This window comes from Canis lupus, chromosome 25 (genome assembly GCF_048164855.1).
Source record: "Canis lupus baileyi chromosome 25, mCanLup2.hap1, whole genome shotgun sequence".
Taxonomy (NCBI): domain Eukaryota; kingdom Metazoa; phylum Chordata; class Mammalia; order Carnivora; family Canidae; genus Canis; species Canis lupus.
In genome coordinates, this window is record NC_132862.1 from 35,516,827 (window position 1) to 35,588,915 (window position 72,089).

General features: G+C 37.4%; 1 protein-coding gene across 3 annotated transcripts; it reads left to right on the forward strand.

Moving 5' to 3' along the window:
• The first annotated feature begins 3,344 nt into the window (after positions 1-3,344).
• LOC140617498 (C-type lectin domain family 9 member A-like) lies at positions 3,345-46,046 on the forward strand. Of its 3 annotated transcripts, XM_072799023.1 has the most exons (8): positions 16,264-16,418; positions 21,582-21,615; positions 26,287-26,383; positions 26,655-26,738; positions 31,914-32,021; positions 32,584-32,735; positions 42,639-42,745; positions 45,556-46,046. In XM_072799023.1, the coding sequence occupies exons 4-8, from the start codon at positions 26,669-26,671 to the stop codon at positions 45,674-45,676; spliced, it is 558 nt and encodes a 185-aa protein (XP_072655124.1). In that variant the 5' UTR covers positions 16,264-16,418; positions 21,582-21,615; positions 26,287-26,383; positions 26,655-26,668; the 3' UTR covers positions 45,677-46,046. The 3 variants fall into 3 exon arrangements, with proteins under 3 accessions (XP_072655122.1, XP_072655124.1, XP_072655123.1); XM_072799021.1 differs by lacking the exons at positions 16,264-16,418; positions 21,582-21,615 and adding an exon at positions 3,345-3,494; XM_072799022.1 differs by lacking the exons at positions 16,264-16,418; positions 21,582-21,615 and adding an exon at positions 21,653-24,613 and having other exon boundaries at positions 45,556-46,044.
• Positions 46,047-72,089: the final 26,043 nt, after the last annotated feature.

The following is a 72,089-nucleotide window of genomic DNA, read 5'->3' on the forward strand; positions in this document are numbered from 1 at the left end:
ATCATATGGTTCTTGGTTTTTCTCTTGCTGATATGATGAATCACATTGATTGTTTTACGAGTGTTTGCACATCATCTTATACTCACTCTACTTTTCTACTTTCTCTTCCCCAGTGCCTGGAGGAAAACATCAGGTTCAACAAGCACACTTCTACTTTAGTCTTTTAGAGTACTTTCTTCATAAATTCATTTCAGCATTGTCCCAGGCTGGGTGAGAAAGAGTGCCTTTCAGGGTATAAGTGAGAGGGAAAAAAGAACTCAGAGAAAAAGAAAACAGCGAGAGGTATAGCCTTGTAACTCTGTCTGTATTTATATATTCACTCATATACATTAGTTCATTCATATATTCTTTCTTCATTCAGCAAATATGAGTCTTCAGTTAACACTGATCACTACTTTTTAAGAGATTAGTTCCCTACCCCGTATAATTTTCTAATTAAATTAAAATGGTATATAATTAAAAATATACTAAATGTGTATAAGCAAATTAAATGTACATTTAAACGTATAGTATTCTGATATATGACTATCAAGTGTTTAACATATATGTGTCATAGACTTTATTTTTAAGCTCTAATCAGAGATGATACAGAACTGATGGTCTAGGCATCCCTGGGTGGTGCAGAGGTTTAGCGCCTGCCTTTGGCCCAGGGCGCGATCCTGGAGACCCGGAATCGAATCCCACATCGGGCTCCCGGTGCATGGAGCCTGCTTCTCCCTCTGCCTATGTATCTGCCTCTCTCTCTCTCTCTCTCTCTCTGTGACTATCATAAATTAAAAAAAAAAAAAAAGGAAAAAAACAAACCACACACTCAGGGATTCCTGGCTGGCTCAGTCAGTGGGGCATGTGAGTTTTGATCTCAGGGTTGTGAATTCAAGCCCCATATGGGCATAGAGCTTATGTAAACAAAAAACAATAAAACACCACCAAAAAACCTATATCTTCTTGTTTATAAAATTCTTTTTTTTAATTTTTATTTATTTATGATAATCACAGAGAGAGAAAGAGAGAGAGGCAGAGACATAGGCAGAGGGAGAAGCAGGCTCCATGCACCGGAAGCCCGACGTGGGATTCGATCCCGGGTCTCCAGGATCGCGCCCTGGGCCAAAGGCAGGCGCCAAACCGCTGCGCCACCCAGGGATCCCTTGTTTATAAAATTCTTATTAAAATAACAATATGAGTGAATCACTCTTACCCATAAGAAAGAGATGAACTAAATAATAGCATATGGAATCAAATAAATCTAAAAAAATCCAGCTACAGCTTGATTAATTTAAACCTCGGTTGTATCAATCAGTTCCTAAATGAATTGAGTTTTCTTATCTCAGAAGTTAACTTTATTGGGGCATCTGGGTGGTTCAGTGGTTGAGCATCTGTCTTTGGCTCAGGTCGTGATCCCAGCATCCTGGGATGGAGTCCAGCATTGGGCTCCCCACAGAGAGCCTGATTCTCCCTCCGCCTTTGTCTCTTGCTCTCTCTGTGTGTCTCTCATGAATAAATAAATAAATAAATAAATAAATAAATAAATAAATAAATAAATCTTTTAAAAAGGCAAAAACAAAAACCCAGATATCTCTGTAAATGAAACTTGTACCTGTTTACTTGGTATCATTTAAGAATTAAAAGAAAAGAGCTTCTTCTAAAATCATTTAGCAATTTTGCATCACTAATGTGGTCATTATTATCTTTCATGCTATCATTTTGCACAAGTCCACATAATTTCTGAATTGTTTCTTTTCTTAAAAAATTTTATTTATTTATTTGAGAGGGAGATCGTGAGAGTGAGAGAGTGCAAGAACTGGGAGGAGGGGTGAGGGAGAAGGAGAAGCATAGTCTCCTGCTGAGCAGGGAGCCCAATGTGGGACTCAATCCTAGGACCTTGTGATCATGACCTGAGCCGAAGGTAGACACTTAACTGACTAAGCCACCCATGTACTCAAGGTAGTTGTGTTTCATTAGCAAATCACTTAAAATTGTTAGTTGATGTCCAGGAAACTAGTTTATAAAATGAAGAAAATGATCTAACTAAATCTAGGTAACATGACGGGCAGTATGAGAGACATGGGCTAATTACCATGCTGTTTATTGATTGCCTGCAATATGCCAGGCACTATTCTAGCCATTGAAGTTACATTGATGAATAAAACATGCAACAGTATTCTCCTCTTATAGATAATACACTCTAATGCAGGCATGATAGTGCTGGTGGGGATGACTGAGGACAAACCAAATATGCCAAGTAAATTACGTGGCACATTAGAAGAAGATAAATACTATGGAATATCGGGGAGTTTCTTACGTTAGCTATATCATAGGGACTTTTGTATATGAAAGTAAGAGGAAGAGGTTTCACTCTTTTAAATGGAATGGTCAGAGACAGCACCCTTGAGAAATGATTTTTGCACAGTATCTTGAATGAGCAAGCCCTGTGGATTACCTGATGGGAGAGCATCCTAGCAGTAGACACAGCTGTTGCAGACTCTGAGGTAGGAGTGTATTTAGCATGCTTGAAGGAATAGCAAGAGGGCCTGTGATGCTGGAGCAAAGTGAATAAGGAAGAAGAGACGTAGGTCAGAGAGACAATGATGGTGAGAGCGTGTAGGACATGAGAAAAGTCTAAGAACTTGGGATTTTTTATGGGGGCGATGTGAAGCTATTAGAGGGTTTTGAGCAGAGGAGTGACAAAAGCGGGCTTCCTGGTTTAGAGACTCCCTCTGTACATTCTGTTGAGATTAGATGGTGTGTATTCTTTTGGGGAGGGTTCAGGGAGTATATGGGGATACAGGAGCCTACCTCAGAATGTGTTGGGGTCATCCAGGTGAGATGTGGTGACTTGATGAAGATTGCTAGGGTTGGTGCTAGTATAAAGTGGCCAGATTCCACACTTCTTTCAAAGATGTGTGAGAGAGACCAATCAGGGATGCCTCCAAAGTTTTTGGTCCAGAAATTGTAACAATGATGCTGATATACTTATTCATGAGACACACACACACACACACACACACACATACACACAGGTAGAAATACAGGCAGAGAAAGAAGCAGGCTCCATGCAGGGAGCCCGACCTGGGACTCGATCCCAGGTCTCCAGGATCATGCCCTAGGCTGAAGGCGGCGCTAAACCCCTGATCCAAGAGGGCTGCCCGAATGATGCTGATATTGATGTTAAGAGGGCACATGTGGCATTCAGTTTTAGATATAATTTTCAGAAATTGATTAAACATTAGCTATATATGGATGTGTCAGTCACAAGGGCATTGTGATACGTTATTATGATGTTCAAGTGAGAGGTCTGTGTTGGGAATGCAGATGTTGCACACAGCAGTGCATAGACAGTGTGAAAAGTAAGAGAGTGGAAGTGATTCTTAGGAAATGAAAGGCCTGAGCCTTGGACACCTAAATGTTTAGATAATGATAAGATAAGATGAGGATAACCAGAAATCATTATTGAGAAAACTGCTTCAAGATACAGAAGAAAAACCATGAAGGAGCAGGTAGGGTAATGGAATCCCTTAAAAGAAGTACTACTGAAATAATAGCAGACTTTATTATTGTTTTTGTTTTTAAAAGATTTTATTTATTTATTTGACAGAGAGAGAGAGAGAGAGCGCACAAGCTGGGAGGGTCTGAGGGAGACAGAGAAGCAGGCTCCTAGCTGAGCAGGGAGCCCGATGTGGGACTCTATCCCAGGACCCTGGGATGATGACCTGAGCCAAAGGCAGACACTTAATCAACTGAGCAGCCCAGGCACCCCAATAGCAGACTTTAAAAAGTTGGCAAATTCTCACTGACAATTTTACTACCTGAAATTGTTACTTCCTATCAGTTACAGTCATAAAGGAAAACTAAGTAATATTTTTTCCTGTATATTGTAACCTCACTCCCAAATTTAAAATCCATGTACCTTATTCCTTCTGATTGCCCAGTTTCATAAAATTTTAATGATTTTTTTTTTTGGTGTGGAAGACATTAGGCTGAGGGGGAAATATGCACTCTGTTTTAAATGCATATAAGCATCTTCTATGCTCAAAGTGAGGCTAGTGTTGGAGATGTGCACTCTGTGCACATTAATATGAATCATAGGAAATTGAAAAAACTCTATGTGCAGTTACAGTGTGTCACATAATGAATTTATTATATTTGGTTACTTCCTAGATGTTTCAGGAGTCTTAGAAGAAGACTTTTTCAGTTTTAGAAGAAGAATTTTTCACATTTTGCATGTCTCACTCATGTATACATCCCAGTTTGTACTACCCTTTCTACTTCTTCCCTTTCTTCAATTGTCCATTGGCAACATTTCCATTAGTTTAGTTACAATTACTCTTTAATCTTACAACTATATGCCTCTCACTCACTGTATGTCCATTGAAATAACTGTATATATATTTTATTTTTTTAAAAATTTATTTATTTATGATAGACATAGAGAGAGAGAGAGAGAGAGAGAGAGAGGCAGAGACATAGGCGGAGGGAGAAGCAGGCTCCACGCTGGGAGCCCGACGTGGGACTCGATCCCGGGACTCCAGGATCACGCCCTGGGCCAAAGGCAGGCGCCAAACCTCTGAGCCACCCAGGGATCCCCCTGTATATATGTTTTAAATTTGTGATAAATTTTGCCTGATAAATGGCTTTGTAAAATAAATATATTCTCTGATGCAGGGATTTCCAACAGAGTTTATTGGATGTAAAATGTGGACACCTCAAGTCATCAGCTATTTTTACTGTTGATTGTAGTAAACACTTTCATTACATTTGTGAAAAGTTCACTGGCTCTGATTATTAAAAGTATTACTGACATCAAAATTTTAATATTTTCACTCTTCAACAGTTATTAGGGGAAAAAACTTGGAGTATTTACTCAAATTAGTCCACCATGCATGGTTTATTAAGGGTTATGATCTTTCAAACATTTCTCAGCAAGGGTAAAACACTGAAGTTTATAAATAGTAAAATTATGCACCCCAAAATAAGCTTATTGTTTAGAAATTTCAAGAGTCAATGTATCAGAGAATGGGAAATAAAGTCAATTTGATTGAGTGTAAGATTTTACATTTAAAAAATAATGAAATGATCTTGATATAAATAAATAGGAATTAATACGTTTACATTGTTTGAAATGATGAACAAATCCTCTTATTAACCCATCTTGTTTGCTATTCACCTAGTTCCCTTCTCAGAGGGAAATATGTAACTAGTTTAGATTGTATTCCAGAGATATTCTAGGGAAGTACAAGCATATGCGTGCTGTCTGCTAAACAAAATGTCACATAACTACAAACAGTGGTGCTTCTTCTTTACATTTTTGTTTAGAAACATATCCTGCAGTTTGTTCCATATCAGTACATAGGACCTGTATCACTGTTTGTAAGCAGCTGCCAATGCTGCACTAAATAGGTGGACCAAAAATTTATCTACTAGTTTTATTTCCAATGGATATTTAGGTTTGTCCCAGAATTTTAAACTGTAGAAAGATGCCTGAATGAATAGCACTTAATACATTATCATTTACCATATAGCATATGTGTAGGGTTAATCTCTAGCGGTGAAATTTCTGTGTCAAAAACTGCTGTACATCAGGACACCTGGGTGGCTCAGTCAGTTAAGCATCTGCCTTTGGCTCAGGTCATGATCCCAAGGTCCTGGGATTGAGCCCCACATTGGGGTACCTGTTCAGTGGTGAGCCTGCATTTCCCTTTCCCTCTGCCACTCCCCCTGCTTGTGCGCGCTCTCTCTCTCTGTCTCTCTTTCTCTCTGTCAAACTAAATAAATGATAGGCATTTATAAATGATAGGCAAATTAATAAAATGATTAATAGGCATGCAATATTTCAGTAGAGGTTGTACACCTATTATCTCCAGACAGTAGCATTAAAAAATTAAAAAAATTCCTGCTTCCTCACTTCTTTACCAGTGCAGTGTGTTACTGATCTGTTTGATTTTGCCAATAATATCTTCACCAATAAAAGTGGTTTTGTTCTGTCATTTAAATGTACAAATTCCTATTATTTGTGAGTCTCAGCACGTCTTTCTGGTATTTCTGTTATTTAAACTATCTGTCCATGTTTTTGTGATTAATATCACAAACCTAATTTTGAGCAAAAGAAGCCTGACACAAAATAGCTCATTCTTTTATTATTGCATTTATTTATAAGGTTGAACATTAGGGATGTTTAATCACTGCTATTAAAAACTAGGAGAAAAACTCCTGCTGTGTGGATTTCTTCCTAAAAGTAATAATGGGGAATGAATAGTATTTACCATGGTGCAGAGTTATCCTTGAGAAAACAACATCCAAGGGGCATTCTCCTGTGCTGATATTGGTGGGTGTAATAATCTGGGTGCTGGTTACATGGTTGGTATATTTATTCCTTCTGCTGTCATGACAAGTGTCATAACCTGAATGTCTTTGAACAACATACATTCATTTTTCATAGTTGTGGAGGCTATAAGTTTAAAATCAAGATGACAGGACTATGTTCCATTTGAGACTCTTTATTTTACTTGTTTGAGTAAATCCTTCCTTTCCTCTTCCTAGCTTCTGATGGTTGTTGGCAGTCCTTGGCATTTCTTGGTTTGTCTCTGTATCACTCTCATCTTTGCTTCTGTCATCACATGGCATTCTTCCTGTATGTCATTGATCAAATATCCCTCTTGTCATCAGGAGATTCATCATATTTGATTAGGTCCCTCCCTAACGGCCTCATTTTAGCTTAATTATATCTGTGGTGATTCTATTTCCAAAAAAGGCCATTATTACAGGTAGTGGGAATTACAATATCAAGATTTTATTGTTTTTTTTTAATATCAAGATTTTAATTTTTACTTTTGTTTCCTTTGCGTTTGGTGTCATTTCTGAAAAAAAAAAATGTTGCCAAGACCAATGCCAGGAGTTTTTCCTCTATGTTTTTTTCATAGAATTTTATGATTTCAGGTTTTATGTTTGTCTTTAATTCATCTTAAATTAATTTTTGTGAGTAATTTAATATAGGGTTCAATTTTATTATTCTGCATGTGGTTATCCAGTTTTCCCAATACCATTTTGAAGAGACTATCCTTTTTACAGTGAATTTTCTTGGCTTACTTGTTAATATTAGTTGTCTACATATGCATGCGTTTATTTTGGGGCTCTTGACTCTGTTCCATTTCTCTATTATTACGCCAGTACTATACTGTTTTAATTACTATAGCTTTGTAGTATAGTTTAAAATAAGGAATTGGGATGCCTATAGTTTTGTTCTTCATTCTCAGGGTTGCTTTTTCAATTCAAAGTCTTTTGTGGTTTCATACAGATTTTGTGATTGCCTTCTCCATTTCTGTGAATATTGCTATTGGACTTTGACAGTGATTGCATTGAATTTGTACATGGCTTTTTGTTTTTGTTGTTGTATGTTCCCTTCGTAACATACACATAAACTCCTATTAGGCTTTTGGCAGGTTTTTCAGCAAAAACTTTACAGCCTAGAAAAATAAAAGGGAGGATATATTCAAATACCTGACAGAAAAAATGCCAAACAAGAATAATCTAATTCATTCATCCATTCATTCATTCATGAGAGACCACACACACACAGAGGCAGAGACACAGGCAGAGGGAGAAGCAGGCTCCATGCAGGGTCCTGATGTGGGACTCGATCTGGGGACTCCCGCTGAGTGACCCAGGCATCCCAAACAAGAATAATCTAACTGGCAAATATATATATATATAATTTATAAAATTATATAAATATAGTATATATTTACATATATAAATTATAAGCCTACAGTCAGGCAAAATCATATAACACAAAGCCTCCATTATATTAAAGTGTTGAATATCTCATGTAATTTGTTAAATACTGTACTGAAAGTGAAAAGTGAAAAACAGAATGGTTGTATGGGTGCTGAGTAGTTGTAAGTACATAAGTTGTTTTGGGATCACATGGCTTTCTGAGAGGTGTGGCTCACTGCCACTGTCCAGCATCATGAGAGTATGGTTTAGCCTGGAAAAAGATGAAAAATCCAAATCAAAATATAGTTTCTACTGAATGTGCATCACTTTTCCATCACCATAAAGTCATTATAAAATCATTGTCATAGAATCATAAGTTCTCCCATCATAGGTCAACTTGTAATTTTTGTTCAGTCTATAGGATGGTACTGGCATAAAGACAGAAATATAGGCTGATGTTATAGAATACAGACCCCGGAAACAAACCTTTGTATTTTTGGTCAAATGATTTTTAACAAGAGTGCCAGGACTATCTGATGGAAGAAATGACAGTCTCTTCAACAAGAGATACTGGAAAAATTGGCTATTTACATACAAAAATAAAATCTGACCCTTAACTTATATCACATACAAAAGTAATTCAAAATGGATCAGAGCCTTAAATGAAAGACATGTCATCATAAAAATCTTAGGAGAAAACCAACGAGAAAATTTTCATGACATTAGATTTGTCAATGATTTTTTATATGTGACACTGAAGCGTAGAGTTAAATTAATGGACTAATCAAAACGGAAAAATTCTCTTCATTAAAAGATACCATCAACAGAATGAAAAGACAACTTAGAGAACTGAGAGGGTGGCAGGTTTATATCTGATATATAACCAGAATATAACGAAGTATTCCTACAACTCAACAAAAACAATGGAAATAAATATCCTGATTAAAAAATGGGCACAGAACTTGAAAGACAATAGTGTAATTGCTGGATTGTAAGGTAGTTCTAATTTTAACTTTTTGAGAAACCTTCATACTGTTTTCCACAGTGGCTGCACCAGTTTGCATTCCCACCAACACTACAAGAGGGTTCCCCTTTCTCTGCATTCTCCCTGACACCTGCCATTTATTGTGTTGATGATTTTAGACATTTTGACTGTGTGAGGTGATATCTAACTGTAGTTTTGATTTGTATTTTCCTGATGATGAGTGATGTTGAGCATCTCTTCACGCATCTGTTGGCTATCTTTATGACTTCTGTGGGAAATGTCTCTTCATGTCTTCTGTTCATTTTTTAACCAGATTGTTTGCTTTTTGAGTGTTGAGATTGATATATTGTTTATATATTTTGGATACTAATCCTTTATCAGATACATCATTTGCAAGTATCTCCTCATGTTCCATAGGCTGCCTTTTAGTTTTATTGATTGTTTCCTTTTCCGTGCAGAAACTTTTTATTTTGATAATTCCCAAATGTTTATTTTTTATTTTATTTACATTGCCTGAGGAGACATATCTAGGAAAAAGTTGCTATGGCCAATGTCAAAGAGGTTACTGCCTGTGTTCTTCTCAAGGATTTTGATGGTTTCCTGTATCACAGTTAGGTCTTTTATCATTTTGGATATATTTTTGTGTATGGTGTAAGAAAGTGATCCAGTATCATTTTTTTGCATGTTGCTATCCTGTTTTCCCAAAATCATTTGTTGAAGAGACTTTTTCCATATACTCTTTCCTGCTTTGTTGGAGATGAATTGACCATACAGTTGTGAGTTTATTTCTGGGTTTCTATTTTGTTCCATTAATTTGTATCTGTCTGTTTTTGTGCCAGTACTATACTGTCTTACTCACTACAATTTTGTAATATTATAGTTATAATGTTACAACCTAAAGTATAGAATTGTGATGCCTTCTGCTATTACTTTTTTTGACGGTTGCTTTGGCTATTTGGTTTTTCTCATTCCATACACATTTTAGGATTGTTTGTTCTGGCTCTGTGAAAAATATTGTTCACATTTTGTTGAGATTGCATTAAATCTGGGATTTAATTGCTTTGGGTAACATAGATTGCTTTGGGTAACATAGATGTTTTAACAATATTTTTCTTCCAATCTGTGGACGTGATGAAATGTTTATCCATTTTTTTGGATTGTCTTGAATTTATTTTTTTTTTAAGATTTTATTTATTTTTGAAAGAGAGAGAAAGAGAGAACGAGTGCTAGTGGGGGGAGAGATAAAGGGAAAGAGAGAGAAACTCAAGTAGACTGTGCTGAGTGTAGCATCTAACTCCTGACCGGATCTCAACCACACTAAGATCATGACCTAAGCTGAAACCAAGACTCAGATCCTGAACTTACTGAACCACCCAGGCACCCCCGTCTTGGGTTTCTTTAATCAGTGTTTTATACTTTCCAGAGCATAGATCTTCTACCTCTTTGGTTAAGTTTATTCCTAGATATGGTTTTGGATGCATCTGTAAATAGGATTGCTTTGATTGCTATTTCTGCCACTTCATTATTTGTGTATAGAAACACAACATATTTCTGTACAGTGAATTTCTATCCTGTGACTTTACTAAATTCTTGTATAAGTTCTAACAATTTTTTGGTGGAGTCTTTCAGGTTTTCTATATAGAGAGAATCATGTCATTTGCAAATAATTAAAGTTTGACTTCTTTCTTGCTGATTTAGAAGCCTTTTATTTCTTTTTGTTGTCTGATTGCTATGGCTAGGACTTCCAGTATTATGTTAAATAACAGTGGTGAGAGTGGACATTCCTGTCTTGTTCTTGACCATAGAAGAAAAACTCAAAGTTTATCCCCATTGAGGATAGTGTGAGCTGTGGATTTTCATATATGGTTTTTAGTATGCTGAGGTATATTCCCTCTCATCCTACTTTGTTGAGTTTTTATCATTAAAAGGTATTGTACTTTGTCAAATGCATTTTATACACACCATGAAAGGATCATAATGTTCTTATCCTTCCTTTGATTAATGTGGTATATCACACTGATATGTAAATATTGAACCCCTTTTGCAGCCCAGGATTAAGTCCCTCTTGACCTTGATGAATGATTCCTTTAATGTACTGTTGGATTTGATTTGCCCTATATTTTATTGGGAATTTTGTATCCATGTTCATCAATGATATGGACCTGGAGATATTTTCTTACTAGAGTCTTTTGTCTGGTTTTGGAATTAGGGTAATACTGGCCTTGTAGAATGAATTTGGATGTTTTTCTTTCACTTATATTTTTTAGAATAATTTGAGAAGGATTGGTATCAACTCTTATTTAATGTTTGATAGAATTTCAGTGTGAGGCCATTTGGCCCTAGACTTTTGTTTTTTGGGAGATTTTAGATTACTGATGCAATTTTCTTTCTGGTTATCTAAGTTTTCTATTTCTTCCTGTTTCAGTTTTGGTAGTTTATATGTTTCTAGCAATTTATTCCTTTTTTTCAGTTGTCCAATTTGTTGGTATATAGTTTTTCATAATATTCTCTTATAATTGTTTGCATTTCTGTGGTGTTGGTATTAATTCTCCTCACTCATTTGTTGCTTTTATTTATTTGGTTCCTTTCTCTTTTCATTTTGGTAGGTCTGGTTAGGCATTTATCAATTGTATTAATTTCTTCAAAGAAACAGTTCCTGGTTTCATTGATCTCTTCTACCTCCCCACCCCATGTCATTTATTTCTGCTCTGATCTTTATTGTTTCCTTCCTTTTGATTTGCTTTCAGTTTTGTTTGTTGTTCTTTTTCTAGCTTCTTTAGGTATAAGATTAGGTGGATTTTTGTTTTTGTTTTTTATTGGAGATTTTTCTTGCCTCTTGAGGTAGGCCTGTATTTACTATATACTTTCCTCTTAGGACTTCTTTTGCTGCATGCCAAAGGTTTTGGATAGTTGTATTTTCATTTTCTTCATTTCCATGTGCTTTTTAAGTTTCTCCTTTGATTTCTTGGCTGACTCATTATTCTTTAGTAACACGTTGTTTAACCTGCATGTATTTGTTACCTTTCCAAATTTTTCTTGTGGTTGACTTGAAGTTTCATAATATTGTGATTAGGAAGTATGCATGGTATTTTCTCAATCTTTTTGTACTTTTTTTAAAATAATAAATTTATTTTTTATTGGTGATCAATTTGCCAACATACAGAATAACACCCAGTGCTCATCCCGTCAAGTGCACCACTCAGTGCCTGCCACCCAGTCACCCCCACCCCCCGCCCTCCTCCCCTTCCACCACCCCTAGTTCATTTCCCAGAGTTAGGAGTCTCTCATGTTCTGTCTCCCTTTCTGATACTTCCTGCCCATTTCTTCTAATTCCCCTCTATTCCCTTTCACTATATTTATATTCCCCAAATGAATGAGAACATATAATGTTTGTCCTTCTCCGACTGACTTATTTCACTATTAATACCCTCCAGTTTCATCCACGTTGAAGCACATGGTAGGTATTTGTCGTTTCTAATGGCTGAGTAATATTCCATTGTATACGTAGACCACATCTTCTTTAACCACTCATCTTTCGATGGACACCAAGGCTCCTTCCACAGTTTGGCTATTGTGGACATTGCTGCTAGAAACATCAGGGTGCAGGTGTCCCGGCGTTTCATTGCATCTGTATCTTTGGGGTAAATCCCCAGCAGTGTAATTGCTGAGTCGTAGGGCAGATCTATTTTTAACTCTTTGAGGAACCTCCACACAGTTTTCCAGAGTGGCTGCACCAGTTCACATTCTCACCAACAGTGTAAGAGGGTTCCCCTTTCTCCACATCCTCTCCAACATTTGTGGTTTCCTACCTTGTTAATTTCCCCCATTCTCACTGGTGTGAGGTAGTTTCATCATGGTTTTGATTTGTATTTCCCTGATGGCAAGTGATGCAGAGCATTTTCTCATGTGCTTGTTGTCCGTGTCTATGTCTTCCTCTGTGAGATTTCTGTTCATGATTGGATTGTTTGTTTCTTTGGTGTTGAGTTTAATAAGTTCTTTATAGATCTTGGAAACTAGCCCATTATCTGATAGGTCATTTGCAAATATCTTCTCCCATTCTGTAGGTTGTCTTTTAGTTTTGTTGACTGTATCCTGTATACGAAGCTGCAAAAGCTTCGTATCTTGATGAAGTCCCAATAGTTCATTTTTGCTTTTGTTTCTCTTGCTTTCATGGATGTTTCTTGCAAGAAGTTACTATGGCCGAGTTCAAAAAGGGTGTTGCCTGTGTTCTCCTCTAGGATTTTGATGGAATCTTGTCTCACATTTAGATCTTTCATCCATTTTGAGTTTATCTTTGTGTATGGTGAAAGAGAGTGGTCTAGTTTCATTCTTCTGCATGTGGATGTCCAATTTTCCCAGCACCATTTATTGAAGAGACTGTCTTTCTTCCAGTGGATAGTCTTTCCTCCTTTATCAAATATTAGTTGACCATAAAGTCGAGGGGCCAGCCACTTCTGGTTCTCTATTCTGTTCCATTGATCTATGTGTCTGTTTTTGTGCCAGTACCACACTGTCTTGATGACCACAGCTTTGTAGTACAACCTGAAATCTGGCATTGTGATGCCCCCAGATATGGTTCTCTTTTTTAAAATTCTCCTGGCTATTTGGGGTCTTTTCTGATTCCACACAAATCTTAAAATAATTTGTTCTAACTCTCTGAAGAAAGTCCATGGTATTTTGATAGGGATTGCATTAAACGTGTAAATTGCCCTGGGTAACATTGACATTTTCACGATATTAATTGCCAATCCATGAGCATGGAATATTTTTCCATCTCTTTGTGTCTTCCTCAATTTCTTTCAGAAGTGTTCTCTAGTTTTTAGGGTATAGATCCTTTACCTCTTTGGTGAGGTTTATTCCTAGGTATCTTATGCTTTTGGGTGCAATTGTAAATGGGATTGACTCCTTAATTTCTCTTTCTTCAGTCTCATTATTAGTGTATAGAAATGCCACTGATTTCTGGGCATTGATTTTGTATTTTGCCATGCTACCAAATTGCTGTATGAGTTCTAGCAATCTTGGGATGGAGGCTTTTGGGTTTTCTAAGTAGAGTATCGTGTCATCGGTGAAGAGGGAGAGTTTGACTTCTTCTTTGCCAATTTGAATGCCTTTAATGTCTTTTTGTTGTCTGATTGCTGAGGCTAGGACTTCCAGTACTATGTTGAACAGCAGTGGTGAGAGTGGACATCCCTGTCTTGTTCCTGATCTTAGGGGAAAGGCTCCCAGTGCTTCCCCATTGAGAATGAAATTCGCTGTGGGCTTTTCATAGATGGCTTTTAAGATGTTGAGGAATGTTCCCTCTTCCCTACACTCTGAAGAGTTTTGATCAGAAATGGATGCTGTATTTTGTCAAATGCTTTCTCTGCATCTAATGAGAGGATCATATGGTTCTTGGTTTTTCTCTTGCTGATATGATGAATCACATTGATTGTTTTACGAGTGTTGAACCAGCCTTGTGTCCCGGGAATAAATCCTACTTGGTCATGGTGAATAATTTTCTTAATGTACTGTTGGATCCTATTGGCCAGTATCTTGTTGAGAATTTTTGCATCCATGTTCATCAGGGATATTGGTCTATAATTCTCCTTTTTGGTGGGGTCTTTGTCTCATTTTGGAATTAAGGTGATGATGGCCTCATAGAACGAGTTTGGAAGTACTCCAACTCTTTCTATCTTTCCAAACAGTTTTAGTAGAATAGGTATGGTTTCTTCTTTAAACGTTTGATAGAATTCCCCTGGGAAGTCATCTGGCCCTGGACTTTTGTGTCTTGGGAGGTTTTTGATGACTGCTTCAATTTCCTTCCTGGTTATTGGCCTGTTCAGGTTTTCTATTTCTTCTTGTTCCAGTTTTGGTAGTTTGTGGCTTTCCAGGAATGCGTCCATTTCTTCTAGATTGCCTAATTTATTGGCGTATAGCTGTTCATAATATGTTTTTAAAATCATTTGTATTTCCTTGGTGTTGGTAGTGATCTCTCCTTTCTCATTCATGATTTTATTAATTTGAGTCTTCTCTCTCTTCTTTTTAATAAGGCTGGCTAATGGTTTATCTATCTTATTAATTCTGTCAAAGAACCAACTCCTGGTTCTGTTGATCTGTTCCACAGTTCCTCTGGTCTCGATTTCGTTGAGTTCTGTTCGAATCTTTATTAACTCTCTTCTTCTCCTGGGTGTAGTATCTATTTGCTGTTTTTTTCTCTAGTTCCTTTATGTGTAAGGTTAGCTTTTGTATTTGAGTTCTTTCCAGTTTTTGAATGGATGCTTGTATTGCGATGTATTTCCCCCTTAGGACTGCTTTTGCTGCATCCCAAAGATTTTGAATGGTTGTATCTTCATTCTCATTAATGAATGAGAATTCCATGAATCTTTTTAATTCTTCCTTAATTTCCTGGTTGACCCTTTCATCTTTTAGCAGGATGGTCCTTAACTTCCACGTGTTTGAGGTCCTTCCAAACTTCTTGATGTGATTTAGTTCTAATTTCAAGGCATTATGGTCTGAGAATATGCAGGGGACGATCCCAATCTTTGGGTATCGGTTCAGACCCGATTTGTGACCCAGTATGTGGTCTATCTGGAGAAAGTTCCATGTGCACTTGAGAAGAATGTGTATTCAGTTGAGTTTGGATGTAAAGTTCTGTAGATATCTGTGAAATCCATCTGGTCCAGTGTATCATTTAAAGCCCTCGTTTCTTTGGAGATGTTGTGCTTAGAAGACCTATCGAGTATAGAAAGAGCTAGATTGAAGTCACCAAGTATAAGTGTATTGTTATCTAAGTATTTCTTCACTTTGGTTAATAATTGAATTATATATTTGGCAGCTCCCACATTCGGGGCATATATATTGAGGATTGTTAAGTCCTCTTATTGGATAGATCCTTTAATTATGATATAGTGTCCCTCTTCATCTCTCACTACAGTCTTTGGGATAAATTTTAGTTTATCTGATATAAGGATGGCTACCCCTGCTTTCTTTTGAGGACCATTTGAATGGTAAATGGTTCTCCAACCTTTTATTTTCAGGCTGTAGGTGTCCTTCTATCTAAAATGAGTCTCTTGTAGACAGCAAATAGATGGGTCCTGCTTTTTTTATCCAGTCTGACACCCTGCGCCTTTTGATGGGGTCATTAAGTCCGTTCACGTTCAGAGTTACTATTGAGAGATATGAGTTTAGTGTCATCATGATATCTATTCAGTCCTTGTTTTTGTGGATTGTTTCTCTGAACTTCTTCTTAAATGGGAATTTTAAGAGTCCCCCTTAAAATTTCTTGCAGAGCTGTTTTGGAGGTCACATATTCTTTCAGTTGCTGCCTGTCTTGGAAGCTCTTTATCTCTTCTTCCATTTTGAATGAGAGCCTTGCTGGATATAGTATTCTTGGTTGCATGTTCTTCTCATTTAGGACCCTGAATATATCCTGCCAGCCCTTTCTGCCCTGCCAGGTCTCTGTGGAGAGGTCTGCTGTTACCCTAATACTCCTCCCCATAAAAGTCAGGGATTTCTTGTCTCCTGCTGCTTTAAGGATCTTCTCTTTATCTTTGGAATTTGGAAGCTTCACTATTAGATGTCGAGATGTTGAACGGTTTTTATTGATTTTAGGGAGGGGAATCTCTCTATTTCCTAGATCTGAATGTCTGTTTCCCTTCCCAGATTAGGAAAGTTTTCAGCTAGAATTTGTTCAAATACATATTCTGGCCCTCTGTCCCTTTCGGTGCCTCGGGAACACCAATTAAACGTAGGTTTTTCTTCCTCCGGCTGTCGTTTATTTCCCTTAATCTATCTTCATGGTCTTTTAATTGTTTGTCTCTTTTTTCATCAGTTTCCCTCTTTGCTATCAACTTGTCTTCTATGTCACTCACTCGTTCTTCCACCTCGTTAACCCTCATCGTTAGGACTTCTAGTTTGGCTTGCATCTCATTCAATTGATTTTTAATTTCTGCATGATTAGCTCTAAATTCTGCAGTCATGAAGTCTCTTGAGTCCTTTATGCTTTTTTCTAGAGCCACCAGTAGCTGTATAATAGTGCTTCAGAATTGGCTTTCTGACATTGAATTGTAATCCAGATTTTGTAACTCTGTGGGAGAGAGGACTGTTCCTGATTCTTTCTTTTGAGGTGAGGTTTTCCTTCTAGTCATTTTGCTCAGTGCAGAGTGGCCAAAAGCAAGTTGTATTGGGAAAAGGGGAAAAAGAGAGGAGATAAAGAAGGAAAGAAAAGAGAAAGAGGAAAGAAAAGGAAGAAAAAAAATAAAAAAAAGAAGAAAAAGAAAGAAAGGACAAAAAGGGGTGGGGGAAGGAAACAAAAAAGCAAAACAAAACAAAACAAAACAACAACAACAAAAAAAAAAAAAAGAAAAAAGAACCACGGGGGAGTATCTTCTGATTCTGTGTACTTTAAGTCCCTTGACTTCCCCTGGAACTTGTCCGTCTAGCTGGTGTTCTGGGGGAGGGGCCTGTTGTGCTGATTCTCAGTTGTGAGCACTTGGGGGAGCTGCTGTGCCCCTGCCTGGTGCAAGGCTCAGTGGGGGTTGTTTACCCGGTGGCCCCAGGAGCAACAGCCCCAGTGGCGGGGCCAGCTCTGGAACCATGGAGTCAGCTCCTGCAGTAGCTCCGGAGCTCTCCGTCTGCAGGGCCTGGAGGCTCCGGGCGGGGCCGCTGATCTGCTCAGCTCGGGGCAGGAGCGTCCTTGCTGTCCTGGGCCCTCCCGGCCTCTGCTTGTCCCGGGGGGAGGCCGGATCCTGTGTTGTGTCCCGGCGCCCTGTGCTCCGGGGCCTGCGCTGTTGGATTCGCGCTCCCGGCCGCAGCCCCCTCTGCGGATCCGCCGCCCGAGTCCCCGAGCTGCTCCCGCCCCGCAGCCCCCTCCGCGGAGCCGCCCCCGAGCCCCCCGAGCTGCTCCCGCCCCCGAGCCCCCCCGAGCTGCTCCCGCCCCGCAGCCCCCTCCGCGGAGCCGCCCCCGAGCCCCCCGAGCTGCTCCGGGTCCCGCCGTGCGCGCTGCAGCCCTTAGGGAGCTCGGCGCACTCTCCCGGGGAGCAGGTGTCTGTTAGTGTCCCCGGGAGCCCGAGGGCATCCCCGCCCTCCTGGGTCCTGCTCCACCTCCCTGCGAGCCCCTTTCCCCCGGGAAGGTCGGTGCAGCTCCTGCGTCTCCAGGACGGGGCTCTCCTGTCCTGGGGACACTCGCCCTGGCCTCAGCCCGGCTCCTCGCGGGGCCCCTCCCCCTTGGAGGCCTTTTGTTTCTTTATTTCTTTTTTCCCATCTTCCTACCTTGATAGAAGCGTGAACTCTTCTCACTGTAGCATTCCAGGTGTTCTCTCTTTAATTCTCAGGCCGAATTCATAGATTTTCAGGATAATTTGAAGGTTTTCTAGGTAATTTGGTGGAGACAGGTGATTTGGAGACCCTACTCTTCTGCCATCCTGCCCCTCCTCCTCTATTATTGAATTTTTATTAGTGAGTTCCTTTATGTTTGTTATTAATTGTTTTATATATTTGGGTGCTCCCTTTGGGAGCATAGATATTTACAATTGATAAGCCTTTTTTAAAATATTTTACTTGAGAGAGAGAGAGAGCAAGAATGAGTGGAAGGGGGGCAGAGGGCGAAGGACAAACTCCCTACTTAATGGGAAGCCCTCACGGAGCTCAATCTCAGGACCCTAAAATCACCAACTGAGCTGAAGTCAGATGCTTAACTGACTGAGCTACCCAGGTGCCCCAAGATCTTCTTGATTAATAGTCCCTTTTAGTATGATATTATGCCCTTCCCCATCTCTTGTTACAATCTTTGGGTTAAATCTAGATTGTCTTATATAAGTATTGCTACTCTGGCTTTATTTGAACATCTCTTTGCATGATAGATATTTCTCTGTGGCCTCACTTTCAATCAGCAGGTGTCCTTAGGTCTAAAATGAGTCTCTTGTAGACAGCACATAGATGGATTTTGGTTTTTTTTTAGCCATTCTAATGCCCTATGGCTTCTGATTGGAGCACTTATTCCATTTACACTTAGAGAATTATTGATAGATATGTATTTAGTGGCATTTTATTACTTGTTTTGTCATTGTTTCTTGAGTTTTTCTCTGTCGCTTTCTTGCCTTTGTTGCTTTTGGTCTTTCCTTTCCACTCAAACAGTCTCCTTTAATATTTCTTGCAGGGCTGGTTTAGTGGTCACAAGCTTCTTTAGCTTTTGCTTATCTAAGAAACTCTACCTCTCCTTCTATTCTGAATGACAGCCCTGCTGATAGAGTATTCTTGGATGCAGATTGTTCCCATTAAGCCCCTTGAATATATCATGCCACTCCCTCTGGCTTGCCAAATTTCTATTGAGACATCATCTGCAGCTAGTGTTATGGTTCTTCCCTTGTAAGTAAGGGACTTCTTTTGTCTTGCTGTTTTCAGGATTTTTTTTATTGCTATATTTTGCATATTTAATTATAATATGTCTTGGTATTAGCGTGCTTTTGTTGATTTTGATGGAAGTTCTCTGTACCTCCTGGATCTAGATGTCTGTTTCCTCTCCAGATTAGGGAACTTTTCAGCTATTATTTCCTCAAATAAAATTTCTGCCCCTTTTCTCTCTCTTCTTCTACTGAGAATCCCATATTAGTTATTATGTTTGATGGAGTCATAGAGTTTACTACATCCATTCTCATGTTCCATAATTATTCTTTTTTTCAGTTTCATTAATTTCCATTATTTTATTTTTTATACCCCTTATCCATTCCTTCGGTTCTCCTACCCTTGTGTTCATTGCATCTTGTATGTTTCAAATCTCAATTATTGCATTTTTCATTTCTGAAGGATCATTTTTTAACCTTTTATCTCTTCAATAAGGGACTCCTTGAGGTCTTCCATTTTTTCCTCAAGTCCAGTGAGTATCTTTATGATTGTGGCTTTAAATTCTCCATCAGGCATATTACTATGTGTGTTTTTTATTTTTAATAAAAATTTTTTTTATTAATCAGGCATATTTTTAATCAGGCATATTACTATGTGTGTTTTTTTATTACATCTCTGGCCACGACCTTTCCTTGTTGTTTCCCTTGGGACAAATTCTACCATGTTGGGATTTTCTCTAAGTCTCTGTCTTCTTCTCTGTGTTAGAAAAGCCTGTTATGATTTCTGCCCCTGAGAGTACCAGCTTTATAAAGAGGAGGTCATATAATGTCTAGGGCCTGGCACTGCGGGAATTGTCTTTGGTGTGTGCTATGTGCACTCTACTGGTCTGTTCTGGCTCTTCTATCCTTCGGGCCAGGCATCTCTAAAGGCTCATCTTGCTGGCTCTGGGCAGTGTTTGGTTCTTGGCCACACCAAGTATGCTCTGGTCTGCTTGTTAAATGAGACCTGATGCTATTTTCACTAGAACTGAAGCTGTGTAGAATTCTTTGGTTGGGAGACATGATGTGGGCAGGTGTCTCTACTGGTCTTCTGGGGAAGAGGCCCACTGCACTGGGACTGAAACAAACACAGCTGAGAAGGGCCATACTGCCAGAGCACAAGGGTGTGTGAATTGGTGTAGGGAGGTTAGGTGGCCTGTGCCAGTGCTCTGTTATTTATTGCAGGTGGTTCTGTGCTTATGCTGAGGGGAGGGGTAGGAAATGGCCACCAACTCCTTTGTCCCCAAAGAGGGGTTTCCATGCTTGCTGGTGTCAGGGAAGTACTCCAAGCAAAATGAATAATCTCTCCCTGTGCATCCCAGGCATTTTTCAGATTGCAGTATTCATACTGTCTACCCCAGATTGTTTGTCTGCCTTCTCTCCAAGAGCAGTGAGCCCTCTCGGCTTTATACTAGCTGAGACTGCTGACTTTTAAAATTCTTGGCTTTAGGGACCTGGGCAGGAGCATGCTGGTCTTCTTGGGGAGAGTCTCAGAGTGCTGGGATTGAGGGAGGTTTGACTGAGAAGGCCAGTTGTGCCAGAGTGCACTGGCTAGGCAGGTAGTGTCTGGGTTTGCCATCCTCCATGGGTGACTTTGTGCCTATGGTGAGGGGCAGAGTGGCAAAATGATGCCCATCACCTCTTTTGTCCCAGTAAGGGTAACTCTGCAAATGTCACCTCTTTCAGATATGCTCCAAGAAGAGTGAATAGTCTCTCTCTGTGTGCCTTAGGAGATCCTCAGATCAAACCATCTGCCCAGGGGTTGCTTTCCTGCTTCCCCAGGAGCAGGGAGTGCCCTTGGTGCTCTATCCAAGGTGCTTTATCCAAGGTGCTCTAGCCAAGCCATTGTCTGCTAAAACTCTAGTCTTCAGGTCCTACTTTTTTGCAAAAACGCATGAAAATCAGCCCCTCACATTTTTCCTGTCAATGACATTGGGGAAATATACTCATGCTTTGGATAAGTGTTCTCCTTGTACTTTCCTCTCTGAGCATCTCCCTTTCACATTTCTCCATGACCAGGGCTCTCTCCCCTCTGCAGCTCCTATGATCCGTTTCTTCCTCAAACCATGTTTCTTCATTTCCTACCTACCTCAATGTGGATTCCTCTCTCTCTCTAGTTGTGGAGTTTGTTCTGTCAGTCAGATCAATTTCTTGGGTATTTAGAATGATTTGATAGTTATCTAGGTGTTTTTGACAGATGAAATGAACCTAGAGTCTTCCTATCATGCCACCATCTTAGCTCCCTCTGGCTATCTTCTGATTTAAATCTCAACTGATAATGAAGTCAGTACCTTTCATATTTTTAGGTAATTTGAAAATTTAGAAAGGTCTGTTTTACATTGCTTCCTCTTCCAAACTAACATTAAACATAGGTTACTAGAAAACAGGCAAGTCTACTTTGACATTTCCTGCAAAAACATAACTATTATTCATAATTTTTCAAGATAGGATATATGATGGGGAAATTGCAAAAATCAAAAGTATGAGAGGAAACAGCACTTTTTAAAATGATACTCTGTTTCTGCTGACAGCTTTACTGAAATAAAGATTATTCTTGAAACTAAGGTAAGAAAAATACCAATAGTTATGGTGATAGGAGAAGGCAAATCAGAGCTTAAGTCTTTAGCTACTAAAGGCAAAAGTGTAACAGAAATGCTCCCAAATAATTTGAGATTTAATGTACCAATTTATGTTATTGATCAAAAATTACACATGAAAATGTAAAGTAAACTGTCTCCTTTTATAATTTTCACTTCTGTTTACACAAGCTTTTATTAGTTTTCAAAGTAAATCACTTGTCCCTGTTCCTTGCCGTGTAATGTAACCAAGAATTTTGGACTCCTGATTTCTTCACACTCACTTAACTTTTATCAATTTTATTATAAAAATAAGTGAAAATAATATATAAGAAAAGCATAATATAAAAAATTAAAAATAAAACCAATTTTCTTTTTGACCTTTGCTTTTGGAATATTCAAAATTTTATACACTTTAGTTGCTTTATTATAAACTTCACATTAGTTTAGTTGGGTCAGCTGTCATTCTGCTCTATTCTGTTTACCTATGTTATCACGAACACTTCTGTCTCTCTCCTTGGTTTGTTTACTTATTATTTCATCTTCAGGTTAAACTGTGGTTTCTACTACTTTAAATCTTTTCATTCAATATCATTATAGTGTTTATTTTTCTTTGACACAGGCTAGGCTTGGTGAATGTAAAAATAGTGAATACAACTGATATTTTATTGAAACCTTATATGATAAATAAAAGTTGAAGTAGAAAAGAAGTATAGGAAACATTTTAAGAAACACTAAAAATACACTGACATTGGTTATAAAAGTGTGTGGGTGATTTAAAGACAGAAAGATTTTTGCATATAATGTCTCTATAACTAACTAATTAGTAATAGCCTCATTTCTCAAAATAGTTAGAAAATTAAAAATCAATCCTAAAAACAAGAGTCATATGCCCAAAGTATTATTGTTTTTACTTGCTCTAAATATTATTGATGAAATATTTAAAGCTATATATTTCATAGGTTTTCTACAACCTGTTACATCTATTTTAGTTATGATAAACCTGGCATCTTATTAAAAATGCCCTAACAACTAAAATCACTAATAAGTATTTTTCATTGATGCTCTGCCCCAAGTTCTTAAGGATATATACGTATTGATTGACCTGTTAACATTAAAAATGATAAACACAATCTAGGCAACTTTTAAAAAGATCAGAGGCAATATATTCCTGTAAATGTATGCTAACCCTGAGAGTCAATTTTCCACTTGGTTTCTAAGCTATACAAATGTTATTCAATACCTCCTAAAAGATTCTGATCCTAAAGTTCAATCTCCCAGCTAACTCATTTGCATGGTAGGTATTTTGAATGCTGCTGGAGAGGAGGGGACTTCCAAAGTCAGTCACTTCACTCAGCTGCTGCTTCAGAAGCAGACAAGTATGAACTACAGTCAGGTGTTAATGCTCCACATCCCAGAAGACAGTGCTGCCCTGAGAGTTTACAAGTCCATACTATTTATCCTCTAAAACACATGCTCACAGTCAGTTTTCTGGTTTAGTCATCCTTTACCAGAAAGATATATAGTATTTAGTAGCAAAAAAAAAAAAAAGAATTATCAAATATATTTCTGTTAAATGATATATTTTGGTATTGGGGAATTTGACATAAGGCATAGAGAGCGATGTGCAGCTGCCATGCAGAGTAATTCCACTCAGGAGCCTGGAACATCATAGTTCATAGGCATGGCTAAAGACCATGTTTAACCTTGAGAGAAAGCCCTGCTGCATGCAGAATTTGCAGAATGCTTTCTCTCTTTATGTCAGAAACCTACTTCCTGAAACAGTTAGTTAGATCTTAGCAAAGAAAAAGTGTGATCCAAAGGCAAACGTACAAGAGAAAAAGCTAGAGACTCTCAATGTGCTACTGCCATTATTTAGAAGAGGATAAGATAATTGTGCTTTGGGAGTGATGGAAAAGGCAGCTCAAACCACGAAAGAGTGTTTTGAAAAGACTTCGCCTGGTGTCGCTGACATAGAGTTGAATTTCAGTTCTTATTACTATGTATTTCTAAGAAGTATTTTAAAGCAGTAGAGCACTGGGCCCTTGAGGATCACAGATCAATGTGGTAGATGTGAAAAACAAAGCAAAACTGCTTTTGTTCCAGTCTGACACTGACTTCTAGGGTTACATAGGGCTTTAGAGCTGCTCACTGAATTAAACATTTTAAAACATGCTCTGATAGAACTAACAGAACAGATTACTTTGATTTTGAAGCTTTAAAAGGGCTATAGGGAAACCTATTCCAAATTTTAATTGTGTCTCTGTTTCTGTCTTAATTTTATTATTTAAAGAGTTACTTTCTTCAGGCAATTTGAAGAGAACACAGGAAATAAGTAGAAATGTGGTTTTCTTCAAATTATCTCAACTTTTATGTATTTAGATTTAATGTGATATATTAAACAATCTGGATATTCTTAGGATGTTTGTTAAAAATAGAGGCTAAAATGTGTACACATGTTGACATTCTCTTATTTTTACTGTATATATGTAGCAGTTGCTATCTAACTGTCACTCCATAAAAAGAAATCATGAATCACATTAGGTAGAATATGCATATTACCCTTTTTATTTTTATAATTTTTCAGTTTTATTGTTAAGTATTTCCTAATCTCATGAGATTTTGAGAAGGATTTTTTTTTTCAAGATTCAAGGTAACTGAATCTCAAGGTAACTGGGCTAAAGCCAGAAATGTTTCAGAAATGTGTATAAAATTTAGCATTTGAGTTCTCAATGACTCTTGTCTACACAGTAGAGTGCAGGACTTAATGAGATACTGACACCAGTGGAAGCTGTGTGTGGGATATCTAATGTCACATGATCATTGTCTATCTTTCTTCTGACATGATCTCTCTGAGAGTCAAACATATCAGCAAGTACGTCCTAGAGTCAAAGCAGAGGTGAAAGGTCTGCAGAACCAGGACATTGTAGCGGTATTCCTGACCAAGCTATTTCTCCAGCTGGTGAAATCCCAAGGCACAGATGCAGGTATTGCAGCCAGGGAGCTTGTGTGACCCATGCCTGTGCTGTTCCATTGAGGAGCAAAGAGGGATAAAGTAGAATTTGCTACAGGAAAGCTATATACAAAGTTGGGGGTGGGGTAGGAATGTTGCAGAAAATAACTGACTTTGGGATCTGTGTTAATTCATACCAAATGCTAACTTTATTCTACAAGTGAAGACAGGAATGGATCAGAATGGGAGTGGGTCAAAATATTTCCTATGCAGAATATGATTTCTTTAATCTTTAAATATTTTAAGGGATACTTAATTCTTTTTTAGACAACATAAGTCTGTGTTTTTTTCCACCTTATCTCTATGGGTGCTACCTAACCAGTTAGCAATTAATTATCCAAAGGCTAAATTCTCTTATCTTTCAGTTAAATGTAATACAAAAGTTTGATGCCTTGAGAATAAGATTATTTTCTATCAAAGTAAATCTAGTTTTATATTTGCAAATTTCTTTTCTTGTTAGTTTGTTATACAGATATGCAGTTAAAATACAACTAAACAGAAACTGGCTACCTAGGAAAACATGACCTCGAGACAAAATTTACCTTATGATTTGGCACTTTGGCAGAGAGAATATTTATTAAAAACAAATGGCAGTGTCTTTACATATTAGATATGTATTAGGTGATGGTTCAAATCAAGTTTCGTGAAGTTATAAAGCAATTAAATGATGAAATATTAGATATTTTTAAAACTCAAGAATCAAATCTATTTAGGAAGAACAGTTATATAGTCTTTCTACACTTAACAAAAATTTCTTTTGGGAAAAATGCTTTCTCTTCTTTAATCGCTACATATTTATATTTTAGTGGAGAGAATTTATTAAGTATTTTTTGGAAAGTATTGTTTATATAAGTTAAGTGTAAGTGAAGGATCATTATTTGGATAAACATATATAAGCTATATATATAATATACATACTTTAACTAAATATATATTTATATATATTACTTGTTTTGGAGACTGTTTTCTTCCATCTACAAATAGAAAAGAGATCACCACTGCACAGCATTGTTGTTAGAATGACAAGTCATTCCTCCCTCATTTAATATTACTTCCTAAACTCCCTTTCCTTGAACCCCATGATTTCCACATTTTTCTCACACTCTGAAATGGAGTCATGACCCAGTGACTATGAAGTTCATGTGAATGAATGAATGGGGTCTGACAACAATGTGGTGGGTACGGTGTTTGTCAAATTTGCGTGTGTATTACTAAAGAGGGAGTGACTCTTTTTGTTGTCAAAATACTGCCCTTTTGAGCATAAAACAGACACTAAGTGATCAAACATAATTTTTCAAAAGATGGTATAAATCTAGATTTTTAGATGAGTTTGGAATATAATATACATTTTAAAATTTTGGCAATGAATTCAATTATTTTAAAAAACAGTGAAAGTTAGCATATCATGTCCATAAACAGTAATGGACCTTTATTTAATAGTGTAGGATCATTGTTGTAAGGCATTACAAAGAGAAGTTGAAAACAATTTTCTTCCTAATATTCCGAGATATTTACTTAAATTTGCTATTTTAGATTATCATGTTTATCATGCTTAGCATTTATTTAGCTGTCCTTGATACTTTATGATGAATATTTTTATGCCTTATGAACATTGCATAGGATTTGAACTGTGTTCTTTGCCTGCAGACTTCAAAAGTGAGTGAAGACAGACTGGTATATGCAAAGCTGAAATTACCCTATTCAAGGAAACAGGACAAAAGACATCCAGTGGGTAAAAGGAGAGGTAAAGGTTTTTTCAGGTTGTTTTCTTGTTTTCTGAAAACATTATGAAGTCAGATAAGAAAAAGTGAAATCATGATAATCATGTCTATATGTATTTGATATTTTATGTCTGGCTCTTTATATATCAATGGATATATTAAAGGTAAGATTTATTATCACAGTGAATAGTGACATTCATTTTAAATTCTAGAATGAATTTCCATTTCGTTCTAATTCCAGGGGTTTTGCTATGCTCAATATTTACTCTATATTTTGCTTTCTGATTTGTACAGAATTTCCATGGCATATGGTTGCATTAATCCTAGGAGTTATATGTTTTTTCCTCCTGCTGGCAATCACAGTCTTAGGATCTATGTGTGAGTATTGGGCATACACAGTTCTTATAAGAAAAATGAGCCAAAATGATAAATGAGATGTTATAAAAACTGAATTTCTTCAGAGCCTTTGTAAATCACAAAGTCCTATAGAAATGTTAATAATCATGATGGTATCAATGATAATATTGATGATGATGATTTTTATTATTTTGCTAACACTTATTTTTTATGCTACACAAATTAGGGTATATAATAGTTGTAATGGCACAAAATTTGGCTGAAATGTACAGTGAGGCTTACATATATATATTCAACCTTATATTTTATATAGAACGAGGTTTTCCATATAATCAGAGAATTGGAAAAATTTTTATTTGAATACTACACCCTTTTTAAAAAAGATTTTATTTTATTTATTTATTTGAAAGAGAGTGAGAGAGAGAGAGCACAAGCTGGGGGAGAGGCAGAGGGAGAAGCAGATTTCCTACTGAGCAGGGAGCCTGATGTGGGGCTTGATCCCCAGGACCCTGGGATCATGACCTTAGACAAAGGCAGACACTTAACTATCTGAGCCACCCAGTTGCCCTGATTATTACATTCCCTATCATAATACAATATTGCTTAAATCATGGAGGAATATCAAGTTGGTCTGTTTTGTATATCACTTTCTATATATTTCATCTCAATTTCTACAAATATGTATACAATACTTCTAATATCTTTTCCTTGATGTTTATTAATTCCTTGGTTCATTCATTCAACATAATTTTGGCTCAGGAACTCTGTATGGAACTAAAGATACAAGAATTTTAAAAATCAGCTCTCATGAACTCAGTTTAAAGGGAAGATTTTTTTTAAATGAGCAGTTTTTAAAATATATATTATTAGTGCTGGGACAATGGTATGAAGATATCATAAGGATTGGATATTCCATGTGGAGGTCAAGAAAGCTTTCCTCCAGGATATAGTAATTGATATTATCTATTATATTAGACTAGATAGGACTTAATCAGGAAGCTCAGGGTAGAGAAGAGTCATCTCGGCAAAAACAACATGAACAAAAGAACATAATGATGTGTTAGAAAAATTAGGTTTCTGGGAAAATAAAAGAAGTAGCTAGAAATACGTTTTGCTCGGTATGTAATTTATGATAATTTTAATATCATTTTAAGAAATGTTAGATTTGTTCTAAAAACAAAAGAAACTGTTGGAAGATTTTCACAAAGAAAAAACATGATTCATGTCCCCTGAACAGATAGGAATTTTGGAAAGGTCAATCTGAATAGACTGGAAAGTGGGTGAGGGGGATCAGATAGGAGGATATTTCAGGAATCAGGATTATTTAGAATGAATTAGTGTCATGAAAGAAGTAATGAAGCATAGGGACCATATGTGAGAAATTTTAACATGTAGAATTGTTAGGATATGCCTGTTATTGATTGTGGAAGGGATACAAGTAAATCAGTGATACCATTTGACATCAGGCTATGCACTTTGGCAAATATATTCCACTAAATGTTATAGTAAGAACAAGAGGAACATCAGGTATGAATTGGTGTGTGTGTGTGTGTGTGTGGTAATAATTGTGAAGAGTGAGGAGCTTGTGGCATACCAGTGAGATGACCAGGAAGAATTAGATTGGTATGAGTCTTCTAGAGTGAGTTTTGGCAGTAGGTAAAACCATCAGCACATATAAGATAGTTTTAAAAGTCTGGAAATCACGAGAGATGCCTAGTAAAGATATGAATTGATTGTGGTTTCATCAATTAGTCTAACATGTATTGATAAAAAAAAATAGAAGAAAGCATAAGCTAGACCATGTTCTACCTTGTAGAACCAGGAAGAGTAGATTATGCTAGAAGAACAAGGGTGAGAGGATGATCCTTAGGATAAACCAGTATTTAGAAGAAAGTGGAAGATGAGTAAACAGTGAAAAACAGTGATGCTTTGGTTAAATAAGTAGGAGGGAATCCAAAACATTATGGCATCATATGGAAAGGAGGCCAAAGATAGTCATGGGTTCCAAATAGTAGATGAAAATCAAGTAAAACCATCACCAACACTATTTTTATTAAATTTAGCAAGAGAGAGGTCACTAATCACATTTTCTAAAGTAGATTCAGTGGAATGGTGGGTATGGTCAAAGCCTGATTGCAATGGCTAAAACTTCAAACATTAGGAAGCAGAGGCAGTGAATACAGAAAATTATTTTTTTAAATTATGGCTAAGCAAAAAAATTATCAAGTATTAAAAGTATAAGGATCTACATGATCTCATACATTGTAAAGGAACTAGAAACTCACATAGCACTTTGTCAGTTTGTTATTATCTCCTAAAGCTGAACATGAGTCAATTTTTCTCACTCTAAGTATATATCCAACAGATACACTTGCACAGGAACAGAAATGCACAACTTCAGGACTGTATTTAGCGGTGCCATTCTCCATATCTAAAATCTCAAAACTATGCAGATGATCATTAATGGCAGAGCAAATGAAGTCTCTGCAATTTATTTACCAATGGACTTTATGTAGTTTGTCAAAACAAACTACAATGACACACAGCAATGTGGACAAATCTTAGCAAAATAATATGAAATGAAAAAAGAGCAAAATCACATAATTTCTTGTATATCATCATACTTTTAAAAATAAACTTAAATAGTTAAAAACAAAATAAAATGTATTATTCCAGAAAATACATAAAGAGTTAATAATATCAAGGGGGTGATTGTAATGAGTTTTAGCTACACTGTTTGAGAGAGGTACAAAGATGGGATGAAATGAAATATCAACATAGATAAATGAAGGGGTATCTGAGTGGTTTGGTCAGTTAAGCATCTGCCTTCAGCCCAGGTCATGAGCCCAGGGTCCTGGGATGGAGTCCCACATCAGGCTTCCTACTTAGGCGGATTTTTCTTCTCTTTCTCCCTCTGTCTCTGTCTGCTGCTCTGCCTCCTTATGCTCTCTCCCTCTCTGTCAAATAAATAACTAAAATCTTTTTTTTAAAAAGTAGATAAATGTAATGGTTAAAGTACTAGCTAAAATTCTGGATGGCTAACAAATCAGCTAAATAAAAAGTAAATAGAAGCTCTGAGAGTAATGTTGAGAGTGTTTCATGGATGAAGTATTATGAACAATCTTATGCTATCCCTAATCTAAGAGTTAGGAAAACAGTTCTGTTATAAAAAATATGAAAGAGGACAGGAAATTTTGTGGGAGAATTTACTGGAGATGAGTATATCCAAGAGATGGGAGCCATGAGAAGGAAAATGTTGAGCGCTCAAGGGAGAAATATAATAGTAGGAGATCACAATCACCAAAGATTCAGTAGAAGATGAAATCCTCAGTAGGGATGAGAGTTTCAGACTTGTTCAACGAGAAGCATTTTTTTTTTTCTGAGATGGAGTGAGGGATGCCTGTATATTTATAGGAGGAAAAGCAGGAAGTTGGGGAGGAATGTATAGTTACCAGTGACTGTTTCTTTGTGAAATAGCAGATGAGGCCATCTGAGAGGGAGAGTCAAGGAGGTGCACTAGAAAATTTAGGAAAAGTATAAATACTGGAAATAGCTGTTGAATTGAGAAGAGTGTTAATAACTATATAATTAACACTGTGTAATGTTGAGGTGCACTAGTGATGAGAAAGATAACTGTTGGTCAGCATTAAACCATATGTGTACAGTTTTGTGATTCTTTTGAATCTGACTTTCAGAAGCTTGTGTGAAGTTGAGATGGTGAATGACAAGAGTATTTTGAAGTTGGGCATTTTCATATTTTTTTAATTTTTTTAAATTTTTAAGTGGGCTCCACACTCAATGTGGGACTTGAACTCATGACCCTGAGATCAAGAGTCACATGCTCTACAGATTGAATCAGCCAGGTGCCCCAATGAAGTTGGTTATTTTAAGTTGTTATTTTAAAGACTATGTTGCAAAGTTCTTGGAGGTCCTTCCAAGATTAGTTCTGTACCCTGTGTCCTTGGATAGACAGAAACGAAAGGACAAGGGAATTGGTTAGTCACAGAAATAATAGTATTTAGGTACTAGAGGTCTTAATATGTCTTCTTAATTCAGATCCAATATATGAACATTGGAATGGGTGACTGAATTGAAGCAGTAATTGCATTTATTGCAATTGAGTAAATTAAGAGACTGTGCAATTGATATTATTGGATTTTGTCAAAGAGACATCCAATAGAACTTAGTTGAATGATGGTGAGCAGTAATAGAATTGAAAATTATGTTTCTCAGTTGTGTAACAAAATTAAAGCATTTTTCTTTTAATGTTCACACACAAAGCAGTATACTTCATGCTTTTACATTTTTTTGTGAGCTTTGGCAAGACACTACTGTTTCAGAGATTTTTTTTTTTTTTTTTTTTTTTTTTATTTATGATAGTCACAGAGAGAGAGAGAGAGAGGCGGAGACACAGGCAGAGGGAGAAGCAGGCTCCATGCACCGAGCCCGATGTGGGATTCGATCCCGGGTCTCCAGGATCGCGCCCTGGGCCAAAGGCAGGCGCCAATGTTTCAGAGATTTTTAACTTTCCTTTTGCATATTAGAAGGAACCATCTGAGCTCTTGCTCCATGTAAATTCAATGAATCCATTATAAGCTTATCCTAGAGGAGAGCGAAATCACTGTATTTGGCTTTACATGTGAATACTAAATGCTAAATAAATACTAAATACAAAATTTCACCAACTTTAATATATTTATTTGAAGAGTAGATGGCATAGAAGCTAGTTAATGTTTTATTTCAAGTTTATATTTTCTGACTTATATGCTTATATGTTTTATATCTTTTATATACTTAAAAATAATACATAGCAAGTTACATTTTTATGTAAAATTCTGTTTTATTCTGTGACACTTCAAACTATTTTATTTTTTTTATTTTTATTTTTTATTTTTTTTAATTTATTTTTTATTGGTGTTCAATTTACTAACATACAGAATAACCCCCAGTGCCCGTCACCCATTCACTCCCACCCCCCGCCCTTCTCCCCTTCCACCACCCCTAGTTCGTTTCCCAGAGTTAGCAGTCTTTACGTTCTGTCTCCCTTTCTGATATTTCCCAAACATTTTAGACTAACATTGTCTGATTGTAATTTCATTTAGTCAACAACATTCACTATGCCATTTAGAATTAGAGTGAGCATAATATGATCTATTAAAGGCATTCATGACCTTAATTTTATAATATGGATTTAAGTTTTTCAGAGGTGTTCTGGACACACAATGCAAGATATGAAGGACACAAAAGAAAAAAATGTTTCCTTTGTAGAAGTTGAAGATCACTCAATTTTACCACCTATCATAGGTATGTACTGAATACCTACAGTGATAGTTTACAGATGGATTCTTTTTAAAGAATTATCCCCTCTGTCCCATTTCAAGATATAATTTTAAAACTTTCTGTTGTACTTTGTCAGGTACTTTTTTAAAAAATCAAATCTATTTTCTTTATTATAGCTAAATGAACTCTTGACTTTCACAAACTCATGTTGATTTGATTGAGTAATTTATGTTCGTGAATGAATTTTCCCCCAAAATAGATCCCTTGGAATTAACACCATATCTGTATATTCACTTTGGTGGATTTCTTCCTGCGAGGAGGATATCTACTCCATGTTGTTGCAGTATATTTGTCCTCGAGAAGTCAAGATTTCTCAGTGTAATCATAACAATGATCTGAAGTCTGTTCAGAGATAGTCCCTGGTACCACAATTTGGCCAAAGAGCTCTTCCCAACATTAGACTTTTGGGAAGTGGGGGAAATGCTAATTTTTTGAACATTGGTCTGCAGCAAGCAAGAAATATGTGGAAAGGGCAGTTCTCTAAGTGGTCTTGTGGTTGAGAACCATTGTGGCTTTTGTTTTCAAGATAAAGACTATGACTCATTTCAAGAAAATTGGTACTGCTGTGGAAAAAGCTGTTACTATTTTTCAAAAGAAGAGAAAACTTGGGAGAGGAGTAAGAAGTCATGCCAAGGCCTACATTCTAGTCTCATTAAGATTGATAATAAAGAGGAGCAGGTATGTCTACTTTATTCAACTTAAGTAAATGCTTTATAAGAAGTCTTATGTCTTTATTAGGATAATTGTTTCAACTTTCTTCCAATGTTATTTGGCCACTTTATTTTGAAGCACTTGTTAATTGATATAAATTTCTCTCGAGAGGAGACACAGGGGTAACAGAGACCTAGAAGAACCACTATTTTATTTATTTATGTATTTTTAAAGTAGGATCCAATCAGTCTAGAGCCCATATGGGGCTCGAACTCATAAGCCAGAGACCAAGACTTTAGCTGCAATCAAGAGTTGGATGCTTAACCGACTGAGTCACCTAGGCACCCCAAGATTCATTGTTTTATTTTATTTTGCTTTTTTATTGGTGTTCAATTTACCAACATACAGAATAACCCCCAGTGCCCGTCACCCAATCACTCCCACCCCCCGCCCTCCTCCCCTTCTACCACCCCTAGTTCGTTTCCCAGAGTTAGCAGTCTTTACGTTCTGTCTCCCTTTCTGATATTTCCCACACATTTCTTCTCCCTTCCCTTATATTCCCTTTCACTATTATTTATATTCCTCACATGAATGAGAACATATAATGTTTGTCCTTCTCCGACTGACTTACTTCACTCAGCATGATACCCTCCAGTTCCATCCACGTTGAAGCAAATGGTGGGTATTTGTCATTTCTAATGGCTGAGGAATATTCCATTGTATACATAAACCACATCTTCTTTATCCATTCATCTTTCGATGGACACTGAGGCTCCTTCCACAGTTTGGCTATTGTGGACATTGCTGCTATAAACATCGGGGTGCAGGTGTCCTGGTGTTTCATTGCATTTGTATCTTTGGGGTAAATCCCCAACAGTGCAATTGCTGAGTCGTAGGGCAGGTCTATTTTTAACTGTTTGAGGAACCTCCACACAGTTTTCCAGAGTGGCTGCACCAGTTCACATTCCCACCAACAGCGTAAGAGGGTTCCCTTTTCTCTGCATCCTCTCCAACATTTGTTGTTTCCTGCCTTGTTAATTTGCCCCATTCTCACTGGTGTGAGGTGGTATCTCATGGTGGTTTTGATTTGTATTTCCCTGATGGCAAGTGATGCAGAGCATTTTCTCATGTGCATGTTGGCCATGTCTATGTCTTCCTCTGTGAGATTTCTCTTCATGTCTTTTGCCCATTTCATGATTGAATTGTTTGTTTCTTTGGAGTTCTTTATAGATCTTTATAGTTCTTTATAGATCTTGGAAACTAGCCCTTTATCTGATATGTCATTTGCAAATATCTTCTCCCATTCTGTAGGTTGTCTTTTAGTTTTGTTGACTGTATCCTTTGCTGTGCAAAAGCTTCTTATCTTGATGAAGTCCCAATAGTTCATTTTTGCTTTTGTTTCTTTTGCCTTCGTGGATGTATCTTGCAAGAAGTTACTGTGGCCGAGTACAAAAAGGGTGTTGCCTGTGTTCTTTAGGATTTTGATGGACTCTTGTCTCACATTTAGATCTTTCATCCATTTTGAGTTTATCTTTGTGTATGGTGAAAGAGAGTGGTCTAGTTTCATTCTTTTTTTTTAATTTATTTTTTATTGGTGTTCAATTTACTAACATACAGAATAACCCCCAGTGCCCATCACCCATTCACTCCCACCCCCCGCCCTTCTCCCCTTCTACCACCCCTAGTTTGTTTCCCAGAGTTAGCAGTCTTTACGTTCTGTCTCCCTTTCTGATATTTCCCACACATTTCTTCTCCCTTCCCTTATATTCCCTTTCACTATTATTTATATTCCTCACATGAATGAGAACATATAATGTTTGTCATTCTCCGACTGACTTACTTCACTCAGCATAATACCCTCCAGTTCCATCCACATCAAAGCAAATGGTGGGTATTTGTCATTTCTAATAGCTGAGTAATATTCCATTGTATACATAGACCACATCTTCTTTATCCATTCATCTTTCGTTGGACACCGAGGCTTCTTCCACAGTTTGGCTGTCGTGGCCATTGCTGCTATAAACATCGGGGTGCAGGTGTCCCGGCGTTTCATTACATTTGTATCTTTGGGGTAAATCCCCAACAGTGCAATTGCTGGGTCGTAGGGCAGGTCTATTTTTAACTGTTTGAGGAACCTCCACACAGTTTTCCAGAGTGGCTGCACCAGTTCACATTCCCACCAACAGTGTAAGAGGGTTCCCTTTTCTCCGCATCCTCTCCAACATTTGTTGTTTCTTGCCTTGTTAATTTGCCCCATTCTCGCTGGTGTGAGGTGGTATCTCATGGTGGTTTTGATTTGTATTTCCCTGATGGCAAGTGATGCAGAGTATTTTCTCATGTGCATGTTGGCCATGTCTATGTCTTCCTCTGTGAGATTTCTCTTCATGTCTTTTGCCCATTTCATGATTGGATTGTTTGTTTCTTTGGTGTTGAGTTTAATAAGTTCTTTATAGATCTTGGACACTAGCCCTTTATCTGATATGTCATTTGCAAATATCTTCTCCCATTCTGTAGGTTGTCTTTTAGTTTTGTTGACTGTATCCTTTGCTGTGCAAAAGCTTCTTATCTTGATGAAGTCCCAATAGTTCATTTTTGCTTTTGTTTCTTTTGCCTTCGTGGATGTATCTTGCAAGAAGTTACTGTGGCTGAGTTCAAAAAGGGTGTTGCCTGTGTTCTTCTCTAGGATTTTGATGGAATCTTGTCTCACATTTAGATCTTTCATCCACTTTGAGTTTATCTTTGTGTATGGTGAAAGAGAGTGGTCTAGTTTCATTCTTCTGCATGTGGATGTCAAATTTTCCCAGCACCATCTATTGAAGAGACTGTCTTGCTTCCAATGGATAGTCTTTCTTCCTTTATCGAATATTAGTTGACCATAAAGGTCAGGGTCCATTTCTGGGTTCTCTATTCTGTTCCATTGATCTATATGTCTGTTTTTGTGCCAGTACCACACTGTCTTGATGACCACAGCTTTGTAGTACAACCTGAAATCTGGCATTGTGATATCCCCAGATATGGTTTTCTTTTTTAAAATTCCCCTGGCTATTCGGGGTCTTTTCTGATTCCACACAAATCTTAAAATAATTTGTTCTAACTCTCTGAAGAAAGTCCATGGTATTTTGATAGGGATTGCATTAAACGTGTAAATTGCCCTGGGTAACATTGACATTTTCACAATATTAATTCTGCCAATCCATGAGCATGGAATATTTTTCCATCTCTTTGTGTCTTCCTCAATTTCTTTCAGAAGTGTTCTATAGTTTTGAGGGTATAGATCCTTTACCTCTTTGGTGAGGTTTATTCCTAGGTATCATGCTTTTGGGTGCAATTGTAAATGGGATTGACTCCTTAATTTCTCTTTCTTCAGTCTCATTGTTAGTGTATAGAAATGCCACTGATTTCTGGGCATTGATTTTGTATCCTACCACGCTACCGAATTGCTGTATGAGTTCTAGCAATCTTGGGATGGAGACATTTGGGTTTTCTATGTAGAGTATCATGTCATCGGCGAAGAGGGAGAGTTTGACTTCTTCTTTGCCAATGTGAATGCCTTTAATGTCTTTTTGTTGTCTGATTGCTGAGGCTAGGACTTCCAGTACTATGTTGAATAGCAGTGGTGAGAGTGGACATCCCTGTCTTGTTCCTGATCTTAGGGGAAAGGCTCCCAGTGCTTCCCCATTGAGAATGATATTTGCTGTGGGCTTTTCTTAGATGGCTTTTAGGATGTTGAGGAATGTTCCCTCTATCCCTACACTGTGAAGAGTTTTGATCAGAGAGGTATGCTGTATTTTGTAAAATGCTTTCTCTGCATCTAATGAGAGGATCATATGGTTCTTGGTTTTTCTCTTGCTGATATGAAGAATCACATTGATTGTTTTACGGGTGTTGAACCAGCCATGTGTCCCGGGGATAAATCCTACTTGGTCATGGTGAATAATTTTCTTAATGTATTGTGGATCCTATTGGCCAGTATCTTGTTGAGAATTTTTGCATCCATGTTCATCAGGGATATTGGTCTGTAATTCTCCTTTTTGGTGGGGTCTTTGTCTGGTTTTGGAATTAAGGTGATGCTGGCCTCTTAGAACGAATTTGGAAGTACTCCATCTCTTTCTATCTTTCCAAACAGCTTTAGTAGAATAGGTATGGTTTCTTCTTTAAACGTTTGATAGAATTCCCCTGGGAAGCCATCTGGCCCTGGACTTTTGTGTCTTGGGAGGTTTTTGATGATTGCTTCAATTTCCTCCCTGGTTATTGGCCTGTGCAGGTTTTCTATTTCTTCCTGTTCCAGTTTTGGTAGTTTTTGGCTTTCCAGGAATGCGTCGATTTCTTCTAGATTGCCTAATTTATTGGCGTATAGCTGTTCATATGTTTTTAAAATCGTTGGTATTTCCTTGGTGTTGGTAGTGATCTCTCCTTTCTCATTCATGATTTTATTAATTTGAGTCTTCTCTCTCTTCTTTTTAATAAGGCTGGCTAATGGTTTATCTATCTTATTAATTCTGTCAAAGAACCAACTCCTGGTTCTGTTGATCTGTTCCACAGTTCCTCTGGTCTCGATTTCGTTGAGTTCTGCTCAAATCTTTATTAACTCCCTTCTTCTGCTGGGTGTAGGATCTATTTGCTGTTTTTTCTCTAGCTCCTTTATGTGTAAGGTTAGCTTTTGTATTTGAGTTCTTTCCAGTTTTTGAATGGATGCTTGTATTGCGATGTATTTCCCCCTTAGGACTGCTTTTGCTGCATCCCAAAGATTTTGAACGGTTGTATCTTCATTCTCATTAATTTCCACGAATCTTTTTAATTCTTCCTTAATATTCTGGTTGACCCTTTTATCTTTTAGCAGGATTTTCCTTAACCTCCACGTGTTTGAGGTCCTTCCAAACTTCTTGTTGTGATTTAGTTCTAATTTCAAGGCATTATGGTCTGAGAATATGCAGGGGACGATCCCAATCTTTTGGTATCAGTTGAGACCCGATTTGTGTCCCAGTATGTGGTCTATTCTGGGGAAAGTTCTATGTGCACTTGAGAAGAATGTGTATTCAGTTGAGTTTGGATGTAAAGTTCTGTAGATATCTGTGAAATCCATCTGGTCCAGTGTATCATTTAAAGCTCTCGTTTCTTTGGAGATGTTGTGCTTAGAAGACCTATCGAGTATAGAAAGAGCTAGATTGAAGTCACCAAGTATAAGTGTATTATTATCTAAGTATTTCTTCACTTTGGTTAATAATTGATTTATATATTTGGCAGCTCCCACATTCGGGGCATATATATTGAGGATTTTAAGTCCTCTTTTGGATAGATCCTTCAAGAATGATATAGTGTCCCTCTTCATCTCTCACTACAGTCTTCGGGGTAAATTTTAGTTTATCTGATATAAGGATGGCTACCCCTGCTTTCTTTTGAGGACCATTCGAATGGTAAATGGTTCTCCAACCTCTTATTTTCAGGCAGTAGGTGTCCTTCTGTCTAAAATAAGTCTCTTGTAGACAGCAAATAGATGGGTCCTGCTTTTTTTATCCCGTCTGAAATCCTCTGCCTTTTGATGGGGTCATTAAGCCCGTTCACGTTCAAAGTTACTATTGAAAGATATGAGTTTAGTGTCATCATGATATCTATTCAGTCCTTGTTTTTGTGGATTGTTTCACTGAACTTCTTCTTAAATGGGAATTTTAAGAGTCCCCCTTAAAATTTCTTGCAGAGCTGGTTTGGAGGTCACATATTCTTTCAGTTGCTGCCTGTCTTGGAAGCTCTTTATCTCTCCTTCCATTTTGAATGAGAGCCTTGCTGGATAAAGTATTCTTGGTTGCATGTTCTTCTCATTTAGGACCCTGAATATATCCTGCCAGTCCTTTCTGGCCTGCCAGGCCTCTGTGGAGAGGTCTGCTGTTACCCTAATACTCCTCCCCATAAAAGTCAGGGATTTCTTGTCTCTTGCTGGTTTAAGGATCTTCTCTTTATCTTTGGAATTTGCAAGCTTCAGTATTAAATGTCGAGGTGTTGAACGGTTTTTATTGATTTTAGGGGGGAATCTCTCTATTTCCTGGATCTGAATGCCTTTTTCCCTCCCCAGATTAGGAAAGTTTTCAGCTAGAATTTGTTCAAATACATATTCTGGCCCTCTGGCCCTTTCGGCGCCCTCAGGAACACCAATTAAACGTAGGTTTTTCTTCCTCAGGCTCTCATTTATTTCCCTTAATCTATCTTCATGGTCTTTTAATTGTTTGTCTCTTTTTTCATCAGTTTCCCTCTTTGCTATCAACTTGTCTTCTATGTCACTCACTCGTTCTTCCACCTCATTAACCCTTGTCGTTAGGACTTCTAGTTTGGATTGCATCTCATTGAATTGATTTTTAATTTCTGCCTGATTAGCTCTAAATTCTGCAGTCATGAAGTCTCTTGAGTCCTTTATGCTTTTATCTAGAGCCACCAGTAGCTGTATAATAGTGCTTCTGAATTGGCTTTCTGACATTGAATTGTAATCCAGATTTTGTAACTCTGTGGGAGAGAGGACTGTTCCTGATTCTTTCTTTTGAGGTGAGGTTTTCCTTGTAGTCATTTTGCTCAGTACAGAGTGGCCAAAAGCAAGTTGTATTGGGAAAGGGGGAAAAAGAGAGGAGAGAAAGAAGGAAAGAAAAGAGAAGGAGGGAAAAAAAGGAAGAAAAAAAATTTAAAAAAGGAGAAAAAGAGAAAGAAAAAGAAAGAAAGGAAAAAAAGGGGTGGGGGAAGGAAACAAATCAAAAAGCAAAACAGACAAAACAAAACAACAACAAAAAAAGAAAAAAAGAAAAAAAGAACCACGGGGGAGTATCTTCTGATTCTGTATACTTTAAGTCCCTTGACTTCCCCTGGAACTTGTCCGTCCAGCTGGTCTTCTGCGGGAGGGGTCTGTTGTCCTGATTTTCAGGTGTTAGCACTTGGTGGAGCTGCTGTGCCCCTGCCTGGTGCAGGGCTCAGTGGGGGTTGTTTACCCCGTGAGGCCCCAGGAGGAACAACCCCAGTGGCGGGGCCAGCTCTGGAGCCCTGGATTCAGCCCCCGCAGTAGCTCCGGAGCTCTCCGTCTGCAGGGCCTGGAGGCTCCGGGCGGGGCCGCTCATCTGTTCAGCTCGGGGCAGGAGCGTCCTCGCTGTCCTGAGCCCTCCAGGCCTCTGCCTGTCCCGGGGAGGCCGGATCCTGGGCTGTGTCCCGGCGCCCTGTGCTCCGGAGCCTGCGCTGGTGGATTCGCGCTCCCGCCCCGCAGCCCCCTCCGCGGAGCCGCCCCCGAGCCCCCGAGCTGCTCCCGCCCCGCAGCCCCCTCCGCGGAGCCGCCCCCGAGCTGCTCCCGCCCCGCAGCCCCCTCCGCGGAGCCGTCCCCGAGCCCCCCCAGCTGCTCCCGCCCCGCAGCCCCCTCCGCGGAGCCGTCCCCGAGCCCCCCCAGCTGCTCCCGCCCCGCAGCCCCCTCCGCGGAGCCGCCCCCGAGCTGCTCCCGCCCCGCAGCCTCCTCCGCGGAGCCGCCCCCGAGTCCCCGGAGCTGCTCCCGCCCCGCAGCCCCCTCCGCGGAGCCGCCCCCGAGCCCCTCCGAGCTGCTCCGGGTCCCGCCGGGTCCCGCCGCCCGCGCTGCAGCCCTTAGGGAGCTCGGCGCACTCTCCCGGGGCGCAGGTGTCTGTTACTGTCCCAGGGAACCCGAGGGCATCCCCGCCCTCCTGGGTCCTGCTCCACCTCCCTGGAGCCCCTTTCCGCCCGGGAAGGTCGGTGCAGCTCCTGCGTCTCCGGGACGGGGCTCTCCTGTCCTGGGGACACTCGCCCCGGCCTCAGCCCGGCTCCTCGCGGGGCCCCTCCCCCTTGGAGGCCTTTTGTTTCTTTATTTCTTTTTCCCCGTCTTCCTACCTTGATAGAAGCGCGAACTCTTCTCACTGTAGCATTCCAGGTGTTCTCTCTTTAATTCTCAGGCCGAATTAATAGATTTTCAGGATAATTTGAAGGTTTTCTAGGTAATTTGGTGGAGACAGGTGATTTGGGGACCCTACTCTCCTGCCATCTTGCCCCTCAAGATTCATTGTTTTAAACAATGAACAAGAGAAATTGCTCTGCTGTGTGTGCCATGGACTGATTTTCAGTCTTTTTATTGTGTGTGTTACACCATCACATTTTAATATATATTAGATGGTTCGCTATATAACTTCTCAGAGCTAATACAGGGCAAAGAAAAACTTCCTTCAATGGTGTGAGCAATCTAAAGAGGTAATTCACATTGTACTTTCATGAATAGCCATAGGAAAAAGAATGAAAGTAGATATTGAATATAGCTGGATTGATTTTTTTAATGGATTTTTATTTTACTTACAATCCAGAATGACAGAGGAAGCATCTCTTTTCTAGAATAGACAATCTAAATCATATGTGCCATTCCTTATAAAGTTTAGGACCATAAAGTCAATTGATTTGATTCTGTAGATTTCCCTCTAAAGATTCCATTTAGGCACTGAATTTTAGTTACACTATTTTGTCCTAGCAATGCTACTTCTAGTAGTATCTTATGAAGAATGAATTAAAAGCTCTATGTTTGGAAAAAACAAAAAACAAAAAATCTCCACAACATTCGAGGGTACCTGCTGGCTTAGTCAGTGGAGCATGACTGATGACTTGATCTCAAGAGTTGAGAGTTTAAGCCCCATGTTGAGTGTAGAGCTTACATAAAAAACCAACAAACAAAAAAAGCAAAGAAACCAAGAAAAAAACTACCCTCCAAAAACCCAACCTTTAGGTTCTCTTGTTTATAAAATTCTTATGGGCAGCCTGCGTGGCTCAGCAGTTTAGTGCTGCCTGCAGTCCAGGGCCTGATCCTGGAGACCTGGGATTGAGTCCTGTGTCAGGCTCCCTGAATGAAGCCCGCTTCTCCCTCTGCCTGTTTTTAAAAAAGAAATAAAATAAAATTCTTATTGAAATAGTAATATAAATTAATCACTTTTACCTATAAAAAACAGATGAACTAAATAATGGCTTTTTGGGGGTATATTTTTTATTGGAGTTTGATTTTCCAACATATAGTATAATCCAGTGCTCATCCCGTCAAGTTCTCCCTTCAGTGCCCGTCACCCAGTCACCCCATCCCCCTGCCCACCTCCCCTTCCACTACCCTTTGTTTGTTTCCCAGAATTAGTCTTTCATGTTTTGTCACTCTCTCTGATTTTTCCCACTCATTTTATCTCCTTTCCCCATAACCCTTTCACTATAATTGCTTTAGTTGTAAAATATATCCTTGTGGGTTTTTAAAAAAGATTTTATTTATTTATTCATGAGAGACACAGAGAGAGAGAGAGAGACAGAGAGACAGAGACATAGGCAGAGAGAGAAGCAAGCTCCATGCAGGGAGCCTGATGTGAGACTTGATCCCAGGACTCCAGGACACACCCTGGGCAGAAGGCAGGCACTAAACTGCTGAGCCATCCAGGGATCCCCTATCCTTGTGGTTTTGATTTGCATTTTCCTGATCTAAGATTCTCTTAGAATCTTTCAAAATTTATTAGCAATATGCTTTATTTATTTGAAATATGATCTTATGTTTTGTCCATTTTTTCTTATTGGATAATTTTCTTATTGTTTTACAGAAATATCTGTCCTTCAGATTATTGCAGATATCTCCAGATTGAACCTTGTTTTTTCACTTTATTTGAGGGAGAGAGAAGTTCTAGGTTTAGTGGAATCATATTTACCTATCTAGTTTATCATAGGTGGAGATTCTTTTAAGGCCATCATATCCCTTTCTGGATATCTTTCATTCAGTCATAAAAAGTTGAGTGATTTTGTCCTTTCCACTTCCATTTCTTCTCTACACCATGGAGAAAGTAGTTTGCCTCCTCCATTTAGCATACCAGCATTTGAAGATAAAAATATCCAGTATTCATGAATCCTTGATTACTGCTATGAATATTACTAATAATTCTAATTTTCCCACAGCGCTTCATTCAATCAAAAATAAAATACAATTATTGGATTGGATTATTTAAAGCAGGAGCTAAGTACCCCTGGCAATGGCTGGATGGCACACATCTATCTCAGAGGGTGTAAGTTTCATTTCACAGTTTTCTCACTCCCTTTCGTCCTCAGGAACTGCCTGGTAGATTATAGGTCAAGAAGAAGAAAGGATTTTAGGGGACTTAGGGAATGAATATCTTTAATTCCACTTGATATCGCTTCTTAGATAGGCAATCAAATGCAAATCTCAGGCCTCAAAGAGACCTAAAGAGCATTATTTATTCTCATGTTCTTTAATGGAAGGTCCTTGCAAACAGTAAAGTGATATTTTGTTTTTGTATCCTTCTCTTGTATGTTCTCTGATACTGGTATGTTCACTGGTATGCTTGCAGGAAATGGTAAAAATATAACAAGGAAAGAAAAGTTGTATCTAAACCCAGATGTCTCTGTCAGTGAAACTTGTACCTCTTTATTTGGTATCATTTAGGAACTAAAAAAAAAAAAAAAAAGAGCATTTTCCAATACATCCTTTAGTAATCTTATGTGGTCACTTAGTGTCTTTTATGCTATTATTTCACCCAAGTGCACATAATATATGGCAGTCCTCTCTCCCATCGATTAAATCCCATCGATTTGTTGGTTGATGTCCAGGAAACTAGTTTATAAAATGAAGAAAATGATCTAACTAAATCTAGGTAGCATGACGGGCAGTATGAGAGACATGGGCTAATTACCATGCTGTTTATTGATTGCCTGCAATATGCCAGGCACTATTCTAGCCATTGAAGTTACATTGATGAATATAAAACATGCAACAGTATTCTCCTCTTATAGATAATACATTCTTTTTTTTAAAAAAATATTTTATTTATTTATTTATGAGGGAGAGAGAGAGAGAGAGAGAGAGAGAGAGGCGGAGACACAGGCAGAAGGAGAAGCAGGCTCCATGCGGGGAGCCAATGTGGGACTCAATCCCGGGTCTCCACCATCAGGCCCTGGGCTGAAGGCGGTGCTAAACCACTGGGCCACCTGGGCTGCCCTAGATAATCCATCCTAATGCAGGCATGATAGTGCTGGTGGGGATGACTGAGGACAAACCAAATATGTCAAGTAAATTACGTGGCACATTAGAAGAAGATAAATACTACGGAGTGTCGGGAAGTTTCTTACGTTAGCTATATCATAGGGACTTTTGTATATGAAAGTAAGAGGAAGAGATTTCACTCTTTTAAATGGAATGGTCAGAGACAGAGTCCTTGAGAAATGATGTTTGCACAGTATCTTGAATGAGCAAGCCCTGTGGATTACCTGATGGGAGAGCATCCTAGCAGTAGACACAGCTGTTGCAGACTCTGAGGTAGGAGTGTATTTAGCATGCTTGAGGGAATAGCAAGAGGGCCTGTGATGCTGGAGCAAAGTGAATAAGGAGGAAGAGATGTAGGTCAGAGAGACAATGATGGTGAGAGCGTGTAGGACATGAGAAAAGTCTAAGAACTTGGATTTTTTATGGGGGCAATGCAAAGCTATTAGAGGGTTTTGAGCAGAGGAATGACAAAAGCGAAGGCTTCCTGGTTTAGAGACTCCCTGTGTACATTCTGTTGAGATTAGATGGTGTGTGTTATTTTGGGGAGGGTTCAGGGAGTATATGGGGACACAGGAGCCTACCTCAGAATGTGTTGGACTCATCCAGGTGAGATGTGGTGGCTTGACGAAGATTGCTAGGGTTGGTGCTAGTATAAAGTGGCCAGATTCCACACTTCTTTCAAAGATGTGTGAGAGAGACCAATCAGGGATGCCTCCAAGGTTTTTGGTCTAGAAATTGTAAGAATGATGCTGATATTAATGTTAATATGGCATATTTGGAATTCAGTTTTAGGTATAATTTAACAAATATATTAAACATTTAACTATATATGGGGTTTCACATAGGCCATTGTGATATATGATTATGAAATTCAAGTGAGAGGTCTATGCTGGGAATGCAGATGTTGCACAGAGTAGTGCATAGACAGTGTGTTAAATAAGAGAGTGGAAGTGATTCTCAGGAAATTGAAGGCCTGAACTTTGGACACCCAAATGTTTAAGATAATGATAAGATAGTGGGGAGATGAGGATAACCAGAAATCATTATAGAGTAAAATGCTTCAAGATACAGAAGGAAAACCATGAAGGAACAGGTAGGTTAATGGAATCCTTTAAAAAGAAGTACTACTCAAATAATAACAGATTTTAAAAGATTGGTGAGTTTTTCACTGACAATTTTACTACTTGAAATTACTACTTCCCATCAGAGATATGCATGAACATTTGGAGGGAAATTAAAACTTCTAACATTTTTTTTTCTATGAACTGTAGCTTAGCCCCCAAATTTAAAATCCAATACCTTAGTATCATTGCCCAATTTCACAAAATTTTAATGATTTGTTTGTTGTGGAAGACATTAGGCTGAGCGGGGAAAAGTACATCCTGTTTTAAATGCATTTAATACTTTCTATGCCAAAGTGAGGCTAGTGTTGGAAATGCACACTCTGTGCACATTAATATGAATCATAGAAACCTGAAAAAAATTTTATGTGCAGTTACAATGTGTCACATAATTATTTTATTGTATTTGGTCACTTCCTAGAAGTTTCAGGAATCTTAGAAGAAGAATTTTTCAAGTTTTACATGTCTCACTCATGTATACATCCCAGTCTATACTACCCTTTCAACTTCTTCCCTTTCTCCAATTGTCCATTGGCAGCATTTCCATTAGTTTTAGTTACAATAACTTTATAATCTTACAGCTATATGTCTCCCACAGGCATTGTATGTCCATTCAAATAATTATACATGTTTTAAATTTGTGATAAATTTTGCCTGAGATGACTTTCTAAAATAAATATATTTTCTGATGCAGGAATTTCCAACAGAGTTTGCTGGATGTAAAATGCGGACATCTCAAGTCATCAACTATTTTTACTGCTGATTGTAGTAAACAGTTTCTTTACATTTGTGAAAAGGAGTTCACTGTCCCTTAAAATAATTACTATCATAGAAGTTGTAATATTTTCATTCTTTAACAGCTACTAGGGGGAAAGCTTAGAGTATTTACTCAAATTAGTCCTTTATGCATGATTTATTAAGGGTTTTCAAACCTTCCTCAGCAAGGTTAAAACACAAAGGTTTTAGGAAATTACATATCCAAAAAAATAAATGTATTGTTTTGGAATTCAAGAACTATTAAATCAGAGAAAGTCAAATACATTGATTTTGATTGAGTAAAAGATTCTACATTAAAAAAATAATGAGGGGATCCCTGGGTGGCTCAGCGGTTTGGCGCCTGCCTTTGGCCCAGGGCGCGATCCTGGAGTCCCGGGATCGAGTCCCGCGTCAGGCTCCCGGTGCATGGAGCCTGCTTCTCCCTCTGCCTGTGTCTCTGCCTCTCTCTCTCTCTATGTCTATCATAAATAAATAAAAATAAATCTTAAAAAAATAAATAAAAAATAATGAGATGATCTTGATACAAATAGGTAATTAATACATTCACATTGTTCAAAATATAAGAGATACAAAATGAACAAATTCTCTTAACCTATTTTGTTCGTTATTCACCTAGTTCCCTTCTCAGAGGCAAACATGTAACTAGTTTAGATTGTATTCCAGAGATATTCTAGGAAAGCACAGCTATATGCATGCTATTTGCCAAACAAAAATGTTACATAACTGCAAACAATAGTATTACTCCTTTACATTTTTGTTTAAAAACATACCCTGCAGTTTGCTCCATATCAATACCAAAAGAGCTGTGTTGCTGTTTGTAAGCAGCTGAAAATGTTACATTAAAAGGATGTATCAAATTTATCTACCAGTTTTATTTCCGATAGATATTTAGGTTTGTCTTAGAATTTTAAAATTGTAGGAAAATGTTGTAACGAATAGCATTTAGTACAGGATCATTTACCACAAAGCATATATATATACAGTGTAAGTCTCTAGCAGTGCAATTTCTGTATCAAGGTGTGTATATTGAAGTTTAATAAATATTTCGATAGAAGTTGTACATCTATCATCTCCACACAGTAACATTCAAGAATTCCTGGTTCTGTACTCTTTACCAACACAGTATCTTATCAATCTGTTTGATTTTGCCCATAAAATCATCACCAATACATAAGTGGTTATCTTGTGCCATTTAAATGCACAATTTCCTATTATTTGTGAGGCTAGCATCTCTTTCTGGTATTTTTTTAATTAAGCTATCTTCATGTCTTTGTGGATTGATATCACAAACCTAATTTTGAACAAAGAAATCAGACAAAATAATTCATCCTATAAGATTCTATTTATTTATAATGTTAAATACCAAGTAAGTCTAATCTCTCCTATTAGAAATCAGGACAAAATTTCCTGCAGTGTGGATTTCTTTCTAAAAGGAATAATAATGGGGAATGAGTAGTATTTACATTAGTGCACAGTTATCCTTGGAAAGAAACAACATCCAAGGGGGTATTTCTCAGATGCTGATAATAGTGGGTATAATAATCTGGGTGCTGGTTACATGAGTGGTATATTTATTCCTTCTGCTGTCATGACAAGTGCCATAACCTGAGTGCTTTGAACAACATACATTCATTTTTTAATAGTTATGGAGGCTAGAAGCTTAAAATCAAGGTACCAAGAACATGATCCATTTGAGATTCTTTATTTCACTTGTTTGAGTAAATCCTTCCTTTCCTCTCCTTAGCTTCTGGTGGTTGTTGGCAGTTCTTGGCATTTCTTGGTTTGTCTCTGTTCACTCTCATCTTTGCTTCTGTTGCCAAGACCAATGTCAGTTGTTTTTACTCCATGTTTTCTTCACAGATTTTTATGGTTTCAGGTCTTATGTTTATGTCTTTAATATATTTTGAGCTAATTTTTGTGACTAGGATAATATATGGTCCAGTTTCACTGTCCTGCTTGTGGTTATTCAGTTTTCCCAACGCCATACATTGAAGAGACTTATAATAACTTATAATAACTCTTTCCAATGAGTTTCCTTAGCTTAGTTGTCAATATTAGTTGTCCATGTATGTATGGGTTTATTTCTAGGCTCTTGATTCTGTTCCATTTGTCTATTATTATGCCAGTACTATATTGTTTTAATTATTTTAGTTTTGTAGTATAGTTTAAAATCAGGAATTGAGATACCTTTAGTTTTGTTCTTCAGTCTTGATTGGTTTGTATATTTTAAGTTTTAAGTGGTTTCATATAAATTTTGGGATTGCTTTCTCTATTTCTGTGAATAATGCTATTGGAAGTTTGGATTGCATTGGCTCTATAGTTTATTTTTTGTTGTTGTTGTTGTTATTGTTCCTATATGTTCCTTTGAAGGAACCCCTATTAGGCTATTGGTGGATTTTTCAGCAAAAACTTTATAGATCAGAAACAAACAGGAAGATATATTCAACATGATGCAGAGAAAATGCCAAATAAGAGCAATCTATCTAGCAAATGTATTCTTCAGAAATAAAAGAGAGATTTTTCCCATACAAACAAAAGCTAAGGGAGTTCATCACCACTATGCCTAACTTGCAGAGAAATCAGACAGAAGCTCAGTTAAAAAAAAAAAAAAAAGAAGTCTTGAACAACATTTTAGATCAATTATATGTAACAGACATATAGAGAACACTCTACCCACAACAGAATAGGCATTTTTCTCAATTGCACATAAGACTTTATCCAGATTAACAAATAAAATCTCAAGGGACTATCCATAGTTGAGAAAATCTTGAAAAAGTAGAACATAATTGAAGGCCTTACATCTCCTTATTTGAAAACTTGTAACAAAGTTACAATTATCAAAATACAGTCCTTCCTGAATTTATGATGTTTATGTCCCAATAAACTGATTGTAATTTGAAAATATTGTAAAACAAAGATATATATAACTACCTACTGAAATCAAAGCTTAGACTGGCTTACCTTAAACATGCTTAGAACATTTACATCAGGCTACAGTTAGGCAAAATCATCTAACACAAATCTTCTATTATAATAAAGTATTGAATAGCCTATGCAATTTATTAAATACTGTACTGAAAGTGAAAAGTAAAAATAGAATGGTTGTATGGGTACTGAATAGTTTAAGTGCATCAGTTGTTTTGCCTTTGTGATCACACGTCTTTCTGGGAGATGCATTCACTACCACTGCCTGGTATTATGAGAGTATGATACCACATATTGTTAGATCCAAATTCAAAACTCAGAATATGTTTTTTACTAAATGCATATCACTCTTTTGCCACCATAAAGTCAAAAATCATAATTTGACCCATCATAAGTCAATCTATCTTAAGTTTGGTTCTGTCTGTAGGATGTTACTGGCATAAAGACACACATACAGGGCAATGGAACAGACTAGAGGGACCAGAAATAAACCTTTGCATATATGGTCAACTGATTTTTTTTTTAAGATTTCATTTTTTGACAAAGAGTGAGGAAGCAAGTAGGGGTAGAGGTAGGCGAAGGGAGAGAGAAGCAGGCTCCCCCAGAACAGGGAGCCCAATGCGGGGCTCAATCCCAGGACCCAGGGATCACGACCTGAGAAAACTGCCTTGAAAAAACTATTTCCACACAGTTTTGGTAAAATCTTACAATCATTCTTGGGAAAGAGTTTAGCAGTTTTGTAAAAAAAATATTTTGCACACAATTACCACATAATTCAGCAGTAGCACTCCTGGGAATTTATTGCAGAGAAATGAAAAATTATTTTCACAGAAAAAATATGCTCCTGTAGATAGCACTATCTACAATAGCCAAATTTTGGAAACAGCTCAGTGTCCATCAACTGCTGAATGCATAAGCAAGATGCGGTATACATTGTAATAGTCGACCTGGAAACATGCCCATATATATACATATATTTATTGTCCCAAAGGGACTTTCATTCCCTCAGAAATATGCAAATATGTAACATTTTAGTCAGATATAGTTTAAGCGATTATGTTTGTTTCTTAAACGTGTTCTTGTCTAACGGTTCATATCCATCTCTGTGCAACCCATGAATTTAAGATGGCACTCATGACTTTTATCCCATGAGGATACTCTTATGATAATGTGCCAAACCTAAATTGTTCAGCTGGGCTTAATCCAAACACATGAGACCTTTCAAAGCATAGAGTTTTCTCCAGGTGGAGGAGAAGGCGGTTGTCAGAGGGACTGAAACTGCAAGAGGAACTCAATACACTGTTATGAGGATGCAAGGGTCAGGTCGAAAGAATGTGGGTGACAAGAATGTGAATAGTATCTATGGGCAGAGGGTGCTCCCATCTGACAGCAAGGGAAACTGAACCGGACACATATGGCCACAAGGACCTGGATTCTGCCAACATTCTGAAGGAGCTTGGAAGTACATTCTTCCCTAATCCTCTAGCTCAAAGCCTACTCAGGCTGCCACCCTGAGTTGAGCCTTGTAAGACACTAAGAAGAATTCTGTTGAGCTCAGTTGGACCTCTCATCTACAGAACTGTGAGCTAATCAATGAGTATTGTTGAAACTTGCTGAGTTTGGGTAATACACCAAGATTTGTTGGGAAAAAAAAGGGCGGGAGAGATGTGATATATATGAATTGCTCAGCCATAAAAAAGAACAAATTCTTAGCATTTGCAAGGACATGGATGGAGCTAGAGTATCATGCTAAGTGAAATAAGTCAATGACAGAAAGACAAATACCATATAATTTCACTCCCATGTAGAATTTAAGAAACAAAACAAATGAGCAAAGAGAGAAAGAAGAGAGAGAGGCAAACCAAGACAAAGACTCTTATCTATAAAGAACAAAATGATGATGACCAGAGGGTAGGTGTGGGGGATGGGGCGGTCTGGTGAAATAAATGACGAGGATTACAGAGGACACCTGTTGTGATGAGCATGGGGTGTTACATGGAAGTGTGGAATCACTGTTTTATAGACCTGGATCTGATATTACACTGTATGTTAAGTAACTGGAATTTGAATGAAAACTTTAACAAAAAATAGACAACAAAAGAAGAGGCATCTATTACGTGAACACAGACACAAAACCCTCAAGCTAATTCAATTAGCAAACTGAATCAAGCAATATATAATAAAGGGGTTCGCTCCTCTGAAGGACCAATGTCCTAAGTTGGATTCCAATGAAGCAGCCCCTACAGCACGGTCGCCAAAACCCTTCCACAAGGAAACTTCCAACAGGCCACCTGGGTGGCTAGGCAGTTGAGCGTCTGCATTCAGTTCAGGTCGTGATCCAGGGGTCCTAGGATTGAGTCCCAGACCCGGCTCCCCACGTGGAGTGTGCCTCTCCCTCTGTCTCGGCCTCTCTCTTTGTGTCTCTTGATAGAAGCTGAGCTCTTCTCACTGTAGCGTTCCAGCTGGTCTCTCTTTAAATCTCCGGCCGAATTCATAGGTTTTCAGGATGATTCGAAGGTTATCTAGGTAATTTGGTGGGGACAGGTGACTTGGGGACCCTACTCTCCCGCCATCTTGCCCCGCCTGGTCAACTGATTTTTTTTTTTTTTTTTTAAGATTTAAGCATTATTTTATTTTTTTAAATTTTTTATTTATTTATGATAGTCACACACAGAGAGAGAGAGAGAGGCAGAGACAGAGACACAGGCAGAGGGAGAAGCAGGCTCCACGCACCGGGAGCCCGATGTGGGACTCGATCCCGGGTCTCCAGGATCGCACCTTGGGCCAAAGGCAGGCGCCAAACAGCTGCGCCACCCAGGGATCCCCGGTCAACTGATTTTTAACAAGAGTGCCAAGATCATTTGATGGAGGAAAGGGCAGTATCTTCATCAAGTAGTGCTGTAAAAACTGGCTATTCACATGCAAAAAAAAAAAAAAAAAAAAAAAAAGAAATTTGACCCTGACCTTCTACCACATAGGAAATGAACTCCAGGGCAGCCCTGGTGGTTTAGCGGTTTAGCGCCACCTTTAGCCCAGGGCGTGATCCTGGAGGCCTGGGATGGAGTCCCATGTCAGGTTCCCTGCATGGAGCCCGTTTCTCCCTCTGCCTGTGTCTCTGCCTCTCTCTCTCTCTCTCTCTCTCTTTCTCTCTCTCATAAATAAATAAAATATTAAAAAAAAGAAAATGAACTCAAAATGGATCATAGACCCAAATGTAAGACATACCAATATAAAAATCTTAGGAGAAAACATAGAGGAAAATATTCATGACACTGGATTTGGCCATGATTTCTTGTATATGACATTAAAGCATAGACAACAAGAGTTAAAACAAAATAATTGGATTAGATTAAAACTGAAAAATTCTTGCATCAAAAGATACCATCAACAGAATGAGGAGGAAATTTACAGAATGAAGAATGTGGCAGGTTATATACCTGAAAAGAGTTATATCCACATATATGGAGAATTCCTACAACTCAGCAAAAACATGGAAAAAATATCCTCATTAAAAAACGGACAGAGATATTTCTCAAGGAAATACATCCAAATGTTCAACTAGGATATAAAAAGATGCTCAACATCACTAATCATTGGGGAAATGAAATTCAAATTCAGTAAGATATCACCTCACACTGATTAGGATGGCTTCAATGAAACAAACAAAACAAAACAAAACAAAACAAAACAAAACAAAACAAAGAGGCCACAAGAGATGAGGTGGAGAAATGGGAAATTGCAAGAAGGTTGTCAGAAGGTACAAAATCCCATTTTAGGACAAATAAGTACTAGGGATGTGATGTACAACATGATGACTACAGTTAACTCTGCTCTGTGGTATATTTGAAAGCTGTTAAGAGAGTAGATCTGAACAATTATCATCACAATAAAAAAATTCATATTGGAGTGCCTGGGAGGTGCAGTCGATTAAGCATCTGACTCTTGGTTTTGCTCAGGTGGTGATTGCAGGGTATGAAGATTGAGCCCAGAATCGGACTCTGTGCTCACCACAGAGTCTGCCTGGGTTTCTGTCTCTCCCTCTCCCTCCTCCCATTTCCCCCTGTACATATTTTTTTTTTCTCTCTCTCTCAAATAAATAAACCTTAAAAATATCCATATTTTAATTTTTCTTTTTTTTTGGTATCTATATGAGATGATGGATGTTACCTAAACTTATTGTGGTAAACATTCCACAATATGTGTAATGAATTATTATTCTGTACACTCTAAACTTACAAACTTAAACTCAATTATATCTTAATAAAACTAGAAAATCAAATAAACAAAATGGTAAGATAGGAATAAATTATGTTGCTTCTACCAATGTCAACTTCTTGATTTTATGTCATACATATTTTTATGTAAGTTGTTATGCAAATATGTGAAAAATTATATAAGAGCTAACATTATGGAAATTTGGTGTAGTATACCTGAGATCTCTGTAGTATTTTTGCAAGTTCTTGTCAGTCTGTAATTAATTCCAAACAAAAAGGGAAAAATTGAAAAAGACATTTGTAGTGCACATAACAATAACAGCAATAAAAAGATGCCATTAAGAATTTTTAAAAAAAAAACTTGTTCATTGGTATAAGAAAAAGGTAACCCAAATGTCCAGAAAATGCTGATTGTATGAATAGGCAATTTCATTGATATAGTGATGTTCACTGCAGCATTATTGATACTGAAAAATGAGACATCTGAGAAATACATGAGACATCTGAGAAAAAAAGAAATAAGTGAGGTGTAGTATATTTAATACAGTGAAATTCTAGACTGAAGTTAAAATGAAGTTCCAGATCCTTTTGTATCAATATTGGTAGAACCTGGAAGACATGGTGATGAATAAAATAGCATTGTAGATCATGCACTGCAATACCTTCATTTAGGTATATTTCCATTCTGTATATTGTTCATTCATGATTATGTCATATATAAATATATAGTAGTATATATAAAATTGCATTAAATATAAAAGTTGTCAATATGTAGGGAAATACAAAATCACAGACAAGGATACACATAATGTTTAGGTTGTCCCTCTAGAGGGAATGGAATGGGTATGGGAAGGAATATAAAGTCTTTCCCATTAGATCTGGATCTAAAGTTCACAGAAAAATACCAGACATTTTTTGCAAATTTCACAAAAAGAAAAAGGAAAAATAAAAAATTGTCAGAACACGTTTGAGAAAGGACAAAGTAGGAGAATTCATGTTACCTTGCTTGAAGGTGTATATAAAGACACAGTAATCAAGATATTGGTAGAAGAAGATAGATACTCAGATCAATGGAACAGGATAAAGAGTTTAGAAATAGATTCACATGTAAATGGTCAATTGATTTTTGACAATAAGTGCCACAATATTTCAACAGAAGAAAGGTGCTTTCAACAAGTGATGCTGGAATAATTAGGAATTCATATGCAAAAACTTAAAAAAAGGAACTTAATCCATCCTTTCGGCCATATACAAAAAATAACTTGAAAAGGTGTCTACGGGGAGGGTTAAGGTGGTAGAAGAATAAGGCAACCCTAAGCTTATCTCCTCCCTTGAACATAGCTACACACACATCAAATGTGAACACCCCCCAAAATTGGTCGGAGGTCTTAGAGAACAAAGCTGTGTGTCTATTTGAGCCAAAGGCAAAAATAATTATCCATGGAGGTAGGAGCTGAGAATTGATTTTGTGGGGAAAGGTACTGTGGAGTGGAGGGAGCCCTAATTAATCACAGAGAGAAGAGTGAGAGAGAATGAGAATGAGAGAGAGAGAGAGAGAGAGAGAGAGAGAGAGAAAGAGAATGGGGGAAAAAAGAGTGAAAAAAATTGCAGAGGACTGCATAAGAAAACTGTTGCCCAAAACCATTGACTGGGAAAACTAGAGGGCTTAAATACCACTGGGTTTTGTTTTGTTTTTATAAGCAGCAGAATAGAGAGTCTGAAGTTTCAGTGCTCAGCACCATTGCCAGGGTTCTCTCTGGTGGTGTTCGGGTGGGGAAGGAGGGTGGAACCCAAGAGCAGACAGCACAGTCTGAGGATCCCCGGGGTGGCATGGGGTGAAGAAGTTCCCCTGCTTGGAGTGCATTTGGTATGGGTGATACGGCTTCTCTGCTGGCAAAATAGGCGGTGGGTGCCATTAGGCTGTGACATTCACTAGCATAGGAACAAAGACATGGGTGAGGGCTGCAAACCCTGGTGCCAGCTGTGTGTTGCAATTTACCATAAAGTCTGAACCACTGCACCATCATGGGACTGTTTTTTGGGACAAGCCAGTACCGGTTACAGTTCAGTGAGACCCTCCCCCCAGAGGATCAGTGAGGTCTGTGCTTTGTGTGTGTGTGGGCTCTCTGAAGTATTGGGATTTGAAACTCAGCCATCGGGATCCCTGGGTGGCGCAGCGGTTTGGCGCTTGCCTTTGGCCCAGGGCGCGATCCTGGAGACCCGGAATCGAATCCCACAATCGGGCTCCCGGTGCATGGAGCCTGCTTCTCCCTCTGCTTGTGTCTCTGCCTCTCTCTCTGTGATGACTATCATAAATTAAAAAAAAAAAAAAAAAGAAAGAAACATCAGCTATGCCTGAGATAAAACACAAGAGTGCTACCTGGCCCCGCAGGCAGATAGCTTGGGCAAAGACAGGGTAAAGACAGGGATCTGCGAGAAGCTAGGCACACAGGAGATGCGATTGGTTTTTCCTCTGTGAGGGCTTCCTAAAGAGTAGTGGGCATGTACTCCCAGTTCCAGAGAGGAGAGAGTGGGGTAAGTTTTCACCCCTCACCCACGAGCAGCAACTGACCTCAGTGAGAGAAAAACAGCACCACCAAGTGGACACTGGAGGTCCTTACACCAAGCCCTGACCCACTGTGCCCGGCAGCCACCCCTCCACTAGGGCAAGTTCACCTGAGAATCAGAGCAGCATGCAACTCCCTCAGAAGAACAGCACAAGCTTCTCACAAGCACCAGGTCTACTGATCATAGAGTGCGGCAAAGACTCAGCTCTAGGGGAAAGAGAATCTAGCTTCCTTTTTTTTTTTTTTTTTGGTTTTGTTTGTTTAAATTTTTGGATATAGAAAGAGTAATTTTTAAATTTTATTTTATTTTTAGAAGTACTTTCACCTTTTAATCTTTTTTCTTTTTTCTTTCAAGCTTCTCTTGAAGCATACCAATACATGCCTAAGATCTAGCTTCTTTTCTTTTATTATAAAAAAAACTTGGGATCCCTGGGTGGCGCAGCGGTTTGGCGCCTGCCTTTGGCCCAGGGCGCGATCCTGGAGACCCCGGATCGAATCCCACGTCAGGCTCCCGGTGCATGGAGCCTGCTTCTCCCTCTGCCTATGTCTCTGCCTCTCTCTCTCTCTCTCTCTATGTGACTATCATAAATAAATAAAATAAAAAAAAATAAAAAAAAACTTAATTTAATTTACTTTTACTTTTTTTTTTTTTTTACCATAATGACAAGACAAAAGAATTCAGACCAAAAGAAATAATAGGAAGAAATGACAGTCAAGGATCTAGTCAACACAGATATAACTAGAATTTAAAACAACAATTATAAGGATAATAGCTGGGCTTGAAAAAAAGCAGAGAAGACACTGGAGAATCCTTTACTACAGAGAAAAAAGAGCTGAAATCTAGTCAGACCAAATTTAGAAATGCTACAGCTGAAATGCAAACCCAAATGGATGCCATAATAATAAAGATGGATGAAGCAGAGGAACAAATTAGTGATATAGAAGATAAAATTATGGAAAATAATGATGCTGAAAAGAAGAGGGAAACAAAGATAATGGATCATAAAGGTAGATTTAGGAAACTCAGTGAATTATTAAAATGTAGTAACAGTCATATTGTAGGAGTCCCAGAAGATGAAGAGAGAGAAAATGAGCATGTTTACTTAAGCAAACTATAGCTGAAAAATTCTCTAGAGAAGACACAAACATCAAAATCCAAGAAGTGCAGAGTACTCCCATTAAATTCAAAAATAGCCAATGATCATCGAAGCACATCATAGTCAAATTCACAAGATACAGAGACAAGAAAAAATCCTAGCAGCAAGGGAAGAAAAAAGCCCTTAACCTACCAAGGGAAGTACATCTATCCTCAGAAACTTGGCGGCCAGAAGAGAATGGGAGGATATATTCAGCTGAATGGGAAAAATATGCAGCCAAGAATACTTTGTCTTGCAAGGCTATCATTCAGAATAGAAGAAGAGTTAAAGAGTTTCTCAGACAGACAAAAACTAAAGGGGTTCATGACAAAAACCAGCCCCAAAAGAAATATCAAGGGGAACAGTGTGAGGAGGGGAAAAATACCAAAAGCAACAAGGACTAGAAAGAAATAGAACATCAGCAGAATCACCAACTGTCTAGGTAACACAGTGGCAATAAATTAATATCTTTTATAATCACTCTAAATGTATATGGAATAAATGCTCTGATCAAAAGACATAGAGTATCATAAAGGATTTTTAAAAAAGCAAGATCCATCTATATGCTCTCTAAAAGAGACTTTTTAATTTAATTTAATTTTTTAAAAAATATTTATTTATTTGTGAGAAAGAGTGAAAGAGAAAGAGAGATCATGAGCAGGGAGAGGGGCAGAGGGAGAGGGAGTAGCAGACTCCCTGCCTAGGGAGGAGCCTGACATGGGCTCAATCCCAGGACCAGGAGATCAAGACCTGAGCCAAAGGCAGTTGCTTAACTGACTGAGCCACCCAGGGGCCCTGAGACTCATTCTATTTTACTTTTTACATTTTGTAAAACTTTTATTTATTTATTTCAGAGAGAGAGAGAGAGAGAGAGAGGGAGGATGCACATGAGTGGGGGGCGGGGAATGGGCAGAGAAAGAGGGAGATAAACAGCCTTCCTGCTGACTGGGAAGCTTCATGTGGGGTTCAATCCCAGGACCCTGAAATCATGACCTGAGCCAAAACCAAGATTTGGACACTTAACTGACTGGGTCACCCAGGTGTCCCATAAGAGACTCATGTTAGACCTGAACACACCTGCAGATTGAAAATGGGGGGATGGAGAGCCATCTTTCATGATATGGATATCAAAAGAAAGCTAGAGTAGCCATACTTAGACAAATAGATTTTATTTTATTTTATTGTTTTTTAAATTTTTAAAAAAGATTTATTTATTTATCGAGAGAGAGAGAGAGAGAGAAAGAGATGCAGTGACACAGGCAGAGAGAGAAGCAGGCTCCTCACAGAAGCCTGATGTGGGACTAGATCCCCGGACCTGGGATCATGCCCTGAGCCAAAGGCAGATGCTCAACCACTTAGCCACTCAGGTGTCCTCAGATAAATAGATTTTAAAAGAAAGACTGTAACAAGAGGTGAAGAAGGGCATTCTATCATAGTTAAAGGTATATCTATTAAGAAGATCTAACAATTGTAAATATTTGTGCTCTCAACTTGGGAGCACCAAAATATATGAATCAATTATTAACAAAATTAAAGAAACTCATTGATAATAATACAACACTAGTAGGAGACTTTAATACTCCACTTACATCAAAGGACAGATAATCTAAGCAGAAAATCAACAAGGAACTATGGGTTTGAATGATGCATTAGACCAGATGGACTTAGCAGATATATTGAGACATTTTATCTTAAAGCAGCAGAATACACATTCTTTTTGGGTGCACAGAGAAAATTCTCCAGAATAGATCACATACTGTGTCATAAATCAGGCCTTAACAGGTCCAAAAACATTGAGATCACACCATGCATATTTTCAGACCACAATGCTATAAAACTTGAAGTCAGGGACACCTGGGTGGCTCAGTGGTTGAGCATCTGCCTTTGGCTCAGAGTGTGATCCTGGAGTTATGGGATCCAGTCCCACATCAGGCTTCCTGCAGGGAGCCTGCTTCTTCCTCTGCCTATGTCTCTGCCTCTCTTTATGTGTCACTCATGAATAAATAAATAAAATTAAAAAAAAAAACAACTTGAAGTCAATCATAAGAAAAAATTTGGAAAGACCACAAATACATGGAGGTTAAAGAACATCCTACTAAAGAATGGATGAGTAAAACAGAAAATTAGAGATAAAATAAAAAAATACATGGAAGCAAATGAAAATGAAAACATGATAGTCCAAAACCTTTGGGATGCATCAAAGGCAGTCCTAAGAGGGAAGTATATTGCAATACAGAGGCTTACCTCAAGAAGTAGGAAAAATTTCAAATGCCAACCTAACCCTACACCTAAAGGAACTAGAGAAAGAATAGCAAATAAAGCCTAAAGCCTGCAGGAGAAGGGAAATAATAAAGATTAGAGCCGAAATAAATAATAAGGAAACATAAAAATCCATAGTGAACAAAACTAAGAGCTGGTTCTTTGAAAGAATTAATAAAATTGATAAACCCCTAGCCAGACCTATCAAAAAGAAAAGAGAAAAGATCCAAATAAATAAAATCATGAATGAAAAGGAAAACTCAACCAACACCATGGAAATACAAGCAAATCCATTCTTGACAAAAACCCTCAACAGACTGAGGGGGGCACTTGATGGGATGAGCACTGGGTGTTATGCTATATTTTGGGAAATTAAACTCCAATAAAAGAAAAAAACTCAACAAAGTAGGGACAGATGGAACATAACTCAATATCAGAGGCCATATATGAGAGACCCACAGCTAATGTCATCTTCAATGGAGGAATAACTGAGAGCTTTTCTCCTGTGGTCAGGAACAAGACAGGATGTCCATTTTCACCCTTACTGTTTAACATAATACTGGAAGTTCTAGCATCAGCATCAGACAACAAAAGGAAATAGACGGCATCTAAATCATCAAAGAAGAAGTCAGTTTGACTCTTTGCAGATGACATGATACTCTGTATAGAAAACCCAAAAGACTCCACTAAAAGATTGCTAGAACTGATACATGAATTCAGCTAAGTCACAGGTTATAAACATCAACATACAGAAATCTAGTGCATTTCTATACATTAATAACAAAGCAGCAGAAAAATAAATTGAGGAATTGATCCCATTTGCAATTACACCAAAACCCATAAGATACCTAGGAATAAACCTAACCAAAGTACAAAATAACTATAGTTTGAAAATTATGGAACACTTTTGAAAGAAATTGCAGAGGATACAAAAAATGGCAAAGCATTCCATGCATATGGGTTGGAAAGACAAACATTGTTAAAATGTCTATACTACACAAAGCAATCTACACATTTAATGCAATCCCTATCAGAACACCATCAGCATTTTTTTACAGAGCTAGAACAAATAATCCTAAATTTGGAATCAGAAAAGACTCTGAATAGCCAAATCAATCCTCAAACAAAGAAACAAACAAAAAACACAGGTGGCATCACAAGTATGGACTTCAAACTATATTACAAAGTTATAGTCATCAAGACAATATGGTACTGGCACAAAAAGAGATACAGAGATCAATGGAACAGAATATAAAACTGAGAAATGGGCCCACAACTCTATGGTCAATTAATCTTCCACAAAGCAGGAAAGAATATCCAATGGAAAAAAGTCTCTGACAAATGGTGTTTGGAAAACTGGACAGCAACATGCAGAAGAATGAAACTGGACCACACTCCAAGATTGCTAGAACTCATACAGCAATTTGGTAGCGTGGCAGAATACAAAATTAATGCCCAGAAGTCAGTGGCATTTCTATACACTAACAGTGAGACTGAAGAAAGAGAAATTAAGGAGTCAATCCCATTTACAATTGCACCCAAAAGCATAAGATACCTAGGAATAAACTTAACCAAAGAGGTAAAGGATCTATACCCTAAAAACTAGAGAACACTTCTGAAAGAAATTGAGGAAGACACAAAGAGATGGAAAAATATTCCATGCTCATGGATTGGCAGAATTAATATTGTGAAAATGTCAATGTTACCCAGGGCAATTTACATGTTTAATGCAATCCCTATCAAAATGCCATGGACTTTCTTCAGAGAGTTAGAACAAATTATTTTAAGATTTGTGTGGAATCAGAAAAGACCCCAAATAGCCAGGGGAATTTTAAAAAAGAAAACCATAGCCGGGGGCATCACAATGCCAGATTTCAGGTTGTACTACAAAGCTGTGGTCATCAAGACAGTGTGGTACTGGCACAAAAACAGACACATAGATCAATGGAACAGAATAGAGAACCCAGAAGTGGACCCTCGGCTTTATGGTCAACTAATATTCGATAAAGGAGGAAAGACTATCCATTGGAAGAAAGACAGTCTATTCAATAGATGGTGCTGGGAAAATTGGACATCCACATGCAGAAGAATGAAACTAGACCACTCTCTTTCACCATACACAAAGATAAACTCAAAATGGATGAAAGATCTAAATGTGAGACAAGATTCCATCAAAATCCTAGAGGAGAACACAGGCAACACCCTTTTTGAACTCAGCCACAGTAACTTCTTGCAAGATACATCCACGAAGGCAAAAGAAACAAAAGCAAAAATGAACTATTGGGACTTCATCAAGATAAGAAGCTTTTGCACAGCAAAGGATACAGTCAACAAAACTCAAAGACAACCTACAGAATGGGAGAAGATATTTGCAAATGACATATCAGATAAAGGGCTAGTGTCCAAGATCTATAAAGAACTTACTAAACTCAACACCAAAGAAACAAACAATCCAATCATGAAATGGGCAAAAGGCATGAAGAGAAATCTCACAGAGGAAGACATAGACATGGCCAACACGCACATGAGAAAATGTTCTGCATCACTTGCCATCAGGGAAATACAAATCAAAACCACCATGAGATACCACCTCACACCAGTGAGAATGGGGAACATTAACAAGGCAGGAAACCACAAATGTTGGAGAGGATGCAGAGAAAAGGGAACCCTCTTACGCTGTTGGTGGGAATGTGAACTGGTGCAGCCACTCTGGAGAACTGTGTGGAGGTTCCTCAAAGAGTTAAAAGTAGACCTGCCCTACGACCCAGCAATTACACTGTTGGGGATTTACCCCAAAGATACGATACAATGAAACGCCGGGACACCTGCACCCCGATGTTTCTAGCAGCAATGTCCACAATAGCCAAACTGTGGAAGGAGCCTCGGTGTCCATCGAAAGATGAGTGGATAAAGAAGATGTGGTCTATGTATACAATGGAATATCACTCAGCCATTAGAAATGACAAATCCCCACCATTTGCTTCAACGTGGATGGAACTGGAGGGTATTATGCTGAGTGAAATGAGTCAATCGGAGAAGGACAAACATTATATGTTCTCATTCATTTGGGGAATATAAATAATAGTGAAAGGGAATATAAGGGAAGGGAGAAGAAGTGTGTGGGAAATATCAGAAAGGGAGACAGAACATAAAGACTCCTAACTCTGGGAAACGAACTAGGGGTGGTGGAAGGGGAGGAGGGCGGGGGGTGGGGGTGAATGGGTGACAGACACTGAGGGGGTCACTTGACGGGATGAGCACTGGGTGTTATTCTGTATGTTGGCAAATTGAACACCAATAAAAAGAAATTTATTATAAAAAAAGAAACTGGACCACTTTGTTATACCATACACAGAAATAAATTCAAAATAAATGAAAGACCTAAATGTGAGATAAGAAACCATCAAAACACAGGCAGCAACCTTTTGGACCTCAGCCTCAGTAACTTCTTGCAAGACACATCTCTAAAAGTAGTGGAAACAAAACCAAAAACAAACAAAAAACTATTGGAACTTTATTAAGATAAAAATCTTCTTCACAGCAAAAAAAACAAAAAACAAAACTAAAAGGCAGCCTAATGGAATGGGAGTAGATATTGACATATGACATTGACACATGACATATCTGATAAAGTATTATTATCCAAATCTATACAGAAGTTATCAAAATCAACACCCAAAAAAAGAAAAAATCCAGGTAAAAAAATGGGCAAAAGACATGAATAGACATTTTTTTTCACAAAAAACATACAGACATATGAAAAGATGCTCAACATCATTCATCATAAGGGAAACATAAATAAAAGCCACAATGAGATACCACCTCACACCTATGAGAATGGCTAAAATTAACCACAAAAGAAAAAACAGGTGTTGGCAAGGTTGTGGAGAAAGGGGAACTCTCTTGCACTGTTTCTGGGAATGAAAAGTGGTGCAGTCACTCTGGAAAGAGTATGGACCATTCCTCAAAAAGCTAAAAATAGAACTACTCTATAACCCAGCAATTGTACTATTATGTATTTACCCAAAGAATACAAAAATACTGATTTGAAAGGATATATGCACCCCATTATTTACAGCAGCATTACAAAAATAGTCAAATTATGGAAGGAGCCCAAATGTCCATTGACTGATGATGGATAGAGATTTGGTATATATATATATATATATATATATATATATAATGGAGTATTATTCAGCCATAAAAAAGAATGAAATCTTGCCATTTGCAACACCATGGATAGAGCTAGAATGTACTACACTAAGCAAAATAAGCTAGTCAGAGAAAAACAAATACCATATGATTTCACTCATATGTGGAATTTAAGAAAAAAACAGATGAACACATAGGAAGGGGAAAAAAGAAAAAAAAAGTAAGGAGAGAGGGAAACAACCATAAGAGGCTCTTTTTTTTTTAAGATTTTATTTATTTATTCATGAGACACACACACAGAGAGAGAGAGAGAGAGAGAGAGGCAGAGACATAGGCAGAGGGAGAAGCAGGCTCCATGCAGGGAGCCCGACGTGGGACTCGATCCTGGGACTCCAGGATCACGACCTGGGCCGAAGACAGGTGCTAAACCACTAAGCCACCCAGGGATCCCCCTGTAAGAGACTCTTAATGATAGATGATAGAGAACAAACAAGGTGGATATGATGGACATATAAGTTTATGTTAGTTGCAGGTGTACAACATAATCATTCACTATTTGTATGTATTGAGAAATGGTCACAGCAAGTCTAGTCAACCTCCTTCCCACACATGAAATTTTGTATTGGAGTAAAAAGGAAGTTAATTCAGACTACAAATATCTTCTTTCTGGATTCAAAGTTTGCTTGGTTTTATTGATCTTTTTCATGCTCATATTTTTTTTATAGTGATTTCACAGCTGATGAAAGTCAAGTATGTGGATAACTGGACTAATACAGAAAACTGAGAGATTCTTACTGTCTATTAATCTATCTATGGGAGGGTATTAAAAGATTACCCTGCACCTAGAATGTTAATATATTAATTTTTATAGAAAATAACAATGAATTATTTCTGTATTCAAAGCAAGACATAATGATAATAAGAATTATAAAACATTTAGTTCAGTTCTTTGGAAGCTAGCATGAATTGAAATGTAATATGAGTGGGAATTAACTGATCTTCAATTTAAACTCATTTAGAGATTTTTCTTTTACTATAAGATCAGTGTTGATGCTATGTTTCTTAATTTTGCTAGAGGTGTAATGATTTCTTTCAAAGAGGCTGAAACTAAATATATATGAAATTATTGATAGGAAATAGAAAGGTATCTGTGAGAAAACAATATATTTTAAAGATAAATGTGTTCTAATTGCTTCAGGTTTAATTTACACTTGCTATACCTTGGAAATTCTAATAGTGGATGAATTAGAAAAGTTAAATGAAATTATAAACTCATTTCAATTGGTGTGTCTGACATTCATATGACTACTGTCTGATCTGAGTCAGCCTCTGATGCGCTCAAATATTATTGAGCATTAAGATTTAGCCAACAACTACTGGCTGGACATTAATTAATGATAAGACATTTTACTAGACCTTGATAATATAGCAATGGGAAATGAGCTTCTGGCTTCTGGCTTCAAGGAATTCACTCTCTGTAATGCGGATAGCATATTAGAGGACTATATGCTGGGTGGTAGAACAAAGATAATGGAGAGCTGCTATTAGAACTCAGAAGAGGGATGATTGACTAAATATAGGTTCTAGAATAATGTGACATGTCAGCAAGTCTTCACAAATTAGTGTTGATCTTAACTTTGCTTTTGTCTATGAATGAGAGAGAAGAGAGGGAAAGGATGGTTAATAAAATTCTAGATTTGTGCACTCAATTTTCTGAAACCAAGGAATCAGACAACATGATGTATTAACTTGGTTCAAAGTTAGTACATGTGGAAGATACATAGTATATAAGGGATTTTAGGGGGATAAGTCTATGAAGGAAAACAAAAATCACATTATAAAAAAGATAAAACCTTATATATAATGAAGTTTTGGAATATAGGTGAGGTTTGATGGGGTGATGTCCAGAGCCAACGACCAAGAAAGAATTCTTGGGATGTCTTTGGTGCAAAATGGTGGTTTTATTAAAGCACTGGGACAGGACCTGTGGGCAGGAAAGGCTGCTGCTGATTATATACCTGGGAATTGGGAGGTGTTTGAGGATAGCATACTCTCTAAGGAATTTTGGCAGCAAGGTTTCCAGGACCTTTGAGGGGTCTCGCTATTGTTGGGAAAAGGTCATTTATTACCATCTAATAAAACCTGAGTCATGAGACCCTTCAGATATATATCGGTGGGCCAAGTGCTTGGGGGAGGATTGCCAACACGTATCTTGGGGGGGTTTAGAGATAAAGGAAGTTTCTAAAGGAATTTGTATAGGTTAAAGTAGACTTAAAGGACCCTGGGGGTTGGGCTAAGATTGCCTTTTGCCCTTAGCAAAGTATTGACATCTAGGCAGTTGAGCCCCTAGGAAAATGTCCCTCTGCCTGTTTCAAGGACTTGTCAATATGCTGCCCCAAGCTTGTGCTTTATCCTCAGCTCGTCCTCTCTTCCCCCATCATATAGATGCTAAGTTATTAAGACAAGATCTCAGTCTAAAGAGTTTTAATTTCCACACCAATATGCTTGTGAAATATTGGTAATATTCAATATTATGCTAGTTAATCATTATAAAGACTGCTTCACTACCCCATTCATTGAGAATCATCGATACAGGGTTTGGTTAGCTTTTAAAAGCTACTTAACAGTAAAGCCAAATGATCAGATTTTAAAACAACACTTGATTGCCAAGCAAAGGATGAATAGAAGTTCAAAGATTTGGAAATCATGAAAAATAATTTAGAGACACAATTTCTCTCCTGAATCTTTTCTAAGCTGTAATCCTTCAACTGTTTTATACTTCGTTGTTAGCAGTCACTTCAAAGTTTAAAGTTCTTATATTACTCAATGTCTTTTGCCAAACAGTACAATACCCACAGAAGTTTTCTATTGCTTTTCATGTAAGTTACCACTGTTCACACAAAAGGACCCAATAATTTGGATTTCAAATTTGATTTATTTGTCTCCTTTATGTCCCACAACTAATCAGCCATAAAATGTAGTCTGAGTATTTATTTTTCCATAAATATTTTTGCCCTTTCCATATATTCATTTATAATTCTTCTTCAGTCAGTTTTACCTTTTGCATGAGAAACACTTTCTGAACAGTTCATTTCTGAATCTGAGGAATATCCTTACTATTCTCCTGTGGAAAATCTGTGATAAAAACTTCCCTAAATGGTTAGATGGTTTAGTTTTTATCGTTTTTGTGTTTGATTATAAGATGATAAAAGCAATATTTGATTGTTCACTATGTGACACAAATTATTCTTAATACTTCAATGTATGAAATCTTTAATATTTGTGACAAGATAGAATGTTGGTCCTGGATACATGATAAAAACTTCTTGATTAATTTATTAATTTTTTATTGAAATGTAGTTGACACAATTTTACATCAGTTTCAGGTGTACAACATAATGATTTGACAATTCTATTCATTATGCTAGGCTCACCACATGTGTAGCTACCATCTGTCACCATGTAATGCTATTATGATACCATTGACAATATTCCCTACTTTGTACCTTTCGTTACCATGACTTATTTATTCTGTAATTAGGAGTACCTCCTACTCCCCTTCACTCATTTTACTCATCCCCCTACTGTCCTCTGTCAACTATCAGTTTGTTCTCTGTATTTATGGATTTGTTTCTGTTTTTTTTTGTTTGTTTGTGTGTACCTCTTAAAAAATCCCACATACAAGTGAAATAATTTGGTATTTGTCTTATTCCAGTTAGCATAGTACCCTCCAGGAGCATCTGTACTGTTGCAGAATGCAAGATCTCTTCAACTTTTATGGCTGAATAATACTTGAGAGAACCCTTATGGGGTAATGCATATTGATACAGTCACTGGGGAAAACAGTATGGAGAGTCCTCAAAAAATAAAAAAATAGGAATACCATACGTTCCAATGAATCAAATACTGTATATTTACTGAAAGAAAATGAAAACACTAGTTCAAAAAGATATATGCACCCTTATGTTTATTTCAGCCTTATTTAAAATAGGTAAGAAATGGAAGCAACCTAAGAATCCATTAATAGATAAATAGATAAAGAAGTGGTATGTGTGTAGAAAATGGAATATATCTTTAAATTAATACGTTTATCAGAAAGTGTCTTTTAAATGGTTCATATGTATTATTTTACTTCATTTAGAGAAAAGTAAAAATATTTTAATGAGTATATGCATTATTTTTAAAATAAAAAATACTCCTTTTAAAACTTAAACTCTTATTAAGCACTGCTTTTAAACCTCAGGTATGTATATATGCATTTATCTATTTATTTATATTGAAGTATAATTAACAGAGTGTTATTTTAGTTTCAGATGCACAGTATAATGATTCAACAATTCTGTAGATCAATCATGCCCATCAAGATAAGCATACTCTTAGTCCCCTTCATCTGTTTCACTTCCTCCTCTCTGGCAACCAACAATTTATTTATTTTATTTTATTTTATTTTATTTTATTTTATTTTATTTTTATTTTATTATTTATTTATTTATTTTATTTAAAAATTTTTTAAATTTATTTTTTATTGGTGTTCAATTTACTAACATACAGAATAACCCCCAGTGCCCGTCACCCATTCACTCCCACCCCCCGCCCTCCTCCCCTTCTACCACTCCTAGTTCGTTTCCCAGAGTTAGCAGTCTTTACGTTCTGTCTCCCTTTCTGATATTTCCCACACATTTCTTCTCCCTTCCCTTATTTTGGAGTTCAATTTGCCAACATATAGCATAACACCCAGTGCTCATCCTGCCAAGGGCCCCCCTCAGTGCCCATCACCCAATCACCCCAACCCCCCGCCCACCTCCCTTTCCACTACCCCTTGTTCATTTCCCAAAGTTAGGTGTCTCTCCTGTTTTGTCACCTTCACTGATATTTTCACTCATTTTCTCTCCTTTCTCTTTTATTCCCTTTCACTAATTTTTATATTCCCCAAATGAATGAGACCATATAATGTTTGTCCTTCTCTGATTGACTTACTTCACTCAGCATAATACCCTCCAGTTCCATTTATTCTTTGTATTTAGAAGTCTTTTTGTTCATCTCTATTTTTTGTTTGTTCTTCGTTTTGTTTCTTAAACTCTACATATGAGTAAAATCATATGGGATTTGTATTTCTTAGCACTATACCTTCTAGGTCTGTCTATGTTGTTGCAAATGGCAAGACTTCATTTTTTAAATAGCTGAGTATTCATCATTCCATTATATTATATACCACATCTTTGTTCATTCATCTACAGATGGAGACTTGAAATAACTGATATTCTTTTCCTTTAAAAAATTTTTAATTTCAATTCCAGTATAGTTAAATACAGTGTTATATTCATTTCAGGTGTATAATATAGTGATGCAGCGATTTCATGTATTACTCACTATTCATCAAGATAAGTGCCCTCCTGAATCCCCATCTCTTATTTCACTTGTACTTCCATCCTCCTTCCCTCTGCTATTAGTTTGTTCTCTATACTTAAGAATCTGTTTCTTGCTTCATTTCTCTAATTCTTTTCTTTTTTCTTTGATGATTTGTTTCTTAAGTTCCATAAATGAGTGAATCATATGGAATTTATCTTTCTCAGAGTTATTTCGTTTAACATTATACTCTCTCATTCTGCCCATGTGGTTGCAAGTGGTAAAAGTTCCTTTTTAAAAAAAAAAAAGTTCCTTTTTTTTATATAGCTGAATAACATTTCCTTGAATATATATGCCACATCTTTATCTATTCATTGTTCAATGGACACTTGGCCTGTTTCTATTTCCTGGTGATTGTAAATAATGCTTATACACAAAGAGGTGCAAGTATTCATTTGAATTAGTGTTTTTGTATTTTTTCTAAACCCCAGGTATTTATATACCATGTAACAATTTTGTGCTCCATTTGCATTCAATCCATATAATTATATAAGCAGTAGTTTGTGTTAACTGTTTCTCAACTTAAATAAGTTTACTTTAAAGGAAAAAATGTATACCATCACTACAAATGGAGCCCTGTATTTGTTGACACAATGAGTTACAAGTAACCTGTAACTACTAAAAAATAAATTACATCCATTGATCTCTTTAAATGTGCTACATTTTAAAATGAGCTATGATCTATTTATTAAAATACATCTGTAAAAAAGAATTATATAGAAACAAATCCTGGCATAAAACTCATCTCTAGAGCCTGAGGAGAGAGAAAAATGGGGGAAAATATAGCTTGGAAATTCTTCTAGGTGTTCATTAATTAATAGGGAATAAAAAACTTGAAATACAGCATTGTGAGGCACTCTGATTATATTACTTGCATCATCATTAAGGGTTTTCTCACCTTACTCTCTGTGAGGTAAGACCTAAATGAATCTTACACAAATATAGCAGAATTGCTTGTCTCAATGTTGCTATAATATGTTAGTTGCAGGATTGAAATGTAAACTATATTTCAATCCAGAAGATATTAAATTAGCATCCATTATATGTAAAATATCATGAAAAGTGTTGTGGCTAAGGAATATAGAAGTTTTAACTTCTAAAGAGTGTAATAAAAATACACATAGAGAAATCTTCCTGCCAGAATGATGGCATGATAATCTCTGTATCACTGCTCCTCAGCAGAACAACCGTAACTAATGAAATGCATCGTAATAAAAAAAAAATCAACCATCTAAAATCTTTGGAACTTGTTTTAAATGTGTGTGTTAAAATAAGAAACATTTATTTAATAAAATGCACTAAATCTTGGTAAGAATAGTGAGAGGCTGTAGAACTTGAGCCATGACTTGTGAACTTAAAATTGTTTGGTTGAAATATGATTATGACTCAGGAAAACAAATATGAATATGGGAACTTCAGCTTAATCCAAGATAGAATAAAAAATACGTAAATAGTTTCTTAGCATTTGGTGAAATAATCAGAGATATGTTTGTAGAAGTTTATTTGGCAATTTCAATAGGAGTTTCAAAATCTGTTGACTTCAGGGTAAATTAGGAGGTGACAGGAACAGTACAGGAGAAAACTATTGATGACTGTATTAAGCATTTATGAGAATAAACACCTTAAAGAACAAATCTGTGCTGCAGAATGGAAACATGGAGGTAGAACCAAGAGAAACAGAGAGTTTATTGAAAGAAGTTGTCATAGAGGAGGGAGAGATTTACACACAGCATGACTGATCATCAACAACCTCAAATACAAGGTTTCCTGGAAATATCCGGAATATGATCCAGGCTTTTTAGGTAAAGGAGACATCAGAAGCTTCTGAGGAACTTTGTAAATGGCTAAGTAATGACATTAGCGGTGGGCTAAAAAATATTTGACAAGGAATAGAATATAATATCAAGATTCAGTAAGGATTGGGGAAAAACGCTCACTTTCTTTTTGCATCTGCTTCTTAGGATGAGGATGTTTCCTCTTAGCTGGAGGATGTTTGATCTCTGTATATATTATACACTTTTCATTCATCTCTGGGAAATTTTAAGACACAGTTTCAAAAGGTACAAAAATTCACAGTTTTTTAAAGGTAAACTTTCAAGTTCTACCCTTCCTGGGTTTTCTGTGTAACACTGAAATTAGTATTTCATGTCATTTAACTGCTAATATATGATTTTACCTTTGCAGTTGTCTTCCAAGAAAGAGTTCTACCTCAGAATATTCACTTTTATTAGGGATGAGCATTTCTCTTTACACGCTTAGATATTGTCATTTCATTCATCATCTGAAGTTTTCCAAATGTGGTATTATACTAATTTTAAAAGAACAACCATGTTATAATATATGAAGTATTTACACTACACTTAAAAAATTGTCCCTATCCTGAAAAATACCAAAAAATTTGTATGAGCCATTTTATTGCAAGGATAGTGTTATATAACAGGTTATTCTAAAATTTCTCCCTCATGATCTTTCCTGCTATATTTTTTCTATTAATCTTTATTCTTTCTTTTTTATGTCAAAGAAAATTTGTTACCCCTAATCTCCTAAAGGATTATTGTCACCTCTTCCAAAATGATGTTAGAAATGAACAACTGTATAGTTAGGACCAACTTGGCTTAGCTGTACTCCTATGGGGTTTGTTGTGTTATTTCTATAATATTTGAAATCACAGGATAAAAACAAACAATTTTCCTTGCAAATTTTTGAAAAGTTAATTAATTTGTTTCAAGTATTTTAAATATTATCATTAATCCAAGAAATTAATATGAAATAGAATTCTGATTCCATAAAATTTTTTAAAGTTCATAAGCTCACTGACTTGCCAGTGTACCCTCAAATTACACCCTTATTATTTATTTTAATTTTTCAGACAATTATACTCTATTGTTATCTTTTATATTATAATTGGAAATAAATAGGCTACTATATGTTCATAATATTCACTTTTGATATTTAATAATTTCCCACAAAATAACTTCTCTTAAATATTGCCATCATACAGAAAAACATTCACAATGGCTTTAAAAATTGCTTGCCAAATCTGGAATGTATCAGAATGTAGAAGCTATATCACACAAATAAGCAAAGACTAGATGTGGATGTGAAATAGAGAAACACATTATTATATAGATAAGACAAATTAATTATTGATTGGGTCACCTGGGTGGCTCAGTGGTTGAGCATCTGCCTTCAGCTCAGGGTGTGATTCCGGGGACCTGGGATTGAGTTCCACATCAGGCTCCCTGGAGGGAGCCTGCTTCTCCCTCTGTGCATGCCTCTGCCTCTCTGTGTCTCTCATTAATAAATTTTATTTATTCTTTAAAAAATCTTAAAAAAATTTTTGGGGATCCCTGGGTGGCTCAGCGGTTTGGTGCCTGCCTTTGGCTCAGGGGATGATCCTGGAGACTCAGGATCGAGTCCCACATCGGGTTCCCTGCATGGAGCCTGCTTCTTCCTCTGCCTGTGTCTCTGCCCCCGCCCCTCTGCGTCTCTCATGAATAAATAAATAAAATCTTTTAAAAGAATCTTAAAAAATTTAATCATTGATTAAATAAGTACTTAATTACTCATATCATATCTTCATTGATGTGACTATTTACTCTGTTAACTCACATGGCTAATGCAAAGGATATGTTGAAATATTTGCTAGGAAAACTATTGTTATAGTCAATGGTAAACCATGAAAAATTACAGGAGATAGTTCATCTTGTAAATTAATTTTTAATTACTTAAGTTTACAGTATTACTTACAGTTTACAGGAAAAAAAACAATCTGTGTTCACAAAAAAGTGG

Coding starts and splice junctions, on each gene's coding strand:
- LOC140617498 (XM_072799021.1), top strand. Junction 26,739..31,913: donor CACAGTCTTAGGATCTATGT/GTGAGTATTGGG, acceptor TATGGATTTAAG/TTTTTCAGAGGTGTTCTGGA. Junction 32,022..32,583: donor AATTTTACCACCTATCATAG/GTATGTACTGAA, acceptor TTTGTTTTCAAG/ATAAAGACTATGACTCATTT.